Genomic DNA, 72,089 nt, shown 5'->3' with positions numbered 1-72,089 from the left:
CCAATCTGGCACCTAGCAATATGCACAAGGTAATGTGGAGTTGAGATGTGACTGAACTGATATATCACATGGTAATTTGTACTCCTAACTTTGACTTTTGAGGTTTTATTATCGAGCAAATGATAAGAATATGGAGCAGTGGCAAAAGCATGGGATTTCCATGTCTTATTACAAGAATCTGCAGTGTCTTTGAAATCGGTGCTAATCATTCACGAGAACTTGTACCAAAGCCGCATAATCATTTTATTATCAATAGGATGGGAGGAAAAAGTCGTGTTGGAACAACCATAAGTGGTGCTTCTAGTACTCCTATGCAAGACACTGATCTTGAAACCTTCTATCGAAGGCTCTGTAGGAGAAATGATTGTCTAGAGCACCAAGTTAGCCATGCATCTCTCAAGATCCATATCTTGCTGCAGAACTTTCCTTGATTGCTAAAGATTACAAGGATACTGAATCTGAAGATGAATTTGGTCTAAGTGATTCCAATTCAAGTTCCTAGACTATGTTGTCTGAAAGACTTTTTATATTTATGTTATCTTTGGACCTTGTTAGATGTTGAACCTTCTATCTAAAGTATTGTAAAACTTTAATATTGTATTTTGAACTTATGTGTAATGGTATGTTGTTCAAAATTTTAATACTATTTATGGCTTAGTACTGTCAAAAATTAGTACCATAAGTTTTGAAAAAGCGGGGGTCTAACAACCACACCCAATATTTCGCTTAGCAATCTGTATGGACAAACTTCAATATACTTTTAAGAGAATCAACTAGACAATCAGACTCAATCTTAATAAAAGTATATCAAAAAGTTATATCTCACTTTCTCGATTCAATACTTACTCAAGCAAATTGAAATCTGCGAGTCTAATTGAATACAAGAGAAATCACTTGAACAGTACCAAAGACCAATGTTCAAGGATCAATCAACAACCAGAGGTTGGATTTCCCAATAGATCGATTCAATGCACAACCTGTGATATTTCAATTATATAAAAAATAAAATGCAGAAAAGAAATAACACAGACACCAGAAGTTTTGTTAACGAGGAAACTGCAATTGCAAAAAAAAACCTGGGACCTAGTCCAGATTGAACACACATTGTATTAAGCCGCTACAGACACTAGACTACCACAAACTAACCTCGGTCTGGACTGTAGTTGAACCCCAATTAATCTCACACTGATCCAAGGTACAGTTGCGCTCCTTACGTCTCTGATCCCAGCAAGATATTACACACTTGATTCCCTCAGCTGATCTCACCCACAACTAAGAGTTGCTACGATCCAAAGTCTAAGAATTTAATCAACAAATTAGTATCACACAGAAAAGTCTACGGTAATAGATAAATCTGTCTCCCACAAAAATACCTACAAGTTTTTGTTCCTTCTTTTGATAAATCGAGGTGAACAAGAACCAATTGATAACCCGGGCTTACATTCCCAATGAACATCCTAGAATTATCAATCACCTCACAATAATCTTAATCGACTAGCGAAATAAGATATTGCGGAATCACAAACGATGAGACGAAGATGTTTGTGACTTTTTTTAATCTTGCCTATCGGAGAACTAAATCTCAAGCCAATCTTACGATTGTACTTAGTACGATAGAAACAACAAGATCAGATCACGCAACTACAAAGAAAATAGTTGGGTCTGGCTTCACAATCCCAACGAAGTCTTCAAGTCGTTAACCTACAGGGTCTCGGTAGAAACCTAAGGTTAAAGGAGAATTGACTCTAGCTTATACAACTAGTATCACACAAGAGGTATGGGGATTATGTTTTCCAGTTGCTAGAGTTCTCCTTTATATAGTCTTTCAAATCAGGGTTTGCAATCTCAGTTACCTTGGTAACCAAGCATCCAATATTCACCGTTAGATGAAAACTTGATTAGATTCAAGATAATATCTTTCAACCGTTAGATCGAAACTTAGCTTGTTACACACAAATGAAATGCATGTTTATTTTGGTTTGTGTAACCGTACCCAAACATGTACACTTAGTTGGTTCAACAGTAGTTAACCAAATGGTTAGCCATATGAGCACTTTCATATCAATCATATTCGTCTTTACCATAACTAGTTCAAATGACTCAAATGAACTAGTTAGATAGTTGTTCAATTGCTTAGATATTATAGAAGTATGCAAGACACAATCGAAGCAAAAGCGATTTGATTCACTCGAATCGATTCATGAACTTTATATCCACGGTTTGCAAATATGCATTCCTTAGTTTATATAAGTTTAAGTTCACGAATAATCGTTTTTAGAAAATAACCAACTTAAGTACGCATACTGGTACGCGGACTTAAGTACCCGGAATAAACAACAATTCAGTTCACAAAATCTAACAGATTTTCACGGGACGTGAACTTCCGATAGTGCACGTACTGGTACGCGGACTTTAGTTCTGGTTTTCCCGAGCAACAAAGTACGCATACTTTGGTTCAAGGAATAAGGACTTACACACGTATGAGTTATCACACAATGTTTATATCCAACTATGGTTATATATTCTAAACTCTCGTTTCAATCATTGAAACATTCTTAGAGGACGTTATATATTTGTTGTTCACAAATCATTTTTCGTCAAAGCAATTTTCAAGTAATTGAAACTTAATATGACTTTCGTCACTAGTAAATATGAACTTGACCAAAGCGAAAGCTTACCAACACATATTTCGAGAAATAGATAAGCGAGATAAACTCGGCTCGAAATAACAAATGTGTATAATCAAAGTCTATATAGCAATACGACTTTTGTCTCAAGATAGGAGATAGAGTAGATAGACTAATGAGTGATAGATAAGTTCAAGTCTCCACATACCTTTTAGTCGATGAAGTTCCACCAGTTCCTTGAGTAGTTCTTCGTCTTTGTATGATGATCGCCATGGAGTTTAGAGCTCAAATACACTTTCTATCCTAGTCCGAGACTTAGCTATAAGTAGACTAGAAATCAAGACTTATAGTTTTGATCACTAACATTGACAAACATGCTTGAGATAGCAGCGCATGCGAGTTCGACCGAGCAGTGCTCTAACAATCTCCCCCTTTGTCAATTTTAGTGACAAAACTATCAATGCATATGGAATACAAAAATAAATAAATAAAATTTTGTAGCTTTTCTTCCACATGCCTGATCTCCTTGGTTCTTCAACATTACCCGAAATCTTCGTCACTTCCAAGTACTCCAATGATTCCAAAGGTTGTAAGTTTAGTATCATCGTTGTTGAAAATCCATAGCTATAACAATGAGAAAACATGAATTCCCAATCATTGTTACACAATGTCATAGTATTATTATACATCATCAAAGTTCAATTGTATCACAACTTCGACAACAGTACTATGGTGATATGTATCACTTCCCCTTAGTCAATACTCCATATCACATGGAAACCACTCCCCCTTACATAATGATCCGAAAACTATATGTATTTGTAGTGTGAACTACACAATAATTCTCCCCTTTTTTGTCAATAAAATTGGCTAAGGTACGAAAACTAGTGGGATCCTAATGGCATTTCCATAGAGACATTTCATGACCAAAAGCAAGCACATATCAACTTTTTGGATGCAATCATATAGCTGAATCTAAATGCTTTCATCAAGGAGTTTATAAAGATACAAGATAACTCCTATAATATTTCACAGCCGCACTCCCCACAAAGACTTGGAAATTAAGCACAAGTTCAATTAAGAACTCTCCCCCATAAAATGTCATTCCCGAAAGAACAACAAGAGCGACCTTACTTTCACAAGAAAAGAATGATTTCTTTGGACATAACAAATCACATACGAATATGAATTTAAATCCAAAAATACTCAATCAAATTAACAACAAGAAAACTCATGATTAATTTAATCGGAAATGCTCAACATAAGAGAACTTACGGAGCCGCACAGTATATTGATAGACGCATTTATATGTCTATTTTGTTCTCCATTTTCTATATTGTTAGTACCCGTTTTCGTATTTATTTTGGCATTTCATATTTTTGTAGGTGTTTTTGGAGAAATGAGATTTTGCTGCGAAATAGGCTCGAAAAGTTGTGTAAACCCCGAAGGACATCTGCTATTCACACCCCCAATTTGGATAAGGGGCACACAACTGATAAGGGGCACTCCAATGTTATTTTCATCCCATATGTTCTATTTACACCCATGGCTATGGGAACCCCTACTCTGGTTAGGGGGGAACCCATCTTCACTTGCATTTTGGCGGGACTTTGAAGTTCAAAAGTGATTTCATCTGTGTAGTTTGGGAAGAGATTCTGATGAGTTCTTCTCAGATTTCTTTGTGGGTTCAGTTTCTTTTGGGCCTGTTTGGATTAGATAAGGACCGTAGGTGTCCTGGAATCGAAGAAAATAAGTTAAGTAGGGATTCACGAGAAAATAGGGGAGAAGAATATAACCGGGTTTTTGGATCGATTTTGTGGACAGTTTGGTCAGATTTTTTCGCTGGATTGGATTGGGATAGGCCTGTTAAGGTCAAGAAGGTTCGGCAATGATCTTAAAAGCGCAAAAAGAGGAAGTTTCCTTATGGTTATCGGTGGAAGTTTCCTTATGGTTATCGGTGGAACAGGGAAAGATAGATAGTCGGAATTTTGTGATATTCTTGGAAGTGCTGTGAACGGTAAGGAAAGGATTTGATCCTAGGATCCGGTTATAACTTGGAGAAGGGTTTTGACAACTGAGAAGCCGCAGAAAGGAGGAAAGAAAGGGAAGTATTCCCGTAACTTTCTGAGGAGGAAAAAACAGAATTATTCTCGGGATTTAGTTGTCACTCCGTGTATAAAAAGGTTGTTACGAGTCCAAACAAGGAGAGTCGAGACTTAGGGGGTCGATTGTGAGGCCACAGAGTTCCGAAGGTGGAGTTACAGAGGTGAAGAAAAAGTGCAGAGTCGTATTCCGCACTTTCAGGGAAGAAAGGAAGAAGAACAGATAACAACACTTAAAGAAAGTCGCAGAAACCGTCACCTATACATTCAAATTCAAATCCTTTGTAACAGTTTTTCCAACAATTATATTAAGTTCGAAACATTTCTGTCTAGGTCTCTATAACAGTGAGTTTTGTAACAATTATATCTGTTACAAGCTCGCTGCATAATATTCTTCTTCAATAAAAATACCTTTTGAGCAATGTTTCCATCTTTTGGGTGCGTCTTGAGAATGAGGAGCTAAATCCCAACACTGGGACAATGGAGGAACCCGTGTTTCATATTTGATTGGTAACTATGATTTGATTCTTTTGGCTATTTGCATTGTTTTTAATTGATTTATGATTTTTATTAATTAGTTGTGATTTCGTTTGATGGTGTATGCTTAGACTTAGAGCTTTTGATGCGTCATGCTTGTGATTTACAATTGATGTTTTACAAAATCTACTATTGGCAAATAAAAGAGTCAAAAAAAGGGCTATAATTGTTAAGAATCATTATAAGAACCAGTTGAATGTGATTAATGGTGGAATCTTGAGTCCCAGACTCTCTCGATATTGTGACAACTTTCTTGTATATATTTTATTAAGTCTAAAATCGAATCTCAAAAAGTCCAAGAAACGAATCTCTTATTTACCACTTCTACAACCACATCAATTTTTGGCGCCGCCGACGCGGATTTGTATTAGGTTTTAGATTTTTTTTTGTTCTCTTTTACGCCTTTGGTATTTTTCTATTCTTTTCAGATTTGCAGCGAAGCGACAAGGAAAGAAAAAGCGCTATAAAAGGAAAGCATCTCCAAAGAAGGAAAGAAAAGAGGAATTCGAAAGGAGTGAAGAAGAAGATTTTGTATATAGTTATTTTAGTTCTTTTTATTTTTGGAAACTGTATTAGGGTTTGATTTTTTTGTAATTTTTCTTTTTCTTTTTGGACATTTTTTTTTTGGACTTGGACATTATTTTTAAAACCCTAAGGAAGGGTTGATTTAAATAAAACTCCTGCAGGGAAGGATGACAGTTACGATACTGTCTCGACCCCTCAGGTTCGTACACTGACATTGGAGTCCGTGGCCTGAGTCGACTTCAACGGTTCATCGCCCATATGGTACGAGAGGTAAGACTCTATCCACCCAAGAATCCCCTGTCAGTGGGTTTTCTTTTGTTGACACACGTGCACACACCAATTGCATCGTCAGACTACTGAGTTTAGGAAAACTTGTGGATTAGTAAGCTGAACCCGTGCCTTGAGTCTTATGGGAGTTACCAGCTAAAAGTCCACAAACCTCAGCCTTGTGCCTTTGACCAGTCTTTGACTGTAGGTATATTTTGTTGTGGTAACCCGAGCTTACCCATTTTAGTCAACCTTGCATTTGCACGTGCACAGTATAATGTAGAATTGGTATTACAATAGCCAATACAACGAATATACGACTGAGTTTCAAATTGGACATTCCTACTTTGACCATAGTGTGAATTATGGTTGGGAACATCAACCTTTTGAAGGTTATGAATCATACCATGGTAAGCCTAATTACTATCCACACATGCACCGATCATACGAACAAGAAAATAAGGAATATTATAGTGTTAGTTCCTCGTATTTGGACAATATAATGAAAATGTTGAAAACTAGTCCCTATTATGATCCTTCTAGAAGAGTCTCTCAAACAATTAACTGAGAACACAAATAGATTTGCGTTAGAAATGAATAAACAAAATGAGCCTATGAGTGAACCTTCTATACACGATACCATAAGGAAGTCATGTGATTTGAGTCACGATACCATAAGGAAGTCATGTGAGGCGACTCAAAAGCTTTTGTTAGAGGCCCAGAACAGAACTGCTCGAAATAATTTTAATTTCCAATATAGTATTTCCAATAGTACCTTTAAAAATGAGGATAATTTTCTGCATAATCAAGATGACGAGGTTACAATTGGTAACACTACTTTTTTAGATGAGGTTCGACCATTTTCATGTTATGATGATTATGATGAGGATAGTATTGATGAATAATTGGACACATATATGCATAGTAATCAAGAATTTGTTACTCCAGTTGATCTTTACAATGATAATACTATTTCTAGTTCGAATCCAAATAATTTTAATAATTATCCACCTATTCAAAAGGACGAGGATTTGACTAGAGATACCACCATTTTATACGATGTAGTATTCCCTTACAATTACAAAGCCAATTATGGTTTAGAGGAACAGGTATATTTTGAGTCTAGCAATTTAGAAACAACATACTTAGAAAAATAAAATGAACTCGTAGAGATGAGTGAAGATGAACCTGACTTAGAAGAAACAATTGACCATTTTCAGGAATTTGATGACTTTGAAATTAGGGAAGTTGTGACTAATCTTCTAGAGACACTGAAAACTATAAGTTTGGGTGTGATTATCATTCTCCATGTGCTTTAACTCTTAGAAAGGTCCCTCACTTGGGACTTGACATATGTGCCTCAACCATTTTAAAAGATTATCTTCATACACGTTTTCCTGAGCCTAGTGATGTCCATAAGGAAGTTCGGTTATTAGAAACCCATCCTATGGTTGATGTGGTTTACCCAGGCTATGATACCCAGATAGATTTTGTTTTCCCACAAAAAACTTTTCTTCCAATTATGGGAATGTTTGAATTCCAAATGTGTCAGTTATTAAGTTCTGAGACTAAAATTAATTATTTTAGGAAAATAGAATTGACACATTTGCTTAAGAATGACCACCACTATCATTATGGTCAACTGTGTGAGTCAAATCCGATTGACTTAGAGGATCCTCAATTATTCAGGTTACTATTGTGTGCTTCTAAATTTTTCCAGATCTTAGAACCTGATATTTCGGATCTTACTTATGAGGAGGTGCAGCCCATGAAAATATTTTATTTAGACCCCTTTATAGAACTTGAACCTGAACCACAACTAGATGTAGTTGTCTTAAATAGGAAACTAGGAAAGGGTGTGTTATGTTTATTCTTGGTTTATTGCAGTTTCCTTTTATCTGTGTTAACACTTTTTGATGCAGATGACCCACAGTTGTTTCGGTTATTTCTTTATGATATGAGGTGATTAATTCTTTATTATGTCTGGATGAAGACATTAAATTTAGCACTTCTTGGGAGGTAACCCAATATTCATGCAACACGGTAATATCTTTCCTTAACTCTTTTACTTCAAGTGGTAACAGTTTCTCCTTGTTCATGTTTTTAATTTTATCTTTAGAACATTGAGGACAATGGTAGATTTAAGTTTGGGGGTATGAGAGAAACTTTTTAGTTGCAGTATAAATAAATAAACTCCAGAGCCTAGAAATTTATGCCTATTAAGGATGACACTAACCAATCTAAGTGGATGGAAGCATCTTGGTTGTAGGAGTTGAGGAACCAATCTTATTAGATGGAAACATCTTAAGAGTATATTCATAAAAGCACAGAGCTCAGGTGCTAGAAATAACATGGTAGTTTCGCCATATCTCGTTGAATCCTTTTCACTTCTGTTTTTAACTTCTTTTTAAAATATGTTTCTCTAAGTGATTAGGTGGGTCTCACGAATCAAGTTTTTACTACTGCTATGGTGAAATAGAGTGATTGAGATACAAAATAAAAATAAAAATTGAGACCAGATCACTAGACCAACCAGAATAAATTCAATAAAGTCGACCACTGGTACCCTTGTATATGCCGGTTGTGTTGACCTATAGTTAGGTTTATCAACCACTGGTTCCCTTGTATATGCCAGTTGTGTTGATATTAGTCAGACTAGTATCTCAGTCCATTAGGATAGGTTCATTTTGGCAGTGGCCTTCAAACAGATTTGAGAAACACCGTTCACCTAGTCAACATCAAAACCATCGATGTTTTTATATATCCATCTCTTAATCTATCCATGTGATTTATTGACTCCGGATATTGATGTCGATAGTGCGAGTATCTGAGTAGAGCTCTGTCACTAATATATGAATTTTAGTATGCTTGAGTGCAAACTCGTGTACAACAATTGGAATTTCGCATCAGGGTACTTCCTCCTGTAGTCAATAAGTATGCCAACCAAGGAGATTCTTTAGTGCCTTCAAAGGTTCTGCGTAGATAGCTAGGATCTGGAGTGTAAAGGTTTTGTGGGTATATCTCTTGTAAGCCTTTCCGAGACTATAACTCGGCCACTAGGGCCACCTAGGGGGTTTAAAGGCTTGTTGCATACGGTAAATGCAACCGACGTTGCCTACGACGGTGAGTTAGGATTTTATCTTTTAGATTTGATTTTCTCGGGGACTAACAAATAATAAGTTTGGGGGTATTTAATAGACACATTTATGTGTCTATTTTGTTCTCCATTTTCTATATTGTTAGTATCCATTTTCGTATTTATTTTGGCATTTCATGTTTTTGTAGGTGTTTTTGGAGAAATAAGGCTGCGAAATCGGCTCGAAAAGTTGTGTAAACCACCCGGAGGACATCTGCTATTCACATCCCCAATTTGGATAAGGGGCACACAACTGATAAGGGGCACTCCTCTGTTATTTGCACCCCAGATGTGCTATTTACACCCATGGTTATGGGCACCCCAACTTTGGTTAGGGGGAAACCCATCTTCACATGCATTTTGGCGGGAGTTTCAAGTTCAAAAGTGATTTCATCTGCGTAGTTTTGGGAAGAGATTCTGATGAGTTCTTCTCGGATTTCTTTGTGGGTTCAGTTTCTTTTGGGACTGTTTGGATTAAATAAGGACCGTAGGTGACCTGGAATCGAAGAAAATAAGTTAAGGAGGGATTCACGAGAAAACAGGGGAGAAGAATATAACCGGGTTTTTGGATCAATTTTGAGGAGAGTCGCAGAAACCGTCACCTATTCATTCAAATTCAAATCCTTTGTAACAGTTTTTTCAACAATTATATTAAGTTCGCAACAGTTCTGTCAAGGTATCTGTAACAGTGATTTTTGTAACAATTATATCTGTTACAAGCTCGCTGCATAATATTCTTCTTCAATAAAAACACATTTTGAGCAATGTTTCTATCTTTTGGGTGCGTCTTGAGCATGAGGAGCTAAAACCCAACACTGGGACAATAGAGGAAGTCGTCTTTCATATTTGGTTGGTAACTATGATTGATTCTTTTGGCTATTTGATTGATTTATGATTTTTATTAATTAGTTGTGATTTCGTTTGATGGCGTATGCTTAGACTTAGAGATTTTGATGCGTCATGCTTTTGATTTACAATTGATGTTTTACAAAATCTACTACTGGCAAATAAAAGAGTCAACACAAGAGCTGTAATTGTTAGGAACCAATTGAATGCGATTAATGGTGGAATCTTGAGTCTCAGACTCTCTCGATATTGTGACAACTTTCTTGTATATATTTTATTAAGTCTAAAATCGAATCTCAACAAGTCCGAGAAACGAATCTCTTATTTACCACTTCTACAACCACATCATATATACATAAGAATATGGATCAGGGAAGATAAATACTGCAGAATACACAAGGATTCATTCTATTTTTCATCACTATTTTCACAATGAAATATAATAGACATAATCCTCGTATACAAAAGTTTTATCCTTTCTTCCATCAAATAATGACATAAAAGGTTTTAACTTTAGTAATGTCAAAAGTTCATTCACTCTTTTACCAATACATGCATATCGACATATGGAAGATTTAACTTTTGACAAGGTATGGGACAATCATAGTTCACGGACGCAAACACACATATCCCATAACAAATTGCAATACATATAATCATAAAGATTAATACTGCAAAAATTAACCTTTTGTCCTTAGAAGGTAGAATCAATCTTTTTCACACGGATTTACACCATGAATAGAAACCAAAGGCATATAAAATGATTTTCTTAACAAGGAAGAGCGTACAAAGTCATTAACGACCATGCATCATAGTTCACATAAGATGGTTGTGAACATTCAAGAATCCCATAGCAATGCGTGCTACTTCCCATTCTTGAACTTCCTTCTTTATGATCCGCCAAAAAAATTCTTGTAAAGCTACAAAATAGCTTAGAATAGAGGTACTCCAAGAATCCAAGTGCCCAAGTCCAAGAGAAGTGGAACAAGTGCGACGAAATGAAGAAAAAACACTCAAAAACAAGAGACAGGACAAGGACCATTTTTAACTCATCCAAATTCAGGAATTCTCATCTCTAGTTTGCAGATAATTCAAAGAAGAAGAGAATGAAAAAAGAATAAGGTCATTCCGAGTTCAGACGAAGAAGTTACGGCCAAAACAAGTTTACCGAATATCGACGTTAAGTATGCATAGGGGTTTGCAAATGAATTTTCGTATCCTGGAGCAGTATGAAAACGGTTATGCGTACTTAAACCCCTGAATTTTGATTTTAAATGATGTTATGCATACCTGGTATGTGTACCATGTAGTCCAGACATCCCGAACTATTATTTTCAAACCTAAACATTTAAGAACCTTAAACATAGATCAAGTTAGGTAGAAGTGAACGATAAGAAAGGTACGTGGATCATTATAAGTTCTCTAAGAAAATAAAAATACAAATATTTCTCAAGTTTATAGACATACCTTTTTAGAAGAATCCAGTTGAATTTTACAGCCTTGTCGAACATAATATGTGCGCCCCAATTCTCGTGCTTCCCTCACTGTATACATAGCAGGGCGTTCCTTGGTGAGGATGCACTTACAACATAATAAAGTTGTGTTGGGGTGAATAATGTCTTGCTCACCACAAGTGACCTTTGGATTATCATGAAAGAGATCGCTTTTAGAACCTTTCACATCCAATTCCATTTTCCCAAAAAACTTGTTAAGTTCCAACATCATGGATACTGCCTTCTCCATGGTCATGGAATTTTCTGGAAGATCATTCCTTTTCACACTCAAAGCATCATTGGCTTTCTTTTGTACCCACTTCTGAGTGCGTTTAGAAATAACCAGAACCTTCTTCCCATTACTCTCTTCAAGGTTTCTCGGAAAAGAATTGGATTGACTATTCTTTTTCAAGTCAGTCTTTCTCCATTTGGGAGCATCAGATCTTGTCTTAGTCTTTACGAAGTTATCCTTTTGATAACCATTATGATTGTGAAAAGGATTCCTATGTTTATAGGCACATCTAGATTTATCACGACACTGATTCTTTTTCCTAAAGGTTGTACAATTACAACCTGTAGCGTTAAGGGGATTAGTCTTAACATATGATATTGGTTTCACAACTTCTTGTGATGCCCAAACATGAAAATCATGAAGTTTCTCATTCCTTATGCGGAAATGACATCTCCTTTCCAGGTGACCTTTATTTCTGCAATAGTGGCAAACATAAGGAATGTTCTTACCTTGATCCGTGTATGCTGACTTTGTAGGTTGATATACTTTGCTCTTTCGAACCTTAACCGCCGGTAAAGGTATTTCACTTTTGCCATCAGTGGAAATATTTTGTTGAGAAGAATCACTAGCCTTGACAAATTTTACCTCTTTGCTAATACTTGGAGCATATATTCCCTTATAGCCCAATCCTCGTGTATCACGATGATTTTTACTTGCTCCTAGCATAGTGGTTAATTTGCTTGAACTAGTATTGAATTTTTTCAAGTCATCTTCTAACATTTTGATTTTATCAAGAGCAGCATCTAAATCAGCCTCAAGGCGTTTTTCTCGAGCGAGATAAGCGCTTTTTCTGTCATCAAAACTTGCTTGCTGAGATTTAATCCTTGCTTCAGTTTCTGCAAGTTTTTCTTCCAACAAGAAGTAATTTTGATAAAGATTATCACATTCAAGTGACTTCATACGTAGGTTTTCCTCAGAATCCTTGAGGATCGATTCGTTAGAACGATTCGAAACGTAAACACCTGCGTAACATCTTCTCAATTTCTTGTTTGTGCGACAGAGATTAGTCAGAAAAGGTGTGACATGAGAAGTTGTCATCTTTTTATTTTCCAAAAAATTCAAAAGCTTAACATACTCTAAGACTTCCTCATCAGCATCTCTATCAATATCTGAATCCCCTTCATCAGAAAGTTCATCCAATTGTTCTTCTAGGCGTGTTTCCCAGACTTCAACAAATTCTACATTAAGAGAATGTTTAGATACTGACCTAGATGTGACGGTTCTCTCAGGTGAATCCAAGCTTTGAAAATCATCTGGTAATCTATGAACTGGTACGTTATTAGAGGTAGACTCGTCCATAAAAATCAGATTGCTACAAACTCAGACTTATAAGGTCTTTAACGTGTTTTCCTGCTCTGATACTAATTGAAAAGGTGGGGGTCTAAAAACCACTCCCAATATTTCAATTAGAAATCTGTATGGATAAACTCTAATATACTTTTAAGAGAATCAACTTAGACAGTCAGACTCAATCTTAATAAAAGTATATCAAAGAGTTATATCTCACTTTCTCGATTCAATACTTACTCAAGCAAATTGAAATCTGCGAGTCTAATTGAATACAAGAGAAATCACTTGAACGGTACCAAAGACCAATGTTCAAGGATCAATCAATTTCAATCAACAACCAAAGGTTGGATTTCCCAATTGATCGATTCAATGCACAACCTGTGATATTTCAATTATATAACAAAATATAATGCGGAAAAGAAACAACATAGATACCAGAAGTTTTGTTAACGAGGAAACCGAAAATGAAGAAAAACCCCGGGACCTAGTCCATATTGAACACACAATGCATTAAGCCGCTACAGACACTAGCCTACTACAAACTAACTTCGGTATGGACTGTAGTTGAGCCCCAATCAATCTCACACTGATCCAAGGTACAATTGCGCTTCTTACGTCTTTGATCCCAGCAAGATATTACACACTTGATTCCCTTAGCTGATTTCACCCAAAACTAAGAGTTTCTACGAATCAAAGTCGAAGACTTTAATAAACAAATCTGTATCACACAGAAAAGTCTACGGTAATAGATAAATTTGTCTCCCACAGATATACCTACAAGTTTTTGTTCCGTCTTTTGATAAATCAAGGTGAACATGAACCAATTGATAACCCCGACTAATATTCCCAAAGAACAACCTAGAATTATCAATCACCTCACAATAATCTTAATCGACTAGCGAAAGAAGATATTGAGGAATCACAAACGATAAGACGAAGATGTTTGTGACTTCCTTTAATCTTACCTATCGGAGAAATCAATCTCAATCCAATCTTACGATTGTACTTAGTACGATAGAAAAAACAAGATCAGATCACGCAACTACAAAGAAAATAGTTGGGTTTGGCTTCACAATCCCAATGAAATCTTCAAGTCGTTAACCTACAGGGTCTCGATAGAAACCTAAGGTTAAAGGAGAATCGACTCTATCTTATACAACTAGTATCACACAAGAGGTGTGGGGATTAGGTATCCCAGTTGTTAGAGTTCTCCTTTATATAGTCTTTCAAATCAGGGTTTGCAATCTAAGTTACCGTGGTAACCAAGCATTCAATATTCACCGTTAGATGAAAACCTGATTAGATTCAAGATAATATCTTTCAACCGTTAGATTGAAACTTAGCTTGTTACACACAAATGAAATGCACGTTTATTTAGGTTTGTGTAACCGTACCCAAACATGTACACTTAGTTGGTTCAACAGTATTTAACCAAATGGTTATCCATATGAGCACTTTATTATCAACCATATTCTTCTTTACCATAACTAGTTCAAATGACTCAAATGAACTAGTTAGAGAGGTTTTCAATTGCTTAGATCTTATAGAAGTATACAAGACACAATCGAAGAAAAAACAATTTTATTCACTCTAATCGATTCATGAACTTTATAGCCACGGTTTGCAAATATGCATTCCTTAGTTTATATAAGTTTAAGTTCACGAATAATAGTTTTTAAAAGATAACCAACTTAAGTAAGCATACTGGTACGCGGAATTAAGTACCTGGAATAAGTTTGTTTTCAGTTCACAAACTCCAACAGATTTTCACGGGATGTGAACTTCCGATAGTGCGCGTACTGCTACACGGACTTTAGTTCTGGTTTTCCTTAGCAGCAAAGTACGCATACTGACTTACACACGTATGAGTTATCACACAATGTTTATATCAAACTATGGTTATATATCTAAACTCTCATTTCAATCATTGAAACATTCTTAGAGGACGTTATATAGTTGTTGTTCATAAACCATTTTTCGTCAAAGCAATTTTCAAGTAATTGAAACCTAATATGCCTTTCGTCCCTAGTAAAGATGAACTTGGCCAAAGCGAAATATTACCAACACATATTTCGAGAAATAGATAAGCGAGATAAACTCGACTCGAAATAACAAATATGTATAATCAAAGTCTATATAGCAATATGACTTTTATCTCAAGATAGGAGATAGAGTAGATAGTGAAAAGGCGAGGGTACCCAAATATACCTCAAGCTAAAACTTTTCCTACCTATAAGTCCTTTCTCCGAAAGTGATTGTCTATGGACTGAGTCGAGACAATACAACTAATCGGTTCGCACTTCGTGTGATCGTCTATGGATACGAGATCGAGACAATACAACAACGAAGTATTTTTACTTGATACAAAGGTTCGGACTTAAGCAAACACAATAGGATTGCTTATCAAGTAAATAGGAACTAACATTTGTGTAATTTACTTTAATTATAATAAAACAATTATAATACGGAAATATAAGGTAAATGACATAACAAGATTTTGTTAATGAGGAAACCGCAAATGCAGAAAAATCCCAGGACCTTGTCCAGAATTGAATACTCTCAGGATTAAGCCGCTACACAAAATTAAACCAACTTCTTATAGTTGAGACAAAGCAACTAAACCTATAGTTCACCTAGTTCCGTCTGCATTACCACACCTCCAACTTATGAATAAGTCACGTACTTTGAACAATTCCTTTGGTTCGTATTCCAAACAGTAAAGGAACAACAAATCTGTTTGGTATCAACTCCCTTCAACCAAGTGATATGAGTCGGATAAAGGCTCTTCTGTTAACATAAACTCCTTCGTCAGGTTCTTAGATCTATCTTATGTTCAATCACCGAAGTAATTGTTAAGATTTTGCAATCAATACTTTTAATCACCAAGAATTGTATTGATGCCGATCTACACAACTAATCAATCCAATCTACCACAAGGATAAATCGATTCTAGTTGGATCCTCTTATACCGAAACAAGTATTGTGCACACCAAATATTATGAACCCCAAATCAGAAATCTTCAATATCTTCTTTGTCTTCAAATCTTCTTATATCTTCAATAAACACCTGCACACAACAACTTGAATCTCTTTTGATCAATCACGCACAGAACGAAGTCTGTTAACAATGGATTATCATAAGATCGTCTTTAGCACTAAAAACAGTCTAAAGATCCCTGTCGAAACTTCAATCTAGTTTGAGCGAATCTTATATCAGAAGAGAAGATTCTCAAGCATAAACAAACTATGTGCAATCAAAGTTCAACCACCGTTAGTCAATCAAATCAATCGAAAACACAAGATAAACCGTAATTATCTAGTTTCCCACCAACGGTACTCGTAGAGCTTCTCAATCCAAAAGAAGACTTTAAATTGAGCGGTCGTAAGAGATTTCGCCTAATTAGGTTACTCTCCTATCTGAATAGACGGCTACACTAGTAACATCACAACCGAGGAAGTTTGCTGTCACGAAGGATTAGTTTGCTAGAAATGCAAACTTCAATTATTTATAGACAAGGAAGTTTGGAAACCAAGGAATTTCCAAGACCGAAAATATTCTCAGAGATATTCAAGATATTCCAAATTCGGTTTCCATAAGTCCCGGAAATGCTCCGTCCAAAATAATGACTGAAAATCTATTTGGAAAATCTCAACTTATAAATGCACATTAGTAATTCTCATTTTCCTAAAATAAAATTAACAACCTTAATAAAAAGATTCTTAACTTATTTATATTTCGATCCTGGGATTTTCTTCCTGTAGCTATTAAGGAATAACTTTGAACGATAAAAGATAAACATTATTGTACGTGTTCAAAGTATGCCGACATCCTTACTTTGTAAGTCCTCTTTCATACTTACAACCTTGAAACTGATTTGCCACACTTCCAAACAAGTTGTCACAGTGTGTTTAGCTTAGACTTTCATTGGTGGATGGTGTCTGTTAGATTGAGGACATGTATTTATCATCCATTGAGTAGGGTTATACCCAATAATTATTCATTTAATCTGTAAGAATACTTTGTTGAATCTTATCTGAAAGTTAATGAAGTGTTCATCCTTGGATGCGGCTATTTTGCCCGGATATTTAGCTTGGTTCTTCGATCCAAGAGGTATTTATCACCAAATTATTCCTCATTTTTATTTACATGTTTGTCAACCTGTTATGTAATCACAACAATTGGTATTCAGAGCCTTGGTTTCACCCAAATTTTTTTTCCAATGACGCTCAAAGATCTTATAAAAAAAACCACTATAATGAAGTTGCTATCTCCAAACTACAATCAGATTTAAAAACCCTTCCCACAGATCTTACTACCAAGATTGATACTATGAAAGCTAGTTTCAAAGAAACCTTACAGGAGAATAACTGTAATCTTATTCAGCTCCTCAATAAACCATTCAATCATAATCGTACTGAAAATGAAAGTGGTTCTCATCACCAGGATGATGAACACCATAGTTATTCTCATCAACATCATTCTAACTTTGTTAATCGCCATCATCGCAATCCTAAGATCGATTTTCCAAGATTTGATGGTGATAACCCCAGGGGTTGGATTCAGAAGAGTGAAAGATACTTCCAACTCAATGATATTGAGGAACATAGGAAGGTCGACATAGCTGCCATCTATTTTGAAGGTAAGGCTGAGAAATGTTTTCTAAATTTTCAAGTTAATCGAAATAGAATTACCTGGCAAGACTTATCCCTCCATTTATGTGCTAGATTTGAAAATCCTATAGAGGAAAATTTTTTTGGTAGCTTCAATGAATTAGTTCAATCATCTTCTATGGATGATTATTATGAAGATTTTAAATCACTCAAATCTTTAATGCTACGTATGAACCTTTATTTGAGTGAATCCTAATTTGTTATGAGTTTTCTCAGTGGCTTGAAGGATGATATTGGTAAATCTGTGTCTATGTTTCACGCACAAACACTAGATGATGCTTTTTCCTTAGCTAGATTACAAGAACAAAAGCTTCAGTTAACCAATGCACCACAAAAAACATTTCACAAATCTTTTCCAACCTATTCAAACTCACACAGACCATACTCTCCTAGCCCCTTACCTCCTAAACAAATTATCACTTCACCTAAGTCTAGCCCTTCCACCCCAAAATATTTTCTCTCTCCTCCACCAAAGTCCACCGCTACCACTCCTATCATTAAAAGACTAACTCAGGAAGAAATGGATAAGAGAAGAGCTCAAGGGCTCTGTTATAATTGTGATACTGTGTACAAACCTGGCCATTTCTGTAAGGGTAAACAAAAAATCTACATGTTATACATGGAGTCTGCTGAATCCCAAGACACTGAAGAGGAGGAAGAAATGTTTGTTGAGGCACCTGAATCTCCAGTCCAATCTGATGTTGAAGTATCTCTTCATTCTCTCACTGGCTCAGCCACTGGTGATACCATCAGGATTCCTGGTCTCATCAACAAGAAGACTATGTCTATACTTATTGACACAGGTAGCACCACTAGTTTCATTGACAGTGCTTTGGTTACTTCACTTAAGTTCTCCATCACACCAACTTCACCTATGCTGGTCACTGTCGCAAATGGAGAGCAAACAACAAGTTCAGGCATCTGTTCTAAGCTACAATGGAGCATGCAAGGGCACCATTTTATGGAAAACTTGAGAGTTTTGCCACTTGAGGTTTGTGACATAGTACTTGGAGAAGATTGGTTGAAGAAATTAGGTGATGTGACCTTCAATTTTGCAAAACTTAGTGTTTCTTTTCTATACAAGAACAAGCATATTACACTGCAAGGCACTACTCCAAAACATTCATTTCTAATGATGAGTGGAGAGGCAGTCAAAAAATTCTTTCTAAAACATTCACATGGGATAGTAGCTCAACTATACTCTATTACTACAACTTCAACACCACCTAAGACTCGTGGCATTTTACTGCCACTTTTATAAGAATTTCCTGATATATTTTAAGAACCTTCCACTCTTCCACCTGAGAGAAGTTTGGACCATAAAATTCCCTTACAACCCAACTCATTACATGTCAACCAAAGGGGTTATAAGTGTCCTTATGTGCAGAAAGGAGTAGTTGAACAATTGTTTAAAGAAATGCTTCAAACTGGGATCATTCAACCTAGCCACAGCCCATTTTCCTCTCCCATACTTCTTATGAAAAAGAAAGATAATTCATGGAGATTTTGTGTGGATTATAGGAAGCTCAACATCATCACTATTAAAGATAAGTTTCCTATACCCATTGTGGATGAATTACTAGATGAACTACATGGTTCCATCATCTTTACCAAGATAAATCTGAGGGTTGGATATCATCAAATAAGATTTCATGATCTTGACATCCACAAAACATCCTTTAGAACTCATCAAGGCCATTATGAGTTCAAGGTAATGCCATTTGTCCTAACAAAAGCCCCTGCCACATTTTAAGCTCTCATGAATGATATTTTTCAGCCATTCATAAGAAAATTTGTGTTGGTCTTCTTTGATGACATACTTATTTATAGTACAAGCATGAGTGAACACTTGGAGCACCTCAGAATGGTCTTTACACTGCTCAGACAACATTGAATCTTTGCAAGACTATCCAAATGTTTCTTTGGACAACCTTCCTTGGAGTATCTTGGTCACATAGTCACAACAGAGGGTGTTTGTGCTGATCCAAATAAAATTGCTTGTATGCAATCTTGGCCAATTCCAAAGAATATTAAAGAGCTAAGAGGGTTTCTGGGTCTTACAGGTTACTACAGAAAGTTTGTACAGCATTATGGAATTATAAGCAAGCCACTAACTAATCTTCTCAAGAAAAATTCATTCCATTGGAGTCCAACTGCTACAACTTCTTTTGAGGCACTCAAAAAGACATTGATCTCTACACATGTATTGGCTTTACCTGATTTTTCTAAGACCTTTGTAGTGGAAAGTGATGCTAGTGACATTTGCATTGCAGCTGTCCTATTGCAAGAGAAGAAAACCATTGCCTACTTCAGCAAACCACTAGGACCTAGAGTTGCAGCACTCTCTACTTATGAGAAGGAATTTATGTCTATTGTTATTGCAGTTCAAAGGTGGAAGCATTATCTCCAAGGTACCAAATTCATCATCAAAACTGATCATCAAAGTCTGAAGTACTTATTGGAACAAAAGTTACCACTGCATTCCAACAAAAATGGCTCATCAAATTATTGGGTTTTGATTATGAAATTCAGTACAAGAAGGGTTGTGACAATGTAGTTGCAGATGCACTTTCTAGAAGACCCTCAGAGTTTGATACTTGTCACTCCATGGCCATCTCTACACCAACTTGGATACATGAAATTCAACAGAGTTATGTTAATGATGCAAAGGCCAACCAACTTATTTCTCAAATCCTACTCAGTCATGCTACTCTACCTAATTACACATTCAAGGATGGAGTCCTGAGGTACAAAACTAAACTTTACAGTGGTACTGGTGCTCAGATCATAGATAAACTATTACAGTCTTTACATACTTCTACCACTGGAGGGCATTCTGGAATTCAAGCTACTTCTGTGAGAGCAAGAAGTCATTTTTATTGGACAGGTATGCATAGAGACATAGTTTCACTTATATCTCAGTGTGATGTTTGTCAAAGTGAAAGTTACTGAAGTGTTCATCCTTGGCTGCGACTATTTTTCCCAGATATTTGGCTATGTAGATACTGGGCAAAACATCTGGGCAAAACATCTGTTTAATCCAATAAACTCCTTTGTCAGGTTTAGATCAATCTATCTAACAACTACCAAAGTAGCAGAGTTTAGATTATGCAATCAATAATAGGATCTTATCAAGATACTAAATACTGATGCCGATCTACGCAACTAATCAATCAAATCCGTCAAAGATAAACCGATTATAGTTGGATCCCAGCCGATCAAGTTTTCTGCACACCAAAGATTATGAACCCAAATCAGAAATCTTCTTTGTCTTCAAATCTTCTTAAATATTCAATAAACACCTACACACCACAACTTGAATCTCTTGTGATCTATCACACACAAAAAGGAGTTTGTTAACAATGGATTATCACAAGATATATTTAGATCTTGAAGTTTAGTTTTATCTCTGATATGTCACATCCACAACTTGAATGTCTTGTCAAAATATTACAGTTTTATCAGTTCAAGTCAAAATATTACTAACCTCAAGAGGAAGGATGATGTCATCGATGTAGCTTGTTACTTCTTCACATTCTTCAAGTCTTCGAGTAATACTTGTATGTCTTATTATCCTATTCTTTCTAGCCTAACCTATACGAAGTTGTCTCCAGTACATAATCAAGCGACTCTTTAGTTGAGTTTTGATTCACTAAAATATGACAACCAAACTTGACATACCAACGCTTGGTGGGTTCAACTGAGCTATGCTCTAACAATATCCCCCTTTGTCAATTTTAGTGACAAAACTCTTACAATCATATGGATAAACAAATTACAAAAATTCATTATACATACGCTTGATTCCAAGTTTCAACGACACAATACCCTGCATATATTCAATCCATAAATGCCGCTGAAGACATTTAAATAACAAAGCTAATACTCCCCCTAAAGGTGAGACAGGTAGATTTTCAATCTGCACATCTTTGTTATTTCCTTTGTAGTCCAAATAACTACAATCATCATATGATATGTTTCTCCCCCTTAGTCAATGCTTTACTCTTTCGTTAGATATAACGTTTAAGCACAATTGTCCTTTCCTAAGTGATTATAAATCACTTGTTTACTCCATATATTCCACCCCTCCTTTTGTCACAAAATAGAAAAGGTACGAGAAAATACCAAAAACCAAAAGGATCTTACAATCTAAAAGAATTGTACAACCTATAAGAGTTAAGCACAAGGGTTTCACATACCATTTTAGATAATCAATATCAAAACCTAAACTACAAGTAATTTGGTTTTAATATGTTATCAAGTAAACAATTTCCCGAAGAAATTTTCCCTAATAGTTTAACAAATTGACTAAGCAAAACTTAGTTCCCTTGCTAAACCGATTGCACAAGTACAATCGCTTGTTTCGATAAGACCAAAATAAAGATCAGAATTAACTTTATTTTTCTCATCAGGCACCAATTATTCAGACAATAACTTAGACCTTACACTTTAGACAAGAAAAATACTAGGTTAGTTAACTAATATTTCTTGTCAAGGCATTCGATTAGACTTGAATAACTGAATCCTTTACTTTGATAAGTCTAACTAAGATAAGAATTAACTTAGTTTCTCTTATTCGGAATCGAATTGGACTAAACAAATGATTCCGTACTTTGTTAAGCCATAAACAATACATACAAACCAAATAAATTGACTTGCACAATTATTTTTCTTAACCGGAAAAATTGAAATAAACATAGACATTAAAGCACTGCAATTGCACCGAAATTTCGTTAAGTCTAAAACCATTGATACCAAACAATAAAGAAAGATATCAAACCAGTTTTTCTTAATCAGAAACAATTGAATCACACACACACACATCCATCCATATATACACACATAATGGAATAAATATCAATTGTACCGAATTTTGTTAAGCAAAAGCAAAATGTATGCAATAAACTCATGCTTTTCTTAAACTGGAAAACGATTAACTAACAAATTCGTTACCTCAAATTCCGCATCCTCTTCTCCCCTCAAAGATGTATCATTAAGCGCAAGTTCAAGTTAGAATTCTCCCCCATTATATTGTCATCCTTTCGCAAGAACAAAAGAACAACAACAACAACAACCTTTACCAGAGAAAGGTTGAATCGGTTTTAACTAATGCAAATAGCAAAAGTTGAAAACCCGAAACACATATGCTTTTATGTTAAACAAAAATTAAACATATTGTGACATTTTCACGTATGAGTTTCAATCATAACACCTTATGATCCTTTGATAAAGCCTACCAACTTGGGATAGAACTTAATCCCGCTAAATCAAAAAGCCACACAAACCATAAGGGTTCACACATCATATGAGATCTATTAAGGTTGTGAAAACCGAAATCAAACATCCCAAACTTATTAGAACACTGCTCGGTCGAACTCGCATGCGGTTGCTATCTCAAGCATGTTTGTCAATGTTATTGATCAAAACTATAAGTCTTGATTTCTAGTCTACTTATAGCTAAGTCTCGGACTAGGATAGAAAGTGTAGTTGAGCTCTAGACTCCATGGAGATCATCATACAAAGACGAAGAACCACTCAAGGAACTGGTGGAACTTCATCGACTAAAAGGTATGTGGACACTTGAATTTATCTACCACTCAAAAGTCGATCTGTTAGAGCATAGCTCGGTTGAACCCACCAAGCGTTGGTATGTCAAGTTTGGTTACCAAATTTTAGTGAAACAAAACTTATTTTAAGAGTCGCTTGATTATGTACTAGAGTCAACTTCGTATAGGTTAGCTTGAAAGTATTAGGATATGAAACATTACAAATATTGCGAAGACTTGAAGAAGTGAAAATGTATGAAGCTACGACGACAACATCATCCTTCCACTTGAGGTTAGTGATATTTGACTTGAACTGTTTCATTCCCTAATGTATCTTTCAAGTCGTGCATATTGAAAACGAAACTGCGAAGCATGTTTGAACTCTAGATAGACATAGTATTAAGGAATACAATATGAATTTTATTGCTTAACCATTAAACTTTGTAGATAAGACATCGACATAATCGTTTAAATGCTATTGTGATTATGTATGGGTATGAGGTGAGGATTTCATCCTAGGAAACAATGTTTTTACATGTGTTTTAAGGAAGTAAGTTCATAAAATTGTTTATGAATCGAAAAGGAAATCGCTAGGCGTTATTGGGATTGTTATTCATTGCATATCTTGTGAACATCCAATATGTGTGATTTAGTATAACCCTCACGACTTGTTTGTGTTCTTGGTAAAACTATTCACAATGGCCTGACTTATGTATTGGTATGACTTTTATTAGTGAAACCGATCTTAAGTAATCACCTGAGATGGTATGATCGAGTTTGTGATTTGTTGAACCGAATCTGGGTAAAGGGGAACCGTTCCTATGAAGAGGTGCAACACATCACAAAGGGGATTCGATCCTTGTATGAGGTGCAGCAAGTTTTTAGCAGAAAGGGGAACCGATCCTATGGACATGTGCAACACGATTTTAGGCAAAGGGGAACTGATCCTATGGACATGTGCAACACATATAACTTAGATACCATATATATGCGGGGAACCGATCCTGGTACCTAGTCAACCGAATTTTTGAAAGCTAGTGTGATTATGCACAATACTCACATGGAGGTAGAACCGAAACTTGTTTTGGTAGAACCGTTAAACCCATGATTTGTGATTGAGTGTTCTTGATCAATCCCATAGTTCTTTAAAGTCATATGAACCAATTATAAACTTGTGTTGTGATTACACAACAGATTGACAAACATGTAAATAGAAATGACAAATAATTTGGTGATAAACACCTCTTGGATCGAAGAACCAAGCCAAATATCTGGGCAAAATAGCCACAACCAAGGATGGACACTTCATTAACTTTCTCTTTGACAAACATCACACTGAGATATAAGTGAAACTATGCCTCTATGCATACCTGTCCAATAAAAATGACTTCTTGCTCTCACAGAAGTAGCTTGAATTCCAGAATGCCCTCCGGTGGTAGAAGTATGTAAAGACTGTAATAGTTTATCTCTGATCTGAGCACCGGTACCAATGTAAAGTTTAGTTTTGTACCTCAGGACTCCATCCTTGAATGTGTAATTAGGTAGAGTAGCATGACTAAGTAGGATTTGAGAAATATGTCTTGTCAAGAAGTAACATGACTGAGTAGGATTTGAGAAATAGGATTTGAGAAATATGTCTATGTAGTCACAAGACATAGTTTCATTTATACGAATGTGAAGAAGTAACAAGCTACATCGATGACATCATCCTTCCTCTTGAGGTTAGTAATATTTTGACTTGAACTGTTTCATTCCCAACGTATCTTTAAAGTCATGTTATATTGAAAACATAACTGCGAAGCTATGAATGATTATACTCTAGTAGACATAGTCTTAAGGAATTACAATACGAAGTATAATCTTTTGAACTTCGTATATAATATATCGACATAATCGTATGAATTCTATTGTGATTATGTGTATGGGTATGGGTGAAGATTTTGTCCTAGGAAACAATATTTACATTCGTATAAAGGAAGTACGTTCATGAACTTGTTTTTTGAATCGAAAGGGAAATCACTAGGCTTATTGGTATTGCTATTCATTGCATATCTTTGGATTACTAACCTCAAGAGGAAGGATGATGTCAAAATATTACTATGTCTTGTGATAATCCATTGTTAACAGACTCCGTTTTGTGTTTGATGGATCACAAGAGATTCAAGTTGTGGTGTGTAGGTGTTTATTGAAGATTTAAGAAGATTTGAACACGAAGAATATTTCTGATTTGGGTTCATAATCTTTGGTGTGCAGAAAACTTGATCGGCTGGGATCCAACTATAATCGGTTTATCTTCGACGGATTTGATTGATTAGTTGCGTAGATCGGCATCAGTATTTAGTATCTTGATAAGATCCTATTATTGATTGCATAATCTAAACTCTGCTACTTTGGTAGTAGTTGGATAGATTGATCTAAACCCGACAAAGGAGTTTATTGGATTAAACAGAAGAGCCTTTGTCTAACTCATATCACTGAGATTGAATAAAGTTGTTACCGAAAAGATTTGTTGTTCCTTTATTGTTTGGAATACGAACCAAAGGAATTGTTCCATTGCGTGCACTTATTGAATGTTGGAAGCGCATGGATACTGAAAAAAACTAGGTGAACTATAGGTTTAGTTGCATGGTCTTGTTAGAGCAATGCTCGGTCAAACTCGCATGCATTACTATCTCAAGCATGTTTGTCAATGTTAGTGATCAAAACTATAAGTCTTGATTTCTAGCCTGTTTATAGATGTCTCGGACTAGGATATAGATAGTGTAGTTAAGCTTAGATCTCTCGGCGTTCATCTCTTGAAGATGAAGAACTACTAAGGGGATCTTGTGGAAGTTCTTCGACAAAAGGTATGTGGAGACTTGAACTCATCTATCACTTGGAAAGTCTATTTCTACTATCTCCTATATTGAGACATAAGTCATGTTACGATATAGTTTTCTCTATACACATTTGAGATTTCGAGCCGAGTATATCTCGCTTACATATTTCTCGAAATATGTGTTGGTAATCTTTCACTTAGACCAAGTTCATCTTATATCATGAGAAAATTATCGAGTAACATCTTACATGCTTTGTGTGATAAAATCATTTGATGTAGGATTGGAATGTTTCGATAATGATTATTTCAATATCTTGAAAATTACTTTGAGGCTAATAGTGTGTGAAAACGACTATTGTCAGTATATAAGAATGTTTCAATGATTGAAATAAAGAGTTGAGGATGTAACCATCTTTGGATATAAGCATATATAGTATGTTCGCAATTAGTGTATAAATCCATAAACCGGGAACCAAGAGTATGAATATGTGTGTATACAAAATTGGTGAAGGAGACAAGATAGGTATGTGTACCCGTACGCATACTGGCGGAAGTTTTCGAGCCGAAAATATCTGCTGAGTTTGGGAATTACAAACTCCTAAACTAGTCACCTAAAGTATGCGTACGGGTACACATATTTTCTGCTGAGTTTGGAAACTTAACAAACTCAAAATCCGGTTGCTTAAGTACGCATACCCGTACGCATACTTAAGCTGGTTACTTTATCAAATCGGTCAGTTCATGGACTTAAACATTTAAATCATAAGGAATGCAATCTTTGAAAACCGTGGCTATAATGTTTATGATTGATTCAAGTGAATCAAACCGATTTGATTTCGATTGTGTTTTCTATACAATTGAACAACTCTTTAACTAGTTTCATTTGAGTCATTTGAACTAGTTATGGTTAAGATGAATAAGGTTGATATGAGATTAATCATATGGCTAACCTCGGTTAACTATTTGTGAACCAACCTGGTGTACACGTTTAGATACGGGTACATAAACCTAAATGAGGGTACATTTCATTTGTGTGTAACAAGCTAAGTTCGATATAATGGTTGAAATATATTAGCTTGGTTGAATCAGGTTTTTTATCTAACAGTGATTATTGAATGCTTTGTTACCAAGGTAACTTGGATTGCAAACCCCGATTTGAAAACTATATAAAGGAGAACTCTATTAACTGGAAAACCTAATCCCCACACCTCTTGTGTGTTACTAGTTGCATAACTTGAGTCGATTCTCCTTTAACCTTAGGTTTCTTCTCGAGACCCTGTAGATTAACGTCTTGAAGACTTCATTGGGATTGTGAATCCAGACCCAACTATTATCTTTATAGTTGTGTGATCTGATCTTGTTGTTTCTATCATGTTGAGTGCAATTGAAATAATTGCTCGATATTTTATATCTCCAATAGGTAAGATAGAAAAGTAATCACAAACAAACTTTGTATCATCTTTTGTGATTCCACAATAACTTGTTTCGCTAGTCGATTAAGTTTATTGTAAGGTGATTGTAATTCTAGGCTGTTCTTCGGGAATATAAGTCCGGGTTATCAATTGGTTCCTGTTCACCTTGATTTATCAAAAGACAGAACACAAATCTTCGGTATTTCTGTAGGAGACAGATTCATTCAATCCTATAGACTTTTTTGTGTGAGATAGATTTGTCTATCAAGTCTTCGACTTTGGGTCCTAGCAACTCTTAGTTGTGGGTGAGATCAGCTAAGGGAATCAAGTTTGTAGTATCCTGATGGTATCAGAGACGTAAGAAGCGCAACTGTACCTTGAATAAGTGTGAGATTGATTAGGTTTCAACTACAGTACGGCCCGAAGTTAATTGGTAGTAGGCTAGTGTCTGTAGTAGCTTAATACAGTGTGGTGTTAAATCTGGACTAGGTCCCGTGGTTTTTCTGCATTTGCGGTTTCCTCGTTAACAAAATTCCGGTGTCTATGTTATTTCTTTTCCGCATTATATTTTGTTACATAATTGAAATATCACAGGTTATGCGTTAAGATCAATAAATTAGAATATCCAACCTTGGGTTGTTGATTTACATTGATTGACACTTGAACATTGGTCTTTGGTACCGTTCAAGTACTTCCTCTTATATTCAATCGGGCTCGCAGATTTCTATTTGCTGATTGCGGATTGAATTAAGAGTTAGAGATATTAAACTCTTTGATATACTTTATTCTAGATTGAGTATTGATGTGATTTGTAGATAGTGGTAAAAGTGGTTCGATTCTCAGACTTGTGAAGGATATTAATTAGACTTAAATTCTAATATTAAAATAGAAAACTCACTAAAAATTATAGCAAACTCAATCAAAGTTGATATCAATATTAAAAGAACACTGAGGCTAAGATTCCACTATTTTCCAAATTCAAAGTGATTTAATCCAATATTCATATTCATGCAATTTTCTTGTTCAATTTGATTCTTACTATTGCAACAAGTAGATTTTGTAAAGCAATAATTGTAAATACCAAGCATGAAGCATCAAGAGTCTATAAACTAAGCATACTCCATCAAAATAGATCACAATCACTCAAATAAAAATCATATTCAATAATAATCCAAGGCAAATAATCATAATAATAATTGCAATAAATTAAATTAAATAGATTGTACCGCTTTTTGTTGGAAAAATAGCTTCCTTTATCGCCTCAGCAATGGGGTTTAGCTCCTTATATCAAAAACAGGTTCAAAATAATAAATCATGGCTCAAAAGGTGGTTTTATTGAAGAGAATATATAAAACAGCAGATCTGCAACGGTGTATAGATGTTACAGAAGTCACCGTTACAGTTGGTGTTGCAATACTGAAGATATACGTTGCTAATCAACTGTTACAGGATCATAAATTTAAGACCCTAGAATACGACTGTCCTGCACAGCTTAATGTTCTTCAGCTGTTAAACAACGACACTGTTCTGCGACTATTTCCCGTGCGTCAATGTTCTTCGTGTTCTTCCTCTTCAGCAGCAGCAGCAGAAGAAACAGAGTTTGGTAAAGCTCTGATTTCTTCTTCTCTGGCTCTCCTTAGGTCCCGAAACTCTCGACACCCCTTCTATATGACCCAATACATCTATTTATATAAAAAATACCGATTAAATCTCTCCCAAATCTTCCAAAATCTCTTTCCTTCTCTTCACGGCAAAGTTGCGGCAATTTCTTGTTTTAGAATTTCTACGCGTTTCTGAGCTTTCGTTTTTATTCTAAACTCTTCCTTAGATAGATACAAATCTTTGGGAAGGTTTGCAGCACTTTAATCTCTCTAAAATTCCCTAAAACAGGTCACACACGTGACTTTCCATATATTTCTGTTGTGATAAAAATCCGTCGAGTGAGCCCAGTCTAATCGATTTAAACACCCATATCAGATTCCTAGACCCATAAGGAGTCTATCCTATGAAAATCAGATGTTTAGTCGACCTCAAACTCCTCCAAATCACGATTACCAAAACTGCCAAATATTTCCCGTCAATTTTCTGGATTTGAAACCGTGAAGAAGAAAGGGCGCCCCCTATCCAGAGTAGGGCTGCCTTTAGCAGCTGCCTTAAGGGGTGTCATGGGGTTGTCCCTTATCCAAGACGGGGGTACGAATAACAAGTGTCCTCCGGGTGCTTTCCGTCAACTTTTCGAGCCAATTTTTTCCAAAAATGTTTATTAGCCAAAAATACCTACAAATAAATAAAACACCATAATAAGTACAAAAATAAGCCCTAACAATATATAGAATCGAGACAAATCGAACACAAAAATGTGTCTATCAAGTATGACTGTCTAGTTTATTCTCTAGAAAGTGTATTGGAGTAAGTCATCTCAGATTGACAAACGAATTGTTGGGTGTGGTTGTTAGACCCCCGCATTTTCAAATGGTATCAGAGCAGGCAAACACGTTAAAGACATTACAAGTCTATGTTTGTAGCGATATGAGGATGTACGATAGTGTCTCTGATAAACGCATCGCCAGAAATAAAAGTTATGTTTCTATAAAGTCTATTAAAGAGAAAGATTTGTCAATATCATATATAGAAGAACCTTGTGTTCCAAGAAAACAGACATGCATTGACAAGTGTTACCATGACTACTTTACTGACGAGTCTGACTCTGAAGTTAAAAGGAATACAACCAAAGAGAGTACAGTGATTCTGAAACTTGTTAGAATCCAGGTTGATAAAGTCAATCGGTTGAAACACAAAGTCAATGTCTTTGTTGGTATGGTAAATGAGCGTGACTCTCTTCTAAAAATCCGTTGTGAGGAAAACGCCTTTGTTTGTCCTTCACATAACTCTCATGATAAAAAAACTCATAGAGGATGATTTGGGAATTGAGCTTCTTTTGAGTAAACTCTCTGTTCAAGAATGTTCGAAAGAGTCCACAATACCAATTGCTTCTGATAAAACTGTAAAAGTCTCTGTCTCAGAAGCAAAACAAAAATCCCTTCCTATTGGAAATAATGTGGTTGTATCTTCCTCTAATCAAGGAATGTCCACATCACTTGGAAGGAAGAAGTCTCCCAATAATAGTGTTGAGTCTGTTCCTTCTAATCACTCATGTGATCAGAAAGTATGTCTCTTTTGTGATTCAAAAGGTCATGGTGAACAAAATAAGATATCTAGGTTGAATGACAATTCTTTCAGTCGACTTCAACACACCTTATATTTAATTCTCAAAGGTGTAACTGACATTCGTATGTTTAAGCCAATTGGATTTAGTACTTACCCTGTGTATTCTACCAGGAAAGTCAGTTCGAAGTGTTCTTCAAATGTTCAAGAATCTAACATAATCCCCAATGTTGATCGATCAAGAAGAACTCATGATTTTCTTCTTTCAAAAAGGGAGATTACGTTGTTCATGATGTGAGAAATGTACCAGAAGAAGAAAGCAAAAATGGAGGTATGAAAGACAACTTAAAAAGGATAATTTAAGGGTATAAATAAATTATCAACAGGTTGTCTGTTCCCTCTGGCTAAAGTTCTTCAGGTAAGAATCAGCACTATGCGTCATATTCTGGTGATAGTAAATTTTATAACTTTTCACATCATAATGGTTTTCCTCCAAAGATCAGGAAGAAGAGGTTTAACCGGAAACGACATTCATTTAATGAGATCAAGGATCATACTTGTTCCAAATAATCACAAAGTTGAAACCTCACTCTCTTTAAAAATCCTGACAGAGTGAGAAGTATTCAGGTGTGCTGATGGAAAAATGTTTCTCTGACTGTGTATGCTATTTTCTTATCGTTCTTAGCTGGATGATAATTGACAAACACTTTTGCTCAAGCATTTATCCTTTTTGGTGTCATAGTTATAGCTCGTTTTGATGTGTCAAAACTTCCCCCCTTACTCTAAAATTGTCCTGTATAAATACAATTTTTGAGCTAAGATCTGCAAACATTATTAGTGTTTTGTTGCATCTATTGAGTACCTCTCTTTTTGAGTTGTTTATAATGGTCCGAGTTCGGGTTCGTACAGGTATCCTTGTTGATGTCACAAACCGACTTTGGAAACCCTAACCTCAGGGTTTCTGTGAAACCATTCAAATACCAAACCCACATGTTGAAAAGTACGCATACTTCAGGGTACTTTTTTTCAAGAATGGGATCATCTTCAGGAACTTGTTATTTTCCAAGAGGATTTCTCAATAAGGGGTTTGGTCTCACACTCGAGGAGAAGGAAAAAGGAACTCTTGTGGAAATTGATGACACATCTTCTCTTAATATCTTGTCTGATATTGAGGATGATGAAGAGATTTCTAATGAAGTTATTCAAAACTTTATCGAAAAGTTTAACGATGCAAAACTGTTGTTTGTGAATACTCTAAAAGCGCTAGATGGGTTAAGAACCGAATTTATAAAGGTTAACACTGAACTCGCTCTAATACGTCTTAAGGATCGTCTCAATGTCGTGTCTGAGGATGTTGTCAATTCTGTCTGTCACAAACTTGAAGGACTTGGAACCAGTGAAGCTTCCGTACCAGAACTCTGATTATCGCTTGTGATTTCTCTTTGTTTTAGAGTTGTTTTTGATTTTTTCTACTAAATCTTATTTTAGAGAATTTATTTCTTGTTTATAGAAGAATAACTAGGATTTGGAATAGCCACTATTGTGAGTACACATAGCAATGTCCAATGATTTTCATCTTCATGTTTTTTAGATTTATTTATTTAAATTCTAAGTTTTTGGAAGATGATTATTTTTTGCAATTTTAATCTTTATGATTTTATATATTGCAAATTGTTATGGGATATGTTGTTTACGTCCGTGAACCTATGACTGTCCCATACTTGTTCAAAAGTTATCTCTATTATGTCAGTATGAATGAATTGATGGAAGATAGATGAACTTTTGACATTACAAAAGTTAAATCCTTTTATGTCATATTTTGATGGAAGAAAGGATAAAACTTTTGTGTACAAGGATTAGGCCTATTGTATGTCATTGTGCAAATAGTGATGGAAAATAGGATGAATCCTTGTCTATTCAGCAGTATTTGGTCGACCTATGATCCACATTTTTGTGCATATACTGTGTTGCTCCGTAAGTTCTCTTATGTTTGAGCATGACCAACTAAATTGAGCATTATCTTATGATTATTTTAGTTGTTTCTACGTAAGTTCTCTTCCGTCGAGCATGACCAATTGAATTGATCACTTTTGTGGTTTATTTATTTGTGTAATTCAAACTGAATTAATTATGGGTTTTCTTGTGGTTAATTTGATTGTGCATTTGGATTGGATTAATCATGAATTCTTTTTTGGATAATTCAATCGAATATTTTGGATTCAAATCCATGTTTTTCATGTGATTTAATTTTGTCCAAAAGAAATCCTTCTTTTCCTATGAAAGTAAGGTCGCCTTTGTTGTTCCTTCGGGGATGACATTTTATGGGGAGAGTTCATTTTGAACTTGTGCTTAATTGCCAAATCTTTGTGGGGAGTGCGGCTGGGGAATATTAGGGGTTATCTTGTATCTTTATTAACTCCTTGATGAATGCATTTAGCTTCGGATTTATGATTGCATCTAAATAAGATGGTATGGTATTCTGTTTTAGTTATGAAATATCTTCGTGGAAATTTCATGAGGATCCCACTAGTTTTCATACCTTTGCCAATTTATACTGACAAAAAGGTGGAGAATTAATGTGTAGTGTGATACTCAAAATACATATGGTTTACGGATCATTATGTAAGGGGGTGTGATTTTCATGTTGAGATAAAGTATTGACTAAGGGGGAGTGATGAATATCACCATAGTATTGTTGTCAAAATTGTTATACAATTGGACTTTGATGTTGTGTAATAATACTATGACAATGTACAACAATGATTGAGAGCATTTTGTTTTCTTATTGTTATAGCTACGGATCTTCAACAACTATGATGCTGAACTTACAACCTTTAGGATCATGGAGTACTTGGAAGCGACGAAGATTTCGAGTCGCGTTGAAGATGTCAAGGAGATCAAGCATGTGGATACAATTTTTATCTATTTTATAATCCATATGTACTGATAGTTTTGTCACTAAAATTGACAAAGGGGGAGATTGTTAGAGCATTGCTCGGTCAAACTCGCATGCGTTGCTATCTCAGCATGTTTGTCAATATTAGTGATCAAAACTATAAGTCTTGATTTCTAGCCTATTTATAGATGTCTTGGACTAGGATATAGATAGTGTAGTTGAGTTTAGATCTCTCGGCGTGCATCTCTTGAAGACGAAGAACTACTAAGGGGAGCTTGTGGAACTTCTTCGACAAAAGGTATGTGGAGACTTGAACTCATCTATCACTTGGAAAGTCTATTTCTACTATATCCTATATTGAGACATAAGTCGTGTTACGATATAGTTTTCTCTATACACATTTGAGATTTCGAGATGAGTATTTCTCGCTTACATATTTCTCGAAATATGTGTTGGTAAGCTTTCGCTTCGATCAAGTTCATCTTATATCATGAAAAAATTTCCGAGTAACATCTTACATGGTTTGTGTGATACAATCATTTGATGTAGGCTTGGAATGTTTCGATAATGATAATTTTAATATCTTGAAAATTGTTTTGATGCTAATAGTGTGTGAAAACGGCTATTGTCATTATAGAAGAATGTTTCAATGATTTAAATAAAGAGTTGAGAATGTAACCATCTTTGGATATAAGAATATATAGTGTGTTCGCACATTAGTGTATAAATCCATAAACCGGGAACCAAGAGTATGCATATGTGTGTATACGAAATTGGTGAAGGATACAAGATAAGTATGTGTACCCGTACGCATACTGGCGGAAGTTTTTGAACCGAAAATATCTGCTGAGTTTGGGAATTACAAACTCCTAAACTAGTCACCTTAAGTATGCACACCCGTACGCATATTGGCGGAAGTTTTCGAACCGAAAATTTTTGCTGAGTTTGGAAACTTAACAAACTCAAAATCCGGTTGCTTAAGTACGCATACCCGTACGCATACTTAAGCTGGTTACTTTGTCAAATCGGTCAGTTCATGGACTTAAACATTTAAATCATAAGGAATCCAATCTTTGCAAACCGTGGCTATAATGTTCATGATTGATTCAAGTGAATCAAAATGATTTGATTTCGATTGTGTTTTCTATACAATTGAACAACTCTTTAACTAGTTTCATTTGAGTCATTTGAACTAGTTATGGTTAAGATGAATAAGGTTGATATGAGAGTAATCATATGGCTAACCTCGGTTAACTATTTGTGAACCAACATGGTGTACACGTTTAGGTACGGTTCCATAAACCTAAATGAGGGTACATTTCATTTGTGCGTAACAAGCTAAGTTCGATCTAACGGTTGAAAGATATTAGCTTGGTTGAATCAGGTTTTTCATCCAACAGTTATTATTGAATGCTCTGTTACCAAGGTAACTTGGATTGCAAACCCTGATTTGAAAATTATATAAAGGAGAACTCTAGCAACTGGGAAACCTAATCGCCACACCTCTTGTGTGTTACTAGTTGCATAACTAGAGTCGATTCTCCTTTAACCTTAGGTTTCTTCTCGAGGCCCTGTAGGTTAATGACTTGAAGACTTTATTGGGATTGTGAATCCAGATCCAAATATTATCTTTGTAGTTGCGTGATCTGATCTTGATGGTTCTATCGTGTTGAGTGCAATTGAAATAATTGGATCGACATTTTATATCTCCGATAGGTAAGATAGAAAAGTAATCGCAAACAAACTTCGTCTCACCGTTTGTGATTCCACAATAACTTATTTCGCTAGTCGATTAAGTTTATTGTAAGGTGATTGTAATTCTAGGCTGTTCTTCGGGAATATAAGTCCGGGTTATCAATTGGTTCCTGTTCACCTTGATTTATCAAAAGATAGAACAAAAACTCTTGGGTATTTCTGTGGGAGAAATATTTATTTAATCCTATAGACTTTCTGTGTGAGATAGATTTTTCTATCAAGTCTTCGACTTTGGGTCGTAGCAAGTCTTAGTTGTGGGTGAGATTAGCTAAGGGAATCAATTGCGTAGTATCCTACTGGGATCAGAGACGTAAGAAGCGTAACTATACCTTGAATCATTGTGAGATTGATTAGGGTTCAACTACAGTCCAGTCCGAAGTTAATTGGTAGTAGGCTAGTGTCTGTAGCAGCTTAATACAATGTGGTGTTCAATCTGGACTAGCTCCCGGGGTTTTTCTGCATTTGAGGTTTCCTGTTTAAAATATTCTAGTGTCTGTGTTATTTCTTTTCCGCATTATATTTTGTTATATAATTGAAATATCACTGGTTGTGCGTTAAGATCAATCAATTAGAATATACAAACTTTGGTTGTTGATTTACATTGATTGACACTTGAACATTGGTCTTTGGTACCGTTCAGGTACTTCCTCTTATATCCAATCGGGCTCGCAGATTTCTATTTGCTGATTGCGGATTGAATTAAGAGTTAGAGATATTAAACTCTTTGATATACTTTATTCTAGATTGAGTCTGACTGTCTAGTTGATTCTCTAGAAAGTGTATTGGAGTAAGTCATCTCAGATTGCAAAAGAATTGTTGGGTGTGGTTGTTAGACCCCCGCATTTTCAGGTCTCAACTATACGAAGTTGGTGTGATTTTGTATAGCGGCTCAATTATGAGAGTATCAATTCTTGACTAGGTCTTGGGGTTTTTCTGCATTTGCGGTTTCCTCGTTAACAAAATTTTGCTGTGTCATTTACTTTTGTTTTCCGCAATTATAATTGTTGTTATTATAATTTAATGTAAATTACACAAACGTTAACTCCATATTACTTGGTAGTGATCCTATAGAGTTTGGTTATGTCCGAACCTATTATCAAGTAATTACACTTTGATTGTTGTATTGTCTCGATCTCCTATCCATAGACGATCACACAAAGTGTGAATACCAATTCGTTGTATTGTCTCGACTCAGTCCATAGTCAATCACTTTCGGTAAGAGGACTTATAGGTGGAAAAGTTTTAGATTGAGGTATATTTGGGTACCCTCGTATCTTCATAGAGATACTTCATGACGAAAAGAGAATAACCTACCAATTTATTTTGATGCAATCATAAAGCCACAACTAAATGCATTCATCAAGGAGTTTATAAAGATACAAGATAACCCCTATAATATTCCACACCTGCACTCCCCACAAAGATTTGGCAATTAAGCACAAGTTCAATTAAGAACTCTCCCCCATAATATGTAATTCCCAAAAGAACAACAAATGTGACCTTGCTTTTACAAGAAAAGAAGGATTTCTTTAGATATAACCAAATCACATGAAAACCTGAATCTGAATCTGAATCCAAAACTCTCAATTGGTCATGCTCGACATAAGAGAACTTACGGAGCAACACAGTATGTGCACAAAAATATGGATTGGAGATCGACCAATACTGCGAAATATACAAGGATTCATTCTATTTTTTATCACTATTTGCATAATGACATATAATAGACTTAATCCTTGTAAACAAAAGTGTATCCTTTCTCTCATCAAAATTTGCATAATGACATAAAAGGCTTTAACTTTTGTTTGTCAAAAGTTCATTCTATCTTTTATCAATACTTTTATATCGACATAATAGAGATAACTTTTGAACAAGTATGTGAAAGTCACAGGTTCACGGACGTAAACAACATATCCCAAAACAATTTGCAATATATAAAATCATAAAATTAAAATTACAAAAATCATCTTCCAAAAAACTTAGAATTTAAATAAATAAATCTAAAAACATTGAAGATGAAAACGTTGGATATAACTATGTGTACTCACAATAATGGCTATTCCAAACCCTAGTAATCCTTCTAAAAACACAAGCAATAAATTCTCATAAGAAGTTTCCTAAACATTGAGCCTAGTGAAAAATTCTTTATCATCCCCGAACTCCTTGACGTCAACAGCCATAGGTACATAAGGCTCGTGAAGAAAGGAGTCAATTCCAATAAACCTTCTAGGTTGATGATGTCGAATCAGGGCCTTCTGAATTTCGAGAGTTCTAATAACAAAATCCTTTATTTGCTGAATCTCATTCCTTGTTTCCTTCAACTCTTCAAGAACACGAGAAAACTTCGAATTTGAAGGAACAACTCTTGGCTTCCTCACATTCCTTCTTTTTCTTTTCATAATTAGAGGTAACGAAGATTTCTCTTTTTACTTTATTATTGATGGCTTAACAATCATACTAACATCTTTTCCATCAGAACACATGATGCTTGGAGTATCCATACGTGTATGGGTTTGTGAGAGGAAATCACAATTTAAACTCAACAGGAAGTCTTAAGATGAAAAAAGTTTCAGAGAAGGAAAAGGAATGTAGGGTTACGGAACCTTTAACCACACAGGTTCACGCACGTACAATCACAACCCTAAAGAGAGTAGAATTGTCGGAAATAACCCTCTTTTATTGATTAAACAGGGAAGTCCCTTCCAATATGAAAGAATTCCAATTTCACAAAACGCATGACAAATCTAAGAAAACAAAAACTTTTTTTTTCTTAAAGCCTGAGGTGTGCACAATCTTGTCTCTTTTAATCAGGCACATGAGACAAGATGCACCAAAACAACACAATTAAGTTGTGCTGCAATGAACAAAAATTTATCCACCATAACCTTTTTGAAAAGAATTCATAGAACCATGTCTATCAAAATGTTTAGACCATACTCTCTTTTCTAATGGTCTTGTCTTCTCTTTCGAAACTAACTTCTTTGAAGAGGATAAAATCTTACATACCTCAGCGTTTTTTTTTTTTTGAACAAGATTGAGCTTGTTTGCTAGCCGATTTGCTCTTCGTTGAAGTTTATTGACATATATTATCTTGTGTTTGTACTTGAAACACTTTGAGAGTTCATGAACTTTGAGTGAACAATAAGATCATGTCAATTGATAAGATGATTCAGATGCCCGAGATGTACAATCTGCTAGACACAGATTGGAACCAAAAAAATCAGACATAGAGTTTCCAATAGAAAGGTCAATTTTTTTTCCAGATTGATTGTGTCTCCTTCTGAAAGAATATCAAGATTTATGTATGTATTGCTACAATTATCAAAATCAATATCTTCACAAAGAAGTGCAACACTTGATTTTTCGTCTTCATTGGAATCATAATGATCAGACATTTCATCAAGAGTTGCAGCAAGACCTTCGTTCCCAGTGTATTTTCTATGGTTTGGACATTCATTTGAAAAATGACCAAAACCTTTACACTTAAAGCACTGTGGCATATCCTCGTCATCAGCCTCGTCAGCATCCCTATTTTTAGGAGGAATGCGATTGTGAGGTTTAATTGATGACCTAGGTTTGTCTCTGGAAAACCGTTTACTTCTCTTCAATAAGAGATCTCTAAATTGTCTTGTGATGAAAGAGATTGACTTGTCAAGATCTTCATCTAATGAATCATCCTCAGAAAGATCATCCTCAGAGACATAAACACTTTTACTTTTGTCAAGTAATTTAGTGTTCTTTTGTGCTTTGAAGGCAACATCCTTTCCGATTTTGGATGTATGCTCATGATCAAAGATCTTTAGCTTTCCAACCAGCGTATTTCTGGAGAGAGCATCAAGGTTATTTCCTTCAACGATGGCATGCTTCTTAGAATCGTATCTAGATGGCAGCGATCTGAGAATTTTGATCAAAGTGTCATTTTTCGGAATAGTCTTACCCAATGAGGATGCATTAACAATTTCATACACTTTGTGATTAAACTCATCAAATGAATCTTTATCTGCCATACGAAGGTTTTCCCAATCGGAATTTAGGTTTTGAAGCCTGGCTTCCTTTTCACTGGTATTTCCTTCAAATACGGTTTCTAACATATCCCAAGCATCTTTCGACCGAGTTCACATAGTCACATGGTGCTGAAGATCTGGGGTAATGGCATGTATGATGGCATTCAAACCGTCGGAGTTTTGCTTTGCAGCAAGTATCTCGGCAGCATCATATTCACCAATATTCTTTGGAACAGTCGCATTTCCTATTGCCACAACGGGAGTATCATAGCCATTAACTACATCAACCCATGATTGAAAATCACACGCTTGAAGAAATGCATGCGTAGCAATTTTCCACAACAAGTAATTTGAGCCATCGAAGACTTCTAAGGTCTTTGATGTGTTTGCCTGCTCTGATACCAACTGAAAATGCGGGGGGTCTAGCAACCACACACAACAATTCGTTTGGAAATCTGAGAGGACTTACTCCAATATACTTTCTAGAGAATCAACTAGATAGTCAGACCCAATCTAGAGAAAAATATATCAAAGAGTTTAATATCTGTAACTCTTAATTCAATCCGCAATCAGCAAATAGAAATCTGCGAGCCCGATTGAATATAAGAGGAGTAACTTGAACGGTACCAAAGACCAATGTTCAAGTGTCAATCAATTTAAATCAACAACCCAAGGTCGGATATTCTAGTTGATTGAACTTAACGCACAACCTTTGATATTTCAATTATATAACAAAATATAATACGAAAAAGAAATAACACAAAAATCAGAAGTTTTGTTAACGAAGAAACCGCAAATGCAGAAAAACCCCGGGACATAGTCTAGATTGAACACCACAATGTATTAAGCCGTTACAGACTCTAGCCTACTGAAAATGTGGGGGTCTAACAACCACACCCAACAATTTGTTTGGCAATCTGAGAGGACTTACTCCAATACACTTTCTAGAGAATCAACTAGACAGTCAGACTCAATCTTATAAAAAGTATATCAAGAGTTATCTCAATTTCTCGATTCAATACTTTACTCAAGCAAATAGAAATCTGCGAGTCTAATTGAATATAAGAGAAATTAACTTGAACGGTACCAAGACCAATGTTCAAGTATCAATCAATTTCAATCAATAACCAAAGGTTGGATATGATTGATCTTAACACACAACCTGTGATATTTCAATTATATAACAAAATATAATGCGGAAAAGAAATAACACAGACACCAGAATTTGTTAACGAGGACGCCGAAAATGCATAAAAACCCAGGGACCTAGTCCAGATTGAACACCACAATGTATTAAGCCGCTACAGACACTAGCCTACAACCAATTAACTTAGTACTAGACTGTAGTTGAACCCTAATCAATCTCACACTGATTCAAGGTACATTTGCGCTCCTTACGTCTCTGATCCCAGCAGGATACTACGCACTTGATTCCCTTAGCTGATCTCACCCACAACTAAGAGTTGCTACGACCCAAAGTCGAAGACTTGATAAACAAATCTGTCTCACATAGAGAAGTCTATAGGATTGAATAAACCTGTCTCCCACAGAAATACCCAAGAGTTTTTGTTCAATCTTTTGATAAATCAAGGTGAACAAGAACCAATTGATAAACCAGGCTTATATTCCCGAAAAACATCCTATAATTATCAATCACCTCACAATAAACTTAATCGAATAGCGAAACAAGTTATTGTGGAATCACAAACGATAAGACGAAGGTGTTTGTGATTAATTTTCTATCTTGACTATCAGAGATATAAATATCAAGCCAATTTTATAATTACACTCAATCACGATAGAAATAGCAAGATCAGATCACGCAACTACCAAGAGAATAGTTGGGTCTGGCTTCACAATCCCAATGAAGTCTTCAAGTCATTAACCTACAGGGTCTTGAGAAGAATATTAAGGTTAAAGGTGAATCGACTCTATTTATGCAACTAGTAGCACACATGAGGTGTGGGGATTAGGTTTCCCAGTTGCTAGATTTCTCTTTTATATAGTTTTCAAATCAGGGTTTGCAATCCAAGTTACCTTGGTAGCAAAGCATTCAATATTCACTATTAGATGAAAAACCAGATTCAACCAAGCTAATATATTTCAACCATTAGATTGAACTTAGCTTGTTACACACAAATGAAATGTACCCTCATTTAGGTTTATGTAACTGTACCCAAACGTGTACACCATTTTGGTTCACAGATAGTTAACCGAGCTTAGCCATATGATTACTCAGATATCAACCTTATTCATAACCATAACTCGTTCAAATGACTCAAATGAAACTAGTTAAAGAGTTGTTCAATTGCTATATTCTCATGGATTTATTCAAGAACACAATTGAAGCAAAATCGGTTTGATTCACTTGAATCAATACACGAACATTATACCAACGGTTTCCAAAGATTGCATTCCTTAGTGATAGATGTTTTAGGTTCATGTACAACATATTTTAGAAAGTGACCACTTAAGTAACCGAATTTGAGTTTGTTTATTTTTCAAACTCAACATAAATTCATGGACGTGAAATTTCCGCCAGTATACGTACGGGTACGCGTACTGTAGGTAACCGGATGAGTTTGGTTTTGGTTTTCAAACTCAGCAGAAATTCACGGACGTGAACTTCCGCCAGTATGCGTACGGGTACGCATACTTACCCAGTCGCTTACAACCTTTTTTTATACACACAAGTATGCATACTCTAGGCTCCCGGTTTTGGACTTATACACTAATATGCGAACACACTATGCTTATATCCAAAGATGGTTACAAGATTCCAAACTCTTTATTTCAATCATTGAAACATTCTTCTATAATGACAATATCTGTTTTCACACACTATTAGCATCAAAAAAAAATTCAAGATATTGAAATAATCATTATAGAAACATTCCAAGTCTTACACCAAATGATTGTATCACACAAACCATGTAAGATGTTACTCGGCAATTTTCTCATTTAAAATACAAAACGAAGCTTGGCTAACTTAGCCTAGATAAAGAGTGGCTAAGATTTGTCTAGGAAAAAGATAAATCTATGGCCGTGTTCAACTTGACCCTTGTAAATGTTTTATTAATTAGTGTCTCATTAATTGCTCATAATGAATAATTAATTAATTTTTCATTATAAATGTCTCCTTAATTTTATTTTTTTAATAAATATAATAATATGAATTTATTATGAAAGTAATACAATACATATTTTTATTAATAAATAATATTTTTAGGAAAACTTATATTAATAAATATTAATGGTGGTAGTGGAAGAAGTAGTGGGTAGTAAAAACGGTGGAGGGTGTCTGTGAGTCGCGGAGGTAGTAACATCACTGGTGGTGGAAGATATAGTGGCGTAGGCTGGTTCTTATGGCGGGTGGGTGTTGGTAAATGTAGTAGGCAATAATAGTTTTTTGTTTTTACAAAACGGGCGATATTATATTGTGAAAGATGTAGTTGGTTGTTTTAAGCACGGCTGATTAAGACAAAAACCAAATATATCGAGGATTACAACGGATCATATAAAATAATATGTTCATGATATCCCTTCGATCTATGGTACCCGATCGAATAAAACATAGCTTTTAGTGTTAACATAAAATTGATACAAAAAAATGAATATAAAAAAAAGAAATGGAATAAATTTATTGACGACTTAAGTTTGTTCAGTATAAAATTTATACATGGAATTTGTGATTAAGAATTAAAATAATCCGCATCGGCGGGTGTGGCAGCGGTGATGGTGGGGGAAAGAAACGGTACCGCGTGATTTTGTGGTGGTGGTGGGTGACGATGAGTAGTAATATTTTCTGTTAATTGTGAGTAGCCACAAATCGATTAATATTATAAATCAGATAAGATGTGGTTGATCATCTTAATGATAAATAAAATCGGCTAAAATACATGACAATTAAAAAAACAGTAGAATGTCACATTATATAATAACTGCAAAAGAACGGTACGAGTTAAAATCAATACACAAAAAGACAACTTATTATTGAGTCGTACTTATTATCGTCTCACTAATTTTTCATAATAATTTTTTTTATTAATCCCTCATGATAAATGTCTTATTAATTATCTTAATAAATATACATTGTCGTTAAATAGACAATAACTTTGTTAATGATTGCATCAATAGACATGGTCAAGTTGGTGTTTCCAAGTGGTGGTGCATGCATGAAGTCGGTAGTGGTAAGGAGAACAATTATCACTTTATATAGTAACAATAAATGAATGACACGGGTCAAAAGTAACATAAATTGTATTACTTATTCTCGAGACCGTGCCGTTACGGCACGGGTCACGTTCTAGTGATATAAGATGAACTTGGTCGAAGCGAAAGCTTACCAACACATATTTCGAGAAATATGTAAGCGAGATATACTCAGCTCGAAATCTCAAATGTGTATAGAGAAAACTATATCGTAACACTACTTATGTCTCAATATGAGAGATAGAGTAGAAATATACTTTCCAAGTGACAGATGAGTTTAAGTCTCCACATACCTTCTGTCGATGAAGTTCCACAAGCTCTCCTTAGTAGTTCTTCGTCTTCAAGTGATAAGCGACGTGAAGTCTAAGCTCAACTACACAAACTATGTCCTAGTCCGAGACATTTATAAATAGGCTAGAAATCAAGACTTATAGTTTTGATCACTAACATTGACAAACATGCTTGAGATAGCAACGCATGCGAGTTGGATCGAGCAGTGCTCTAACACCTACTACCAATTAACTTCAGACTGGAATGTAGTTTAACCCTAATCAATCTCATACTGGTTCAAGGTACAGTTGCGTTCCTATACATCTCTGATCCCAGCAGGATACTACGCACTTGATTCCCTTAGTTTATCTCACACATAACCAAGAGTTGCTACGACCCAAAATCGAAGACTTGATAAATAAATCTGTCTAAGACAGAAAAGTCTATAGATTGAATAAATCTGTCTCCCACAGAAATACTCAAGAGTTTTTGTTCCGTCTTTTGAAAAATCAAGGTGAACAGGAACCAATTGATAAACCGGACTTATATTCCTGAAGAACAGCCTAGTATTATCAATCACCTCACAATAATCTTAATCGACTAGTGAAACAAGATATTGTGGAATCACAAATGATGAGACAAATATTTTTGTGATTACTTTTGTCTTGCCTATCGGAGAAATTAATCTCGAGTCAATTATTTCAATTGAACTCAATACGATAGAATCAGACAAGATCAGAACACGTGACTACAAAGAAAATAGTTGGGTCTGGCTTCACAATCCTAATAAAGTCTTTCAAGTCGTTAACTTATAGGGTCTCGGTAGAAACCTAAGGTTAAAGGAGAATCAACTCTAGTTTATGCAACTAGTAACACACAGGAGGTGTGGGGACTAGGTTTCCCAGTTGCTAGAGTTCTCCTTTATAAAATTTTCAAATCAGGGTTTTCAATCCAAGTTACCTTGTTAACAAAGCATTCAATATTCACATTTAGATGAAAAACCTGATTCAACCAAGCTAATATATTTCAACCGTTAGATCGAACTTAGCTTGTTATACACAAATGAAATGTACCTTCATTTAGGTATATGTAACCGTACCCAAACGTGTACAACATGTTGGTTCACAAATAGTTAACCGAGGTTAGGCATATGATTACTTTCATATCAACCTTATTCATCTTAACCATAACTAGTTCAAATGACTCAAATGAAACTAGTTAAAGAGTTGTTCAATTGCTATATTCTCGTAAAATTATCAAGAACACAACTGAAGCAAAATCGGTTTGATTCACTCGAATCAATCATGAACATTATATCCATGGTTTGCAAAGATTGCATTCCTTATTATATAAATGCTTATGTTCATGTTGATAGCCGATTTTAGAACTTTAACCTTCAAGTATGCAAACCGGTACGCATAGTTGAAATACCTGGACTAAGATTGGGTTTCGCCAGTACGCAAACGCGTACGCGAACTTTCAATCCCAGCAGAAATTCTCGGACATGAACCTGTACGCCAGTACACAAACGAGTATGCATACTTAGGTTCCCGGATTTCTCAAACCAACAAGTACGCAAACGGGTGTGCATATTGTGGTTCCCGGACATGGATTACATATGTGCAAGAGTTGACAGCATGACATATCCAATAATGGTTAAGTGTTCTAAACACTTTCAATCATTGAAACTTTCTTAGAGGATGACAATAGTCGTTTTCACATATTATTAGCATCAAACCGATTTTCAAGTTATTGAAATAATCATAACGAAACATTCCAAGACTACACCAAATGATTGTATCACACAAACCATGTAAGATGTTACTCGGCAATTTTCACATGATATAAGATGAACTTGGTCGAAGTAAAAGCTTGCCAACACATATTTCGAGAAATATATAATAGAGATAAACTCAACTCGAAATCTCAAATGTGTATATAAAAAACTATATCGTAATATGACTTATGTCTCAATATACGAGATAGAGTAAAAATTGACTTTCCAAGTGATAGATGAGTTTAAGTCTCCACATACCTTTTGTCGATGAAGTTCCACAAGCTCCCCTTAGTAGTTCTTCGTCTTCAAATGATGAACGCCGTGAAGTCTAAGCTCAACTACACAATCTATGTCCTAATCCGAGACATCTATAAATAAACTAGAAATCAAGACTTATAGTTTTGATAACTAACATTGACAAACATGCTTGAGATACAAACGCATGCGAGTTCGACCGATAAGTGCTCTAACAGTTGGCAGTCCCGTTCCGAGGATACACGGATAGGCGGGGCATGAACCGTGGATACTCGTGCATTTAAGTGGAGTTGATAGATTGTGAGTATAGTTGATGAACATAAATATAATTAAATCCTTGAAATTGCACTATTTACTCCTGTTGTACATATTTTGCGTGATTGGTTGTCATGTTTTGATAAATTTTGAGAAATAGAATGCATTCTATTGAGCTGTCATCTCACCCCAATTGACATTCCTTGCAGATTTATGGAAGTTGGAAGTGGAAGATATAAATGAGTAGCTTAATGATTGCATTATTTTTTTTTATTGCTTGAAGCGTAAATTGAATTAAAAAAAATGTTTAGTTGAAAATGTTTTGAACAATGTTTAATGTATTTCATATGCTTCAATTTATGTATAAAAGTTTCAATTATGTTTGGTATAAAAGAAAATGGCAAGAACAAATATATGCGTAAGTCTCGTTCCGACCTGTAACACTTTGAGTTCAGATCTCCATACGGGTTTGACTTTGATCCTGAAATTGGGGTGTTACAAGTTGGTATCAGAGCTCTAGGCTTTAGATCTTAAATGGGACTGCAAATAAATTGTTTCTATGTTGCTATAAATTCTTGTATGATTTGAGTGTTGTATTGCTTGCTTCATCTTAGTAATTGTATTATGGCTTTTTGAAATTCATGTGAATTGTTAATTTTGCGTTGGATCGAACTGTCATGTTGTTTACAATATTATATATATATTATGTGAATTTTTATGTTATACGTATTTGATAATTTTTTGGACGAAATTTATTTTAAGGATGGTAGAATGTAATATCCTATATTTTTATTTACTGTTTTGGATCGGGTTATACTCGAATTAGTTAAACTTGTGGCATATGTTGTTATTAGTTGGCCTTAGTTTGGTGGGTTGATTGAACTAGAAATGCTACAAGTTCTGGTGGAAATAGAATAGCTAATAAATAATAAAATAAATATTTTTATTAATGGAAAATGAAAAGACAAATAAAAATAAATAATAAATATGATGGTTTAGTATTAATATGAGTAGTATTAATATGGGAACTAGCGTATGGCTTAGAAAGGAAAGAGGGAGAAAAGAAATGGGGGTTACAAACATAAATTAGAGAGAAATCTAAGTGAGGAAGATGGAGTTAGAGATTTTTATGGAAGAAGGATTAAGAAAATCAGTAGAGGCTTAATGAAATTAAAGTAGAATACCAGACCCTTTCTCTTTTGGTGTTTTTCTTCGTGTATTTTCTTGTATGGTTTTGTGTTGTTAGGTTTCAGAAATTTATTCGCATAACTATGTGTATTGGATTAATGATCTGGATTGTTTTTTTTGATAGATAACATGATTGGGTATCATTGGTTAAAATTTGAGAATAATCTACCGTATATTCACCGTTGAATGTTTGTATTAATATAGGTGATAGTTTCTGAAATTCTTGACAGTTTCGCTTTGCTACGGTTTTGGTGTGTTTAGGAAATTTTAATAATTTTATAATGATTTGTAATCTTCATGAAAGTTGTATCCATGTACGATATCTTTAGTTGTGCTTTGGATTTGCTCAATTTCAGATTATTATGAATTTATCATAAATTGTTTGGTAATAACATGTAATCCGCCTAGTTTTTATGTTGACTTTGTAAAAATTATATCATATGTTTAAACTGTTAGTTTTCTGTGACATTTGGATATATTATAGACAAATATGTCAGGAATGTTCATCTAAAGTTTGAAGACAATCAGATCAAGTTATCATTACGAACCTTATAAAATAAAATTCTGAAGTTAGTGTATTTGTTTTAATGCTTAAAAGAATTACATTGTTAGTTGGGTTATGAACTTATAACTTGTTGATGAAATGGTTTGGAATATAAAGATGTATATTGTATGATAAAATCATTTTATAAATAATTGGATATAATAGTTCGGATGGCGGTACCCGTACCGAGGATATACGGATAGGTAGGGCACAACCCAAGGATACTCGTGCAACAGTAGTGTGGATTCATAAATGAATGAATATACTTGTTTGAACCATACCGAGGATATACAGATAGGTGGGGACGACCCAAGGATACTCGTGCAAGCGAGGTTGGCGGTCCCGTGCCGAGGATACACGGATAGGCGGGGCACGAACCGAGGATACTCGTGCATTTAAGTGGAGTTGATAGATTGTGAGTATAGATGATGAACATAAATATAATTAAATCCTTGAATTTGCACCATATACTCTTGTTGTACATATTCTGAGTGATTGGTTGACATGTTTTGATATATTTTGAGAAAGGGAATGCGTTTCATTGAGCTGTCATCTCATCCCAATTGACATTCCTTGCGGATTTATGGAAGTTGGAAGTGGAAGCTAGAAATGAGTAGCTTAATGATTGCATTATTTTTTGTATTGCTTTAACCGTAAATTTAATTAAAAAAATGTTTAGTTGAAAGTGTTTTGAACGATGTTTAATGTATTTCATATACTTCAATTTATGTATAAAAGTTTCAATCATTTTTGGTATAAAAGAAAATAGCAAGAATAAATATGCGTAAGTCTCGTTCCGACCCGTAACGCTTTGAGTTCGGATCTCCATACTGGTTTGATCCTAGTCCTGAACTTCGGGTGTTATAAGTTGGTATCATAGCTCTAGGCTTTATATCTTAAATGGGACTGTAAATAAATTGTTCCGTATGTTGTTATGAATGTTTGTCTGATTTGAGTGTTGTATTGCTTGCTTCATCTTAGTAGTTCTATTATGGGTTTTTGAAATTCATGTGAATTTTTAATTGTGCGCTGGATCGAATTGTCATGTTGTTTACAATATTATTTATATTATGTAAATATTTAGGTTATACGTATTTTATAAATTTTGGGACGAAATTTCTTTTAAGGGTGGTAGAATGTATTATCCTATATTTTTATTAACTTTTTCAGATGGGTTATACCCGAATTAGTTAAACTTGTGGTATAGGTTATTATTACTTGGCCTTAGCCTAAGTGGGTTGATTGAACTAGAAATGCTACAAGTTCCGGTGGAAATAGAATAACTAATAAATAATAAAAGTTGATTAATAGAAAATGAAAAGATAAATAAAAATAAATAATAAATATGATGGATTATTATTAATAGGAGTAGAATTAATATAAGAACTAGTGTATGGCTTAGGAAGGAAAGAGGGAGAAAAGAAATGGGGGTTACAAACATAAATTAGAGAGAAAGCTAAGAGAGGAAGACGGAAGTAGAGATTTTTGGAGAAGAAAGATTAAGAAAATCGGTATAGACTTAATGAAATTAAGGCAGAATGCCAGGCCTTTTCTCTTTTGGTGTTTTTCTTCGTGTATTTTCTTGTATGGTTTTGTGTTGTTAGGTTTCATAAATTTATTCGCATAACTATGTATATTGGATTAATGATCAGGATTGTTCTTTTGATAGATAACATGATTGGGTATCACTGGTTAAAATTTGAGAATAATCCACCGTAAATTCACCGTTGAATGTTTGTATTAATATAGGTGATAGTTTCTGAAATTCTTGACAGTTTCGCTTTGCTATGGTTTTGGTGTGTTTAGGAAATTGTAATGATTTTATAATAGTTTTTAATCTTGATGAAAATTGTATCCATGCGCGATATCAGGTTATTATGAATTTATCATAAATTGTTTGGTAATAACATGTAGTATGTCTAGTTTTTATGCTGACTTTGTAAAAATTGAAAATACGAGGGTACCCAAATATACCTCAATCTAAAGCTTTTCCACTTATAAGTCCTTTCTCCGAAAGTGATTGTCTATGGACTGAGCCGAGACAATACAACTAATCGGTTCACACTTCGTGTGATCGTCTATGGATACGAGATCGAGACAATACGACAACAAGATAACTTGTGTGATTGACTATGGATACAAGATCGAGACAATGCAACAACGAAGTACGATTACTTGATAATAGGTTCAGACTTAACCAAACACAGTAGGATTGCTATCAAATAATTAGGAATTAACGTTTGTGTATTTTACTTCTAATTATAATAAATCATTTATAATCGGAAATAGAAAAGTAAAAGAGACAACAAGATTTTGTTAACGAGGAAACTGCAAATGCAGAAAAACCTCAGGACCTAGTCCAGAAATGAATACTCTCAGAATTAAGCCACTATACAAAATCTAAACCAACTTCGTATAGTTGAGACCAAGCAACTAAACCTATAGTTCACCTAGTTCCCTCAGTATCCTTGCGCCTCCAATTTGTAATAAGTCACACACTTGGAACAATTCCTTTGGTTCGTATTCCAAACAGTAAAGGAACAACAAATCTGTTCGCTAACAACTCTTTTCAAACAAGTAATATGAGTTCGACAAAAGGCTCTTCCGCTTATCCCAATAAACTCCTTTGTTAGGTTCTTAGATCTATCTCTTAACAACTACCAAAGTAATTGTCTAGACTATGCAATCAATACTCTTAATCACAAAGAATTGTATTGATGCCGATATATTCAACTAATCAATCAAGGTTATCATAAAGATAAACCGATTATAGTTGGATCCCCAGCTGATAAGCACGAAATTGCGACGCATTTTAACCCATAAATACATTAGCTAGGACTCATTATTTCTCTAATAAATTTGTTTTAGTTGTTTTTGGAAGAATAAGCTCTTGTGGAGAATTGGCTCGAAAAAATGTTATTTGCACCAGGAGGACACTATTATTCGGACTCTCAATGTTGATTAAGGGACACCTCAATTACTAAGGAACACCTCAACGGACAAGGGACATCTTCCTTACTATTTACACCCCATAAGGCAAGTGCTAAAGGGACACACGTACAGGATTAGGGTGAGGACATGTTCTTCCCAAATTCAGAATCAGAAAATGATGGGGAAAATGGCAGCAAAATTAGGGTTTCGGTGTTGGAGGTGTTTGGATGAGACTAAATGGATGAAATCAAATGGGTTTGTTCCTAAGGCCTAAACAGAGATGGTAATGTGATTTGTTTCAGTAATTTTTGGCTGGATAATCAACGATTGATGAAAAAAATAAGAACAAATATGGCAGGAAAATTGTATTCGAATATTTGGTTACAGCGTATTTCCCTGGATTAATACTTGGCGAGATTCTTGGAGATTTTTTTGCGCAGATGGATTGAATATGGCCTGATTTACCGAAACAGGGTTGGTAATATCTTTGGGAACTATAAAAATGGAAGATTTCTTCGTATCTCATTAACAGGGAAAGAGTATGTTATGGATTCTGTTGAACTTGAATGGTGAAAGATTTTTTGGTATTTCGTGGAAATTTTCAAGGGATTTGGTGCAGGATAGTCTTCTTACCATGTACAAGTGTTGTATGACGTCTTCTGGGAGCTCAAAAATAGATCAAAATCTCGGTTAAAATAAAACAGGGAAGTAATATTTTCGTTACTCTATGTTGGTGTTATTTTGGTAAGATAAGTGAGCTGTGAAAGAAGAAGATATTCTCCAAGGATTCATATATATTTCATTGATTGAGAAAGATGTTTGACAACCCAAAGACGTGTGGAAGAATGAAACAGAGAAGAAAATATCTCGGCTTTTAATTATTTTTCCGAGTTGGATATGTGTGATTGGAAGGTGGCATGAGGTAACTGCGAGTTTTACTCTGTCAGGGATGATTATTGACAGCTGCAGGCACAGACGCAGGCAAGATAGGAAAGAAAGTATCTCGAGATTATTTTATTTTACTGCCGAGTTATGGAGAGATTATATGGAGTAATGATGAGTTATTCGTGGCCCTGTTGAGTATAAATATGAGGCTGGTGTAGCATAGAAGGAGGATCCAGAGTTGGGGAGAAGATCAGAGGGTTGCAAAGAAGATTTCTCTGCTGCTGCAGAGAAGAAGAAAAACATTTGACGCCTACTGACTGTCGGAGAGAACTGTCGTTTATAAATAGTACTCGTAACAGTCAGTTTGGCACGCTTGTTTTGAATTTGCAACAACTCTTGTAACGGTGACTTCTGTAACGTCAATACAGCGTTGCAGTTTCATTGTAATATTAGTTTTCTTCAATAAAAACACCATTTGAGCTATAAATTATATTTTTCAGTGTGTTTTCATTATGAGAAGCTAAACCTTTCTCTGGGACGACGGAGGAAACCAAAATTAGTCATGTGGTAAATTCATTTAATTATTTATATGACTATTTGCATTAAATTAAAATTAGAAAGGGATTTTTCTTAATTAATTGTCATTTCGTTTGATGGTTTATGCTTAGGATTAATTCTTTTGATATGCCATGCTTAAGATTTAGAATTAATATTTTAAGAATCTACCTTAGGCAAAGAAATAGAGCCAAAATTCTTATTGAATGAGCTATAATGGTTTAAAATAAATAGGTGAATCACATGAATTTGAATATTTGGTGGAATCCTAGTCCTAGTACCTCTCGAAATATTGTTATTATTTTGTATATATTTGCTAGTTTTATAATTTAACTCTGAAATTCAGTTTCATCAATTCCGAGTGAACGACAACTCTATTTACCACTATCTAAAATTCGATCACCAGCCGATCAAGTTTTTTCTACACCAAAGATTATGAACTCAAATAAGAAATCTTCTTTGTCTTCAATTCTTCTTAGATCTTCAATAAAACACCTGCACATAGACAACTTGAATCTCTTGTCATCAATCACACACATAACGAAATCTGTTAACAATGGATTATCACAAGACGTCTTTAGATCTACAAACAGTTCTAAAGATTCTCGTCAATACTTCGATCAAGTTTGAGTGAATCTTATATCAGAAGAGAAGATTCTCAAGCATAAACAAACTAGGTGCAATCAAAGTTCAACAACCGTTAGTCAATTAAATCAATCGAAAACTAATAATAGAATGCAATTATCTAGTTTCCAACGGTACTCGTAGAGCTTTCCAATCCCAAAGAAGTCTTTAAAACGAGCGGTCGTAAGAGATTTCTCCTAATTAGAGTACTTTCCTCTCCGAATAGACGGCTCCACCAGTAAAAACACAACTAGGTAGTTTTTCTGGCTCTGAGGATTAGTTTGCTAGAAATGTAAACTTCAATATTTATTGACCAAGGAAGTTTGAATACCAAGGAAATTACAAAACCGAATATTCTCAAAGATATGCAATAAAGGCAAAAACGACTTTCATAATTCCTGGAAATGCATTGCCAAATATTGACCGAAATCTCAGTAGAAAATCTCCAATTAGTAAATGCAAATCACTAAATTTTATTTCTAAAGATATGCATTTAATTGCTGGAAATTAAAAGCATATAAAACTAAAAACCTTAATTAAAAGATTCTCAATTTATTTCGATCCGGGATTCTCCTTTAGTTATTAAAGAATATCTTTGAACAATAAAAGATAAGACTTACTGCACATGTTCAAAGTATGTCGACATCTTTTTTTTTGTAAATCCTTTTTCGTATTTACAATCTTGGAACCGATTTGCCACACTTCCAAACAAGTTTAGAATTGGTTCATCTGACTTCGAAGAATTATGTGATTGATTATCCTATCAAATCACCATTAATGGGTTTCACAGTTCTACCAAAACACAGATCTTCGTTTCTACCTCCATGTGGGTATTAGGATCGGTCACATTATCTTTCCAAAAAAAGTTGACTAGGTACTAGGATCGGTTACCACATATTTATGTTATTTAACTTGTAATCGGTTGCAAAAGTTATAGGATCGGTTACCAATTACTAAGACTTGTTGTACGTGTTACGAGGATCGATTCCCAATGCTTGTGATCGGTTGCACCTTTTACTAGGATCGGTTCCCCAATGTCTAGAGTTGGTCATACCAATTACAACATATCGACCATACCATCTCAGGTGATTACTTAAGATCGGTTTCACTAATAAAAGTCATACCAATACAAAAGTCAGGCATTGTGAATATTTTTACCAAGATACATAAAAAAGTTATGAGCGGTTATACAAAATACACATATTGGTAATCCAAAGATTTGCAATGAATAACAATACCAATAATCCTAGCGGTTTACCTTTCGATTCATAAAACAAGTTTATGAATTGTACTTCCTTTAAACGAATTTAAAACATTGTTTCCTAGGATGAAATCTTCACCCATACATAATCATAATAGAATTCATACGGTTATGTCGATGTCTTATATACGAAGTTCAAAAGATAGACGTTATACTTCGTATGGTAATTCCTTAATACTATGTCTAACTAGAGTATAATCATTCATAGCTTCGCAGTTATGTTTTCAATATGCATGACTTGAAAGATACGTTAGGAATGAAACAGTTCAAGTCAAATATTACTAACCTCAAGTGGAAGGATGATGTCGTTGATGTAGCTCTTTACTTCTTCACATTTTTCAAGTCTTCACGTAATACTTGTAAGTCTCATATCCTAGTAACTTTCTAGCTAGCCTATACGAAGTTGACTATAGTAAATAATCAAGTGATTCTTTAAATGAGTTTTGATTCACTAAAATATGACAACCAAACTTGACATACCAACGCTTGGTGGGTTCAACCACCCCTTTGTCAATTTTAGTTACAAAACTCTTACATCATATGGATAAATAAATTACAAGAATTCATTACACATACGCTTGATTCCAAGTTTCAACAACACAATAACATGTATACATTCAATCCTATAATAACGTTGTTGACATTATAATAACTAAGCTAATACTCCCCCTAAAGGTAAGATAGGTATATTTTCAATCCGCACGTCTTTGTTATTCCCTTTGTAGTTAAGATAACCACAAGTACCAATATGATATGTTACTCCCTCTTAGTCTATGCTTTACTCTTTCGTTCGATATAACGTTTAAGCACCATTGTCCTTTCCTTAATGATACCAAATCACTTGTTTACTCTATATATTTCTCCCCCTTTTTGTCATAAAATGACAAAGGTACGAGCAAATAAAAGACAAACCGAAAGGATCTTACAAATCTTAAAAGACTTGCAAAACCTATAAGAGTTAAGCACGAGGGTTCCATGCACCATTTTAGATAACCAATATCAAAACCGAAACTACAAAGTAATTTTGTTTTGATATGTTACCAAGGAAACAATTTTCCGAAGCAATTTTTCCAGAATAGTTTAGCAAATCATAAATTGACTAAGCACCTTAGTTCTTTTGCTAAACCGATTGTACAAATACAATCGCTTGTTCAATAAGACCAAAATAAAGATCAGAATTAACTCTATTTTTCTCATCAGGTTCTAATTATTCAAATAAAAACTTAGACCTTACACTTTTAAACAAGGAAAGTACTAGGTTAGTTAACTAGCATTTCTCGTTAAGGCATTCGATTAGACTTGAATAACCGAAACCTCCACTTTGATAAGTCTAACTAAGATCAAAATTAACTTAGCTTCTCTTATCCGGAATCGAATTGGACTAAACAATCGATCCAGAAAATCCTTTTTGTTAAGCCATAAAAAATTCATACAAACCAAATAAATCAACTTGCATAATTATTTACCTCAACCGGAAGCAACTGAAACAACATAGACATTAAAGGACTGCAATTGCAACGAAATTTCGTAAGCCTAAGCAATTGATATCAAACAATAAAGTAAGATAATAATAGTTTTTCTCAACCGAGCTATGCTCTAACATTATCCCCCTTTGTCAATTTTAGTGACAAAACTCTTACATCATATGGATAAACAAATTACAAGAATTCATTACACGGACGCCTGATTTCAAGTTTCAACAGCATAATAACATGTATACATTCAATCTAATAATCTTGTTGTTGACATTATAATAACAAAGCTAATACTTCACCTAAAGGTAAGATAGGTAGATTTTCAATCCGCACGTCTTTGTTATTCCCTTTGTAGTTAAGATAACCACAAGTACCAATATGACATGTTACTCCCCCTTAGTCTATGCTTTACTCTTTCGTTAGATATAACGTTTTAGCACCATTGTCTTTTCCTTAGTGATACCAAATCACTTGTTTACTCCATATATTTCTCCCCCCTTTTGTCATAAAATGACAAAGGTACGAGCATACAAAAGACAAACCGAAAGGATCTACAAATCTTAAAAGACTTGCAAAACCTGTAAGAGTTAAGCACGAGGGTTCCACACACCATTTTAGATAACCAATATCAAAACCGAACTACAAAGTAATTTTGTTTTGATATGTTACCAAGGAAACAATTGCCCGAAGAAATTTTCCTTAATAGTTTAGCAAATCATAAATTGACTAAGCACCTTAGTTCTTTTGCTAAATCGATTGTACAAATACAATCGCTTGTTCGATAAGACCAAAATAAAGATCAAAATTAACTCTATTTTTTCTCATCAAATTCTAATTATTCAAATAATAACTTAGACCTTTCACTTTAAACAAGACAAGTACTAGGTTAGTTAACTAGCATTTCTCGTTAAGGCATTCGATTAGACTTGAATAACCGAAACCTCCACTTTGATAAGTCTAACTAAGATCAAAATTAACTTAGTTTCTCTTATCCGGAATCGAATTGGACTAAACAATTGATCTCGAAAATCCTTTTTGTTAAGCCATAAACAATTCATACAAACCAAATAAATCAACTTGCATAATTATTTACCTCAACCGGAAGCAATTGAAACAACATAGACATTAAAGGACTGCAATTGCACCGAAATTTCGTAAGCCTAAACAATTGATATCAAACAATAAAGTAAGATAACAATAGTTTTTCTTAACCGAAAACAATTTAATCACACACACATCCATACATAAATAATGGAATAAACATCAATTGTACCGAAATTTTTGATAAGCAAAAGCAATAAATATATGCAATAAAATCAGGCTTTTCTTTAACATGAAAACGATTAACTAATAAATTTGTTACCTCAAGTTCCGCATCCTCTTCTCCCCAGAAAGATAATCATCAAGCACAAGTTCACGTAGAACTCTCCCCCGTTGTGTTGTCATCCTCTCGGAAGACATAAGAACAACAACAAGGACAAACCTTTACCAAAGAAAGGTTGAAATCTGGTTTTAACTAATGCGATGCAAAAGTTGAAACCCCGAAAATCATATGCTATTATGCTAAACCAAAAACGATTCAACATATTGTGACTTTTTCACATATTAGTTTCAATTAGAACCCTTTATGATCCTTTGATAAAGCCTACCAACATGGGCTAGAACTTAATCCTGCTAAACCAAAAAGTCACCTAAACCATAAGGGTTCACACAATATGAGATCGATTATTAAGGTTAAGAAACCCGAAATCAAACATCCAATAACATACATAGCAATAATATAAATCATTCAAGAAAAGACTATGTAATCGAAAACTATCACAATAAAAATTATAAAATAATAATTTTATTCATAAATAATAGATAGTTTTATTCAAAATAGACCTTATACAATTATTGAAAGAAATCAAAAACTGATGTCTATTTTCCTTGATTAATCCTTCATTTCAATGCTAGAGGAAGGTAGATTATTACTTTCAGTCTTCATCTTGTGAAATTCTTCAAGTAGATAACCTTGTTGTTTGACCAGAATTTCTTGCAGTTGAGAAATTTTCGTGAATGATTCTACAAGAACATGTAATTCGGTCTTTGATTGAACACAGAAGTGTGTCAATGCCTCAATACACTGATCTTTCTTCAGCGTATTCTCTCTTTCCTTCTTGATAATCCAATCTCTCTTTTTGATTTTGCTCTTTGATTTCTCTATATCAAGAGAAGATGCAGACTTATTCTTAAAGTGATCTTTATGATCTAGCATCTTATCAAGAGAAGACATTGGATCCAGACTCATAGTTCGGACAAGGAATGACCAAAGAAGGAGAAGGATCTTTTTATAATTTTCATACTTCCGAAAATATAATATTCCTATAAATACGAATATCTCAAATATTTTCAATTACTAGATTTTATTCCCATAATCTACACATAAGTGCCTTGATCTTTCTTCTTCCTCACTAAATTTGGCATACGAGGTGAGGAAAGAATGCTAATACCGATCAGGTGGTATTAGTATGGGATTTTCTCTCATTATGGAATTTTGAACAACCGGAGTGTCCTTGATCTAGTATCGTATGAGAAATTCTCTTTTTGTTACTTCGAACTATCGAAGTATCTTGAGAGTGACTTGGGTTGCCTATGCAACTTTTAGCACTTTTGTTTTTGAGACAGTTTTTGCACCTTGTCTTATTTTTCCCTTTACCATTAGATGATTTAATAATATCTGAAGTTATGTCCATTTTAAAATGGGTAAATCACTAATGAAGGAGGAAGGAATAAGATTGACAACTAATGCAATGTTAGTTGTTTCCTCTTGTACAGAATCATATGAATCAGAGGTCTCATCTAGAGTTACATCCAGGGCCTTGCTTCCAGTGTATTTCTTAAGATTGGGATAGTCTTTAGCAATATGACCAAACCCTTTACGCTTAAATAAATGAGGCCGATACTCATCATCTTCTTCCTAATCCTTTTTGACAGGAACTCGATCATGTGGACGAGAAGATCGATGAGTATCCTTTATGAATCTCTTATTTCTTTTCTTTAAGAGATCTCAAAACTGTCTAGTAATCAATGATAATGATTGTTCAATTTCATCATCAGAATTTTCTGCAATCTGTTCATCTGAATCATCCATCTGTCTATTTCTCTCAATTGGGGCTTTCAAAATTTTTGCAGCTTTAAAAGAGATTCCTTTAGTTTAAATAGACTGTGATTCATGATCAAAGATCTTTAACTTTCCAATGAGTGTGCTTCGTGAGAGTGTTGAAAGATCATTTGCTTCTATGATTGCATGCTTCTTATAATCGTATCTAGATGGCAACAATCTGAAAATTTTGCACACTACATCTTTTTCAGAAATAGACTTTCCAAGAGAGAAAGAAACATTAATTATCTCAGAGAGTTTAATATGAAACTCTTCAAAATTGTCGTTGTCACCCATTCGAAGGTTTTCCCAATCGGATGTAAGAGTTTGAAGTCTGTAGATGGTGGATTTTCAACAAGGGTTAAAATCATAAAACCGTAATTGTAATGCTCCTGATCCAGCAATCAGATGAGTATTGAGTCTCATGTCTCTCATCGAAGCATGAAATCTCATGCCGCATGAATCTCTGACTGAGAATACTATCTCTCAGAGTATGCATAAATGTACAGTCTCTCAGCTGAGGCAATGACGTATCTCATAAATACCGAGCAATTTCAGTAATTGCTTCTATATAGAATAGAAAGATTTGACAGCTCCTAGACGGCTTACCTGCTAGTATAGAGCAATAACGTCTTCAGGATGTAACAATGTTTTCTCTGACTATGTAAAGAAAATATGACGGTTTAACAAGCTCATATCTCTCAATTCTCAGATAATTAATGCTCCTAGACAGCATGCCTACTAGTATAGAGCCATCAATTAATTATTTATAATCGTTAAATTCATTAGCTAAATATTTGGAAACATTCTATGTTCTTCATAATATTTCATTACTTCAATTCATGGTTTTCCCAGCAGAATTCCATGGGTTACTAATAAATATTCAACGAATGGGCGTTTAAGCCGATATCGAGTAAGCCCCAACCAAAATGGTGCAAGTGTACTCAGCAATAATGCACAAACGAGCACCTGAATGCACGAACGAGAATTCCAAAACACGAAGGAACGATGAACCTATGCAAAATAGAAGAAAAAAAAAAAAATAATAAAATATTAGCAAAGGTGCTAGGGGACTGGGCACACCGGTCGGCCGGTCACGCCGTGGCCAGTACCACGGCTAATTATATATTTTATCATATTTTATTATTTTTCCCTGATCTCATGAAAATCCCTTCATTTGAGCAAATCTCCTTCGTCTCAAGGAAACTCCCCAGTCTCATGGTGTTTCCTCGTATCAAAGAAATAATAAAATTAACAAAAGTGTTGTGGGACTGTGCCTACTAGCCGGCCGGCCATGCCCTAGCCGTGGCCGGTCCAACACCTCATGATTCCTTATTATTTTGTTATTATTTCCCTCATCCCATGAAAATTCCCTGATTTCATGATATTTCCCTCAAATCATGAATATTACATAAAATTAGGGAAACACTCACGGGACCAGGATCATTGGCCGGCCAGCCATGCCCTAGCCGTGGCCGGTCCCACACGCCCTTGTTTTATTATTTTAGTATTATTTTTTTCCCTCATCTCATGGAAACTCCTTCAATTCAAGGAAATTCTCTAGTTTCAACAAACTCCTTGATTTCATGATATTTCCCTAAAATCATGAAAATAATATAAAATTAGGGAAAGTGCCATGGGACCGTGTTCATTGGCCGGCCGGCATGCTTGGCCATAACCGGTCCCACACTTCTTGACTCCCCATTTTATTATTATTATTTCCATAATCTCATGGAAATTCCCTAACCTCATGAAATTCCTTAGTTTCATGGTATTTCCTTTACATCAGGGAAAATACTTAAAATTACATAAAATTGGGAAAGGTGTTGCGGGACCGAGCTTGCTAGCCGGACGGCCATGCCCTAGCCGTGGCCGGTCCCACACCTTAAAATCCCCTATTTTATTAATTATTTTTCATCATCTCTTGAAGATTCCTCAGTCTCAGCAAAACCCTGAATCCTTCATATTTTCTCAAAATGTTGCTCAAACGCGCATCAGAGAATATCGAAACTCTCAGGACTAAGACACGAATATTATGGTGACACGGGCATGTCTCCTTGACCGACCAAGGCCGGCCCTAGGGCTTGCAAATATCCGGTCCCACATGTTTTAATAATTTTGACCTAATTTTCTCAATTGCTCATATTGGGTCCAAACTCTTCTCAAACAACTTGGAGTTTGCTCAAACGACCATCAGCTGGTCCCACGACCACCAAGGGACGGTCTCATGCCCTCTTGGACGGTCCCTCATCTCTTCATAATTAGGTTTCATCACCTAAAGCTGAGACGAGCGCCATTTTAATAAATGATTAAACCAACATTTAATCATTCTTTCACCAACTGGTCTTCAAGAGGCTTTGGTATTTTTCTCATTTGAGCATATGGGCGTTACATGGTCGACTCGTCATCCCATGTAGCCGGTATCTCCTTCACTCCTTGGTTGATTTTCAATAAATCATCAATTTATCAAAAATTAAGGTTTCGAATCCAGTGCCCTGCAAAAACATAATTCTGAGCAGATTCAAACACTAATAATTTTACGTTGATCCCGTGATCAACACTTTAATAATTATGCTCGGCTCAGATGTTAGCATCTTAAATTAACATTTTCATTTGATCCTGATACCAACAATTCATCAAACGAGCAATATTTTCTCAGACTAAAGAATATTGGTTCAACTATCAATATTCAACGATTCAACAACATTTTCTCACCTTAAGTTATCAACATTTATCTAATGCCTTTGTCTCAATAGACATGTTCAATTCGTGAGTCTGAAAACATTTGCAAATCACGTTCGACTCAGAAATACAAGGACTCATCATTCTATGAAGTCAGCAACTGGCTCCACGATCACGAGACATCAATGGTGTTACATGGGGGATATTAACTAGGGTCTTGGTCTGGCGGTCTATGACACGTGTGTTCATACATACGACGAGAATGTGAGAAAGTCGTGCAATCAGTTGGAGGAGTTAGCAAAGTAGTGGGTAGAAAATCAACCAAGTCTCAGCACAATGAGCAACTGGTTTTAACACGATTTCCACTTCCCCACTCTTTGACTCCAACAACTGTCAAACTTCATGGGATCAAGGTGTTTACAATTCTGGAAATATAAATAAGTCTCTGAATCATGATTTAAACAGGGGACAATCTCTTGTCAAGCAGACAAACAAGAGATTAAGAACTCAGCGTTCAATCAATCAGGACTTATCTTTTTTTTCTATACGCAGAATACACAACACACTCACAATCTTTGATCACCATTGATCTCACACATTTGCCAGCTTCCCTCCTACAGATCGACCCATCCTCTCTTGTGACCAAATTGAATCTGGAACGACCATTGTCTTGGTTTAGGCCGGAGTCCTACAGATTGATCTCTCGAACTTAAAGCACTCCCTTCTTGCAGTGCATCTGTGTGAGTATGAGCATTTGCTCGGTTCCAGGAGTCTCCTCCCCACGGTCATCTCCTCAATCTCGTAAAAACCAGCAAATCATTTTTCCCCATCTACACATTGGCGACCACAGTGGGAGATCACTTTCTCGGTTGGAATCTCACATTTTCACCAGATGGCTGGTCTTAGGTCTGGTTAGTTACGAATGCAAACGACGCTAGCACTAGCAACAATAACAATGATGGTATTCCAGAAACTATTCCTGCTTCTGAAAATGGTGGCGACGTTACTCCTCCTCAGCCCAATGCTGGAAATCATCCTCTCTTTGGACGACATCCTGAGGAAGTTAGAGAAAATCCGCCTACCATAGGCGATCTCATGAAAGTGCAGGAAACTCTTGCCAAGAATCAGACTGATATGGATGCCACTCAGAAGAAATAATTCAATTATCTCAAGACTCTTACAGACAAGGTGTCAGAGAAAACTCAGGAGAAAGGAAAAGCTAAAGAAATAACTTCAGACGCTGATACTGAAGTCACTCGGATCCATGAAGTAGATGACGAGGCGGTTCCTAAAGCTAAAGCTGCAGAGTCGAAGGAACCGACCTGTTCCATCACCCGTGAAGACTTGGAGCGCCTCTTGGAAGATCGTGTAAAGGATAAGGCGTCCTCTTATGTTCACCGTCACCAAACCCCATACCCTGCCGCTACACAAAGGATCCTCTACCAAAAGGTTATGTTTCTCCAACGTTCACCCTTTATGATGGAACAGGCAATGCTCGAGCACATGTTTCTCGGTTTCTGGAAGATTTGGGTGAACATAACCATAACCATGTTGTCCGCCTTAAGGAATTTTCAAAATCTTTGAAAGGCAAAGCATACACCTGGTACAACAACATCGTACCAGGAACCATCAAAAGTTGGGGAGAAATGATTAATGCTTTCTACAGAAAATATTTCTTCGTTTCAGAGCAAACCACTCTCTCTGACCTCGGAAGGATGTTTCAAAGAAGCAACGAACATCCTAATGATTATGTGAAAAGGTTTGGGGTTCAAGCCTTGAACTGTCATAATCCAAATGTCACGGAGCAGCAACTTGTGGACTTGTGCATCAATGGAATGATCCCGGTCTACAGATCTTTACTGGAAAATCTATGCTTCCAGACCTTTTCAGAACTTCATGAAGCAGCTAAGAGATCGACAACTACCGCACCCGCTTTACTAAAAAGGGCTAAGGATACAAAAACTGAAGAACCACGATAAACTTGAGGTAGCAGACGTTTAATCAACAAGCAGTACAATCTCCAACCCTCCATAAATGTTATCGCAGAAGGGAGCAAACGAAAATCCGATCCACGCAAGCATACCTCAGCTCCTTTAAAAGCACAAAGGAAGGATAAGCAAGATGCAAAATCCCTTGACCAACGCACATGAACTGATCAAGAAGCACCTGATTTCCCTTTTTCCATTGAAGAGGTGATTGAACTCCTGGATGTCTGGATCCAAGATGGTGCAATCAAGTTGCCATATGTCAAGAAAGAACCAACTGAAGAGGACATGGAAAGTCCTCGTTACTGCCGCTTCTACAGATTCGTCAATCATCCCACAAGTGACTGCAGAGTTATGAAACACATATTCAGGGAAAATTTTGAATCAGGAGAGCTTAACTTGGGGACTGAGGGAGTACACAGAGACCCCCTCCCAGTCAGAACTTTCACTCTCTCTGAACCACCTGTCAAGGAAGTAGTTCAATCCTTAATTGAACATTCCTGTGAATTGTTGTACCTATCAAAGGCTCAAAGGAAAGACATGTTTTCTGCACTAAACCACATCGTGTCAGGAAAGCGTTTGGTGATCCAGGAGATGCTCCCTGAGTCTGTAAAAGAAAAGGAAATGTACGACTGTGGACTTCTCACCACAGTCCATCTCAAAGGAAATGAGTTCAAACGAGCGTTGATTGATGTTGGCACTGTTGTCAATATTATCCCTCTAAAAACTATCAGATCTGCGGGTATCACTCGACAAGAAGCCATCCATGCTCCAACCTCAATTATGGATCATGAAGGGACGCCCATGGACACCTATGGCTACATTACTCTCAAGATGAAGGTGGGATCAACCTGGACAGAGATCAAATTTTACATAATCCGGGAAGATCCAGGATATGATATGATCCTTGGGCGTACGTGGATTCATGCTGGAAAGGTAACTCCAACACCTTCAATCACGCATTTCTCCTTTGAAGAAAGCTCTGATTCGGAAGAAACAGAAGATGCTCCACCATTTGAGTATGTCAATGTTTTAATGGAACTGACACAAAATCCGGAAGAAATTGGAAATGTTTTCATCAAAAGGTTCCGCGCTCAGGCAAGTCTTATTCCTCCTAATGCGTCCATTTTGTCAGTTTTTAATTATACTGCTTGGGTCCGAGTGCTTCGTCCTACCAACAACTTAGATATTGCAAAATGATATGAATGGATGACCTCACCTCAGAAATATTACACCAAATGGTTGAACACGGAGCCTGACAGACAGTACTCTGGATACTCCCCTTTGCATGAGTGTCCCTATGTGCCACAACCATGGAATCCCATCGCACGAGGAATTTCGAATCAACAGGAGATATTCAAGGCGCGAACGATCAAGCCTAACAAATTTCATCAAGGAGATTTAGTTCTTAAAGAAGCTAAGCACAACCTTCATTTCACAAGGAACTCTAATTGGGAAGGACCTCTTATGGTTGCTAAATCCATAGCTAGAGGATACTACAGGATAATCAACACGGATGGCAGGACCGTGCCAGTGATACACGAGAGTTGGCTCAAAGCATTTGACGCCTGAGATCATTGGATATTTGAGGTATTGGACGTTTGAACATTCATGACGTCTGGATTTGGCATTTAGGATTTTCTTTCATTGTATTTCAATTCCTCCAAAATGTTTGCAATACTTTCATTCAGTATTTGAATTCATCAATTTATCAAAGTTCAGTTTAGTTTATTTAAAGAAAATCCTCAATCATCTACTTATCCAAAACCAAGAAATAAAATCTCACATCTCTCAGAAGTTCAAGAGATTATGAAAAAATAAATTAAATAAAATCAGCAAAGAAAGATTTTCGCTCCTCTGCATCCTTCAAGGCTCGCAAAGCTGCCTTCTCCGTGTTCAACTCCTCAGTCAGCCTAACAATCTTGTCTTCCTTCTCCTTCACAACATCATTGGGAAAGGGTATGTTGTTCTCGCATGAGTCCTTGATAGCATCTATCTTCTTACGAAGACATTTCACGTTGAAGCCAAGTCTCTCAGAATTCTCCAAGTTGAACTCCCAATTAAAGAGTACATCTGGAGTAACAGTATTTCTGGCCCTGGCGCATATATCACTTACAACACGCAAGATAACACTTACTTGCTTGGTTAAAGAATAAGCACGCTTGGTATATCCGGTGACGATGATGTGACCAAATTTCCTCCATATTTTCTCGTACAAGTCGGCATATCCAATAAGGACGCAAAATCCACCAACTAGTTCGTGGTATGGGAGTGATGCATCAAATGGAGGATAAAAAGCAACCCCTGCACTCGGGTATTCATGTACCACTATACGATTCTCAATTACTGGAGACACTTCTACGGTCAGGGTGACAGTTTCTTCCATTCGTGGTTCGGCTTCTTCCGCCACTGGAGCAACAACAATTGAAGTCTCAGTCTCCTTAATAGTTTCAGTAGCAATCCCCTCATGGCCTTCAAGTGCAGAGGAGATTTTACCTTTATCAATAACCACAGGTTTGTTCGAATCATCATTATTGGTTCCATTATTCTCAACTTCGACATTTAGTACCTAATACGAAGATTACATGAGATTAGAGCAATCTAAACATGGAAACCAAATGGAATCATAAAATACAGCATAAAAATGGTCTAACATCATCAAAGTTCATCATTATGCATTTAATACACGAGCAAATAACGTGAAAGTCATAAAATCACGTTTTACAATGAGCTCGTCTGAGAGGATTTTACACTTCCCTGCATAAGATGATGAACTGGGAGCAATTGGTGAATAATATAAGGTTAAGTTATATACCTTTCTCTTTGTATGGATTTTCTCTACAACATATAAAAATTTCATAGCAATTGGATGAGCGAGTAAAACGATGTAGCTAAAACATCAAACTACATGCCAGCTGAAAATTTTCTGAAAGTCTCCTGGAAGTTTACTGTTTCGCTGATTTCGACCCCTAAATTTGCTCAAATCCCCAAAAGCTTCTTGTCTAAAGATGGGAAATTTTCTGGGCATGAATATACATAGGTAGATCGCGAAAATCTGACATCGGACGAAGATTTTATGGCGTTTTACTGAGTTCTGAATTTTCTGATGACATATTTCGGCAAAGTTTTTCGTGTATTCACATGGATTCTCATTCATTCATTCATAAATCAACAATTTTATTCTTCTATGGATAAAATGCAAGGTAAATACTTACTTGGGTGGTCTCTGAAACGTTCAAGGAATCAGAATTGCCCGTGTCAACATCAAGAGTATAATTACTTCCATTCGGTTTTGAACCCCGGGAATTTTCTTTATCTCCATCCTCCGAAGATGAATGAGCATCAGTACTCTCCACTTCCATGGCGACATCCTCCTGGATATATTCTCAAACAATTAGCATTTCATCTACGAAGCATCATGTTTGATTATATGAAGAGGTACTCACGTCATTCTCTTCTTCAACACTCAAGTCAGGAACCGTTTGCCCAGCAGCAGAGAATTGAAGGCCGGCAATATTTGATGGAGTAAAATTCTGTAACCAAATAATGAATATTGGTTTTATGATCCTAATAACACGGAGAATAAAGAGTCACGGCGGAAAAAAGTATTGACGACTCACCAAAGAAACAACTGGGGACTTTATGGTGTTAGGAAACAACTTGCAATTCTTGTTCCTGTGCCCTCTCCACCATGAATAATTGTTTCTGCTTCTAAGAAGTTTACTTCGATTCGAGGTCTCACAGTACGACCGTCCTGTAAAAGAAATTGATGCGATAATCAAAAAGCAATTATTTTAATTTTATGAAGATTACGTAAAAGATACATACTGGTGAACATCCTAGAGATGCCTTTCGCTTATCGCCGCCAGAGATATGTTTCAATCTTGATCAAGAAGCAATCATCTCAGCAGAAGGAGGCTCTTTCACTAAAGGTTGGCCAACCATTACGAAATCGTGTAAACGCTCAAGCTGTTGATCCCAGAAATCTATGTAACTTGGAGTTACATATGAAATTCGTTCAGAACAAGGGAACCAGTAAGAGCTTTCTTCCACATGTGTGCGATCTAAACAGGTCTTAAGTTGTTCCTGATGGTTTCCTCCTTCGAAAAGTTGGAACACATTGATCCATACCCATTTGAAGAGCTGCTCTATCGATGTTGTATTCTTCTACTAAAAAATCTCCATACATTGTTGATATCAAATGACCCGGGGTACAACTCAACATGAAGTATCTCTCGCCATCACTCAAGTCAGCACCGGATTTCAAAGTCATGCTTTCTTTAGTATGAAGGTTGACAACAGAGAAACATAAGAAGGAATTGACACCCAGGGGCGAAAGTTAAACTCAGATTCATTGTCTAACACATCAATGAGACGTGTCTTGGATTGAGGTTTCTTTGTAGACCAGCGCATAATCCTGGCATTATCCTTCTCAGGAAAAATACGGCGAGCATCAGCAGCATTCAGTCCTTGCAAGGTATTACGAGGAATAGGTGCGTAATTCTGGAAGCATTCCCACATCAAGGCTTGGATAAACATCGTATTGGCGTAGCATTCAATCTTCATAAATCCATTCGAAACGCTGGAGTCTATAACCAAGGAGTCTAGGTTAGAGTATAAAGAACCCAAGAATAGATTACCTATGGGAAGTTGTTCACCTTGAGCCATCTTAATGGCAAAAGGAATTACAAACGGCTTTATCAAAGTTCCAGTATATTCAAATACGTCCCTGGAAAGCCATAAACACAAGAAAGCAACAATATATAACATACCATCGGCAGGTCTATCAAGAGGGATATCTCTCGGCCACCAGTGTGTTAACCAGTGGGAATAACAACCTTTGTCAGACGCTTTATTAATTCTCTCCATCTCGGCTGTCAAGATGTTGGAAACTGCTGTCTCCTCTGCTGAAAGCTTTCCAGAAAAGTTACACGTGATTGGGAGATGCAACAAAGCAACTACATCCTCCAAAGTGATGGTAAACTCTCCCCATATGCATATGAAAGTATGATTCGAAATGCACCAACGAGCAAGATGAGCTACAATACCTCTCACGTCATGAAAAATGAACAAGTCTCCAGATGTTTGGGTAGCTCTGGTCACCTATGCACAATCCAACATGGCTCTAACACGAGGAAAACCCAGCATGTGTCTCGCCCATCCAAAGAATTTTTCTAAAGGTCGTCGAGAAAGCTTGAATTCTATAATTGATGCAAGAAAAATTCCTCGTTCAAGATAAATTCGAATGGCTGCTCGAGGAGTCACCAATTTCTTCTGAACAACCTCTCTGGGTTTTATCAGAAGACGAAATGCTGGAGTTTTGAGGCGTTTTTCAGTTCCCTACTGAACCGCAAAGAATGAATCATCTATATTTGGAACTTTTTTGATTCCAGGTGTTTCTTCTTCTTCTTCTTCACCAACGGAAGTCTCATCCATACATGTGTCGTCTCTGGAGGCATCATCTTGGGAGTCAGACACCCTTGCGAAGCAGCTGCAATGTGTACAAAACATTCTACTTCAGTACATATCATACAAGATGCAAACTTCGACAATATGATGGAATCATACAATATAATGATAAAATGCTCATGCAAGCATCTAAAAAATGGTAACTCTCAACTCGTACCTGTTTAACTCTTCAAAACTCGCTCCTTTCTTCGAATCTACAAAAGACGAGCAAAACTCAGATTTTCGTAAAATCATGAACACTTCCATTATGCGAGCATTAATCACCGGATTATGAAAACTAGGGGTGTAAATTGGGCCGGCAGTATAGGGCGGGCCGTAACATCTCTTATCCATGAAATTAAAAGGGCTGGGCGGGCAGGGTTATTTATCTACAGTAAGTACTCATGGCCTACCCAAGCCTGTTTTGTAATTTGGGCTCGGGGGGTAGGGCCGGAAGGGCCTTGAATATTACAAACACATATATATTATACATATATATTGTTAAAAATAAAAAGAAAGTAGTAATAATACACAAGTTTTACTTAAAATTAATAATCAAATACGAGAATTGAGATGGGAATAAGATAAACCAAACTTCCTATAATTTTTCCTGAATTGAATCATCAGAAAAGGAAAGTGCCTTAGATTTTGCTTAATATTTTCTCTATATGGTTAACAAAATTAGACTCCTATGGAATAAAAGTTAAGAAATACATATGAAGACTATGAGGGTTGATTGTATTAAGTATATGTACCAAGTATATTCTAGGATAAAACAAAATTGGAACAGTCACTTAGGCTAGGTAAATGGATAACACTGGCGGGTAGCATTGACGGGATAATAGGGAGGGTATTGGGCCGGGCAAGAAAATTTGAGTTGTGGCTTATGCCCTCCCTTATTCAAATGGGCTAGGTCGGGCCAGCCCGTAAAGGGACACGGTCACCCATGGGCTGTCATGGGACAGGACGGACGGTACTGGGCCTCGGGCTGCCGGGCAAAATTTACACCCCTAATGAAAACTAAACAAATATTTTATCATAAATAATTGTTTGTTTTTAATATTGCTCAAAGTCAGGTTTTGATTTTCGAAAATATATATATACACATGTATATATATAAAAACGTGATTAACTCACGTAAAAAATAATTTATTTTTTTTTGACGTGAGCCCAAACTCACGTGATTTTGTCAAAAAAAAAAAAATTTGTGGATGCTCCACGGTTTGATAAAAAAAAAGAGAGGAGAAGAGTCTCTTTCCTTCGTGTGATCGTCCGTCTTTGAAACGAAGGTTTATTTCGGTTTTGTGAAAAGTTCACACCTCTTGAGATAAAGTTTTGGTTTCCATGAAAGCTCATAAACAAAAAATTTTATCACTGGATACAAGTCTATTTCAAAATAAAAAATCTCTCAAGCTAGGGATTATTGCTTGTCTCTTGAACTAACGATCGAACAAACATACATTTAATAAAACAAGGGTTTTTCTACAAAACTCACACTTAATATATGCACATGTATATGATTTTAGCATGAACAACTCATGAAAAAATCCCCGAACTTTTGGATTTTTTTTTACCTGATCGGTGCCAGAAGTTGGCCGGACGGTGCCGGAGCTCCGGCGAAAATTTTTCTCGCATAATCCTCTGCTTTGACGTGAGGAAAATGGAGGAAAAAGGTGGTGGTAGGTCGTGGAGAAGAAACAAAAAAAAAATAGGGAGAAGATTAATTCCTTTTATATAAAATTTTGTTTCCAAAACCTAATTTCACAAAGATTTCTTTTCTTCGGACCGGACCCGTGAATCCTAAACCGACCAAGGTTCCATCACTAAATCGGCGGGCCTACATCAATTTAGACTCATTGGAAAACGCTCTATCATGCCACTGGGATCTTCGTTCAAGTCATAGTTTGCTCACGCAATCGAAAATCCGGTAACATCTTATCTTTCGACTAAGTTCAGTTACTTACTTCGTTTATAATTAGAAAATCACCATCCAGTGCTAACTAAGGAACATGAATGTCCCTCACTAAGCAGGGGACTTAATGTAGATGGTGGATTTTCAACAAGGGTTAAAATCGTAAAACCGTAATTGTAATGCTCCTGATCCAGCAATCAGATGAGTATTGAGGCTCATGTCTCTCATCGAAGCATGAAAGCTCATGCCGCATGAATCTCTGATTGAGAATACTATCTCTCAGAGTATGCACATATGTGCAGTCTCTCAGCTGAGGCAACGACGTATCTTATAAATACTGAGAAATTTCATTAATTGCTTCTATATAGAATCGAAAAATTAGACGGCTCCTAGAAGACTTAGCTGCTATTATAGAGCAATAACGTCTTCAGGATGTAACAATATGACGCTTCAACAAGCAAATATGACGATTCAACAAGCTCATATCGCTCAATTCTCAGATAATTAATGCTCCTAGATAACATGCCTGCTAGTATAGAGCCATCAAATTAATTAGCTAAATATTTGGAAACATTCTATGTTCTTCGTAATATTTCATTACCTCAATTCATGGTTTTCCCAGCAGAATTCCATGGGTTAGTAATAAATATTCAACGAACGGGTGTCTAAGCCGCTATCGAATAAGCCCCGACCAAAATGGTGCAAGTGTACTCAGCAATAATGCACAAACGAGCACCTGAATGCACGAACGAGCATTCCAATACACGAAGGAACGATGAACTTATTCAAAATAGGAAGAAAAATAATAACAATAAAATATTAACAAAGGTGCTAGGGGATTGGGCCCACCGGCCGGCTGGTCAAGCCGTGGCCAGTCCCACGCCCAATTATATATTTTATCATATTTTATTATTTTTCTCTGATCTCATGAAAATCCCTTCGTTTGAGCAAATCTCCTTCGCCTCAAGGAAACTCCCAGTCTCATGGTGTTTCCTCGTATCAAAGAAATAATAAAATTAGGAAAAGTGTCGTGGGACCAGGCCTACTAGCCGGCCGACCGTTCCCTAGACGTGGCCTGTCCCACACCTCATGATTCTTTATTATTTGTTATTATTTCCCTCATCCCATGAAAATTTCCTGATTTCATGACATTTTCCTCAACTCATGAATATTACATAAAATTAGGGAAACACTCAAGGGACCGGGCTCATTAGCCGGTTGGCCATGCCCTAGCCGTGACCAGTCCCACACGCCCTTGTTTTATTATTTGTTTTCCATCATCTCATAGAAACTCCTTCACTTCAAG

Source organism: Papaver somniferum, chromosome 4, assembly GCF_003573695.1.
Source record: "Papaver somniferum cultivar HN1 chromosome 4, ASM357369v1, whole genome shotgun sequence".
In the NCBI taxonomy this organism is placed as follows: domain Eukaryota; kingdom Viridiplantae; phylum Streptophyta; class Magnoliopsida; order Ranunculales; family Papaveraceae; genus Papaver; species Papaver somniferum.
The sequence above is the reverse complement of the archived record's forward strand: the minus strand, read 5'-3'. Positions refer to the sequence as shown.